The 72,089-nt window shown below is 43.4% G+C and overlaps 1 protein-coding gene across 1 annotated transcript; it reads right to left on the reverse strand.

Moving 5' to 3' along the window:
- Positions 1-42,320: 42,320 nt before the first annotated feature.
- On the reverse strand, positions 42,321-43,778 carry LOC117552907. The gene is made up of 4 exons (XM_034226589.1): positions 43,268-43,778; positions 42,780-42,880; positions 42,504-42,630; positions 42,321-42,389 (listed from the first exon to the last, which is right to left on the reverse strand). The coding sequence occupies exons 1-4, from the start codon at positions 43,577-43,579 to the stop codon at positions 42,321-42,323; spliced, it is 609 nt and encodes a 202-aa protein (XP_034082480.1). The 5' UTR covers positions 43,580-43,778.
- Between the last annotated feature and the right edge of the window lie 28,311 nt (positions 43,779-72,089).

The following is a 72,089-nucleotide window of genomic DNA, read 5'->3' on the forward strand; positions in this document are numbered from 1 at the left end:
CGGCCTACGCGACGAGCTCGCAGAGACACAGAGATATTACAGGTGCCATTACATTTCACATCGCTAAAGATATGTGCCCAGTTAGCACTGTTAGCAACCAGGGCTTTAAGCAACTTGTCAACACGTTGGACAAGCGTTACGCGATGCCGTCTCGGTATTATTTCAGCAGGTCTGCGCTGCCTGCACTATATGACAAATGCCGTGGGGAAGTTGAGAGAGATGTGGCTTCAGCTGACTACTTTGCTACCACAACAGACCTATGGTCTAGCCCAGGGGTTCGCGAGATGTGTCTAAAAATAGAACAACAATATTCTGTTTTATGTCCTGTAACATAATCTTCCTGTGCCAGAATAATGCACTTGAACGCATCAAAGCTTTGTGATTGGCCGGCGTCACCCCATGTGTCGGAGCGTGGCTGAGGGTCTTCAGTACAGGTGGCAATATTGTCACCTGCCTGCGCTCATCTCTGAAACCAGACCATGTAAACAGGCTGGTGTTTAAAATCTTTAAGAGATGACATGAGCAGCCCTACCAGCATTTGCCATGGTGGCCTAAATATTTTTATTTGGTCTTAAATTGTAGTTCAACATTTATTTCCTGTTACCTCTGGACCATGACGGTTGGCCAGCCTTCAACGTTTAACTGAGTGGAATAATGAATATGTTTTACCAAAATGTTGGCTATATGTTAAGGAGTTTTCAGTAGGTTGTGACAGTGCACTGCATCATATTTGATTTAATTTATTTTGGTCTAATTTAGTTTTATTTATCATATTAATAATATATGTTTAGTATGGTTTTGGAAGTGCGCTCCAACATATTTGTTGATCTTGTTTATTGGTAAAATATTATTTGTTTTAAAGTTCAATAAATAGTCAATGAATAATCGTCAAAATAATCGTGATATCAATTATTGACCCAAATAATCGTGATTATGATTTTTGCCATAATCGCACAGCCCTACTACATTCCATGCTGGCTAATGATACTGTCTATGCTTGCTAGCAACGAAGTAATCTAGCAACGAAATAAACTGGATATAAAATCCCCAAACAAGCGAAAACCTACCAGTTTCACCCACTGTCTCTGCCACCTCCCTCCATGCCTGGTTCCTCCGGTTTGTATCCCGGTAAGTAAATAGGGACTGGTCATAAAGAACCGGGTGATTTGCTACCGCAATAACTAAGTTCTCCTCCATTTTTGTGGAATATAGAAATGAACTGCGGGTCTGGTTCTCCCAGCTTGCACGCGGTTTGATTGGCTAGCGCTTGAACTGTCAGATTTGCATAAACGGATCTGATTGGCTGTCGCTTCCAGCTCAGCCTCAAAAGTTGAACATTGTTCAACTTTGGAATCCTGAACATCCTGGAAATCTTCGCCTCGCCCCCCCACAATGCAGTTCGGCGACAAGCGAGGGAAAGTGACGTCATCCCCATTCAAAGTCAATGGGCGGAGACGCGCTGGAAGCGGTGGACAAATCGCCAAAAGCTGCTGTGTGTACGGGCCGTTACAGTATGGAGTTCAGTAACGTATTACTTGCATTACTAATGCAGTTCGGGTAATTACTACCCATTACAATGCTCAGTAACTAACGCAGTTTCAAGCTTCAACACAGTGTTACCTGAAATAAATGGCGTTTCGTAGGGCTTCTTTTCCTCAATGACCAAGTCCATCCATCCATCCATCCATCTTCTTCCGCTTATCCGTGGTCGGGTCGCGGGGGTAGCAGTTCCAGCAGAGAGCCCCAAACTTTCTTTTCCCTGGCGACATCAACCAGCTCTGACTGGGGGATCCCAAGGCGCTCCCAGGCCAGCGAAGAGATATAATCCCTCCACCTGGTCCTAGGTCTACCCCTTGGTCTCTTCCCAGCTGGACGTGCCTGGAACACCTCCCTAGGGAGGCGCCCAGGTGGCATCCTAACTAGGTGCCCGAACCACCTCAACTGGCTCCTTTCGACGCGAAGGAGGAGCGGCTCAACTCCGAGTCCCTCCCTGATGACCGAACTTCTCACCTTATCCCTAAGGGAGACACCAGCCACCCTGCGGAGAAAACCCATCTCGGCCGCTTGTATCCGCGATCTCGTTCTTTCGGTCATGACCCATCCTTCATGACCATAGGTGAGGGTAGGAACGAAAATGGCCCGGTAGACAGAGAGCTTTGCCTTCTGGCTCAGCTCCCTTTTCGTCACAACGGTGCGGTAAAGCGACTGCAGTACCGCTCCCGCTGCTCCGATTCTCCGGCCCATCTCACGCTCCATTGTTCCCTCACTCGAGAACAAGACCCCGAGATACTTGAACTCCTTCACTTGGGGTAAGGACTCATTCCCTACTTGAAGTGGACAGTCCATCGGTTTCCTGCTGAGAACCATGGCCTCAGATTTGGAGGTGCTGATCCTCATCCCAGCCGCTTCACACTCGGTTGCGAACCGATCCAGTGAGTGCTGAAGGTCGCAGACCGATGAAGCCATTAGAACCACATCATCTGCAAAAAGCAGTGGTGCAATCCTTAGTCCACCGAACTGCAGACCCCCTCCCCCATGACTACGCCTCGAAATCCGATCCATGTATATTACAAACAGGATTGGTGACAAAGCGCAGCCCTGGCGGAGGCCAACCCTCACCGGAAATGGGTCCGACTTACTGCCGAGGACCCGGACACAGCTCTCGCTTTGGGAGTACAGAGATTGGATGGCCCTGAGTAGAGACCCCCTCACCCCATACTCCCGCAGCACCTCCCACAGTAACTCCCTGGGAACTCGGTCATACGCCTTCTCCAAGTCTACAAAACACATGTAGACCGGATAAGCGTATTCCCAGGCCCCCTCCAGGATCCTTGCGAGAGTAAAAAGCTGATCCGTCGTTCCACGACCAGGACGGAATCCGCATTGTTCCTCCTCAATCTGAGGTTCGACAATCGGCCTGACCCTCCTTTCGAGTACCTTAGAGTAAACTTTCCCGGGGAGGCTGAGTAGTGTGATGCCTCTGTAATTGGCACACACCCTCTGATCCCCCTTTTTAAAAAGGGGGACCACCACCCCGGTCTGCCACTCCTTCGGCACTGTTTCCGACTTCCACGCAACGTTGATGAGACGTGTCAACCATGACAGTCCCTCAACACCCAGAGCCTTCAGCATTTCCGGGCGGATCTCATCCACCCCCGGGGCTTTGCCACTGTGGAGTTGTTTGACGACCTCAGTGACCTCCCCCCGGGAGATTGGTGTTGATCCCCCGTCATACTCCAGCTCTGCCTCTAACATAGAGGGCGGAGTTGTCGGGTTCAGGAGTTCCTCAAAGTGTTCCTTCCAACGCCCTAACACTCCATCAGTTGAGGTCAACAACGTCCCATCCTTACTGTACACAGCTTGGATGGTTCCCTGCTTCCCCCTCCTGAGGTGTCGGACAGTTTTCCAGAACAACTTTGGTGCCGCCCGAAAGTCCTTCTCCATGTCTTCTCCGAACTTCTCCCACACCCGCTGCTTTGCCTCGGCCACGGATGAGGCTGCTGCCCTTCGGGCCTGTCGGTACCTTGCAACTGCCTCGGGAGTCCCCCGGGATAACAAATCCCTGAAGGCCTCCTTCTTCAGTCGGACGGCTTCCCTGACCACCGGTGTCCACCAGGAGGTTCGAGGGTTACCGCCCCTTGAGGCACCTAGGACCTTGAGACCACAGCTCCCCGCCGCGGCTTCGGCAATAGAGGCTTTGAACACCGACCACTCTGGTTCAATGTCCCCAACCTCCACAGGAATGCCCGAAAAGCTCCGCCGGAGGTGTGAGTTGAAGGCCTCCTGAACTTGGGCCTCCTCCAGACGTTCCCAGTTCACCCGAACTACACGTTTGGGCTTACCAGGTCTATCCAGAGGCTTCCCCCCGCCACTCGACCCAACTCACCACCAGATGGTGATCAGTTGACAACTCCGCCCCTCTCTTTACCCGAGTGTCCAAAACATACGGCCTCAGGTCCGATGATACGATAACGAAATCGATCATGGACCTTCTGCCTAGGGTGCTCTGGTACCACGTACACTTATGAGCATCCTTATGTTCGAACATGGTGTTTGTTATGGCCAATCCATGACTAGCACAGAAGTCCAGTAACAAACCACCACTCCGGTTCAGATCAGGGGGGCCGTTCCTCCCAATCACGCCCCTCCAAGTGTCTCCATCATTGCCCACATGTGCGTTGAAGTCTCCCAGCAAGATTAAAGAGTCCCCTTCAGGAGCCCCATACAGGACTCTTTCCAGGGTCTCCAAGAAGGCCGTATACTCTGAACTGCTGTTGGGTGCATAAGCACACACAACAGTCAGAGTTTTCCCCCCCATAACCCGCAGGCGTAGGGAGGCGACCCTCTCGTCCACTGGGGTAAACTCCAACAACGAAGCACCTAACCGGGGACTTGTGAGTATCCCCACACCCGCCCGGCGCCTCACACCTTGAGCAACTCCGGAGAAGAATAGAGTCCAACCCCTATCCAGAAGTAAGGTTCCAGAGCCGACGCTGTGCGTAGAGGTGAGCCCAACCAGATCCAACTGGTAACGCTCCACCTCCCGCACAAGCTCCGGCTCCTTCCCCCCCAGAGAGGTGACGTTCCACGTCCCCAAAGCCAGCTTCTGTCGCCCGGGTCTGGTCCGTCGAGACCCTCCGCTTTCACTGCCACCCTTCTGGCAGCGCACCCGACCCCATCGATGTTTCCCGTAGGTGGTGGGCCCGCGGGACGGAGAAGCGGAGGTGTTGCCCACGTTGCCTTTTCGGGCTGGGCCCGGCCGGGCTCCGTGGCAAGCCCGGCCACCAGACGCTCGCCGACGAGTCCTCCTTCTGGGCCTGGCTCCAGAAGGGGACCCCGGGCTTCCTCCGGGCCGGGTATCCTCACTTCTTAGTTTTTCTTTCATGAGGTCTTTTGAACCAATCTTAGTCTGGCCCCTTGCCTGAGACCAATTTGCCATGGGAGACCCTACCAGGAACACAAGGTTCCAGACAACACAGCCCCCAGGTTCATCAGGGCACACAAACCTCTCTACCACGGTAAGGTGCTGGTTCTTCAGAGAGGTCAATGACCAAGTCGCTGCACATTATCCTGTTTATGACACGACCAGATACTAAATAAATTAGGAATTCACTCCCAATATTAATTGAATGATTATTGACTGAATGATCGTATTTTTCTCTTTTTCTTCTCCACTAAGAAATATTCCGTTTCTCGTTGCACCAACGGCTGGATCTGCGATAACATCATCTACTCGGCAGTAGGGGTGCAACAACTAATCGATTACCAAATTAGTTGCCAACTAATTCAGTCGTCGATTCATTGGTGACGTCATCTCGTGTGTTTTACGCGCCGTTAAGTTCCAACGTATTGGTCTTTTATCGGTACCGGAGACATTTATAAAATATATGTCATGTATTATTGCTAAAACACATTATATCGCAGTCTTAGTGTCGCCAACTCGTTTCTAATATGCGAAAGACAACAAATGCGTCTATGATGTATTTTCGATCAGACGAGATCTCTCTCCCCCGTCTGTGTGCGAGGGGGCGGGGCAGTTTACACACACGCAGCTGCTACATGCAGCGGAGCACACTGCGGAGATGGCGGAGAGAACGCGCCCCGAGGTGTGGTTAAACTTTACCCGTCTCGATGTGGAGAATGCTCGTTGCCAAAAGTGCAATAAGAGTTTAGCATGTAAGGGCGGTAACACGAGCAATTTGTCTAAATATTTAGCAAAAATGCACCACATTCAGACGGAGGAATGCACCGGGTTCGACCGTCTTTCTAGCAGCTCTGTAGCCCCATCCACGAGTAACGTTTCCACGTCAGGTGTTATGTATGCTAGCAGCAACACACGGAGTTAACTACATTATACAAACATGGATTAATGATTAGAGGTAACTGAGTTATTTAGTTTGTTAAAATTCCAGCTATTCTGTTTACAGTCTGTCGACAGATTACTTAATACGATTTGTTAAAGGCTCAGGGCAATCTCGATGACAAAGGTCAATGTTCCCCCCTTTCTACGCACGGAGATAATGTAATCTTAATAGTGTGCAGGCCAAGGCTGGCTCTTCAAAGCAGATATTAACGACACGCTTTAAAGTTCCCATCATCGTTCAGCGGAACTCTTTCAGCCTTAAGCGGCAGTCAAGTAAGGAGAAACTACGTGTGCACCGGCTATTCGGGTAAATAATATTAATAGCTGTCTCTCCCCAGTTCAAATCACCCACTGCTCAGGGAGATCTCCTCATGCGTTGCCTTTACGCATCTAGTGTTCAAATACAACATTACTAACCTATAACTCCGCTCAACTGGGAAAAGAGAAGAAGAAAGAAGAAGAGAATCCTCCAGGAGCACAGCGTTCCTAATCATGAGGAACTATAGGCCCAGTCACACACCTGGAGTTCCTAGGCATCACATCAAGCTCATGGTATTAACGTTCCTCTAACCAAACTGCGTGCATCCACATAAACGTCTTCAACGACAGTTGCTCTTCCTCATCGGGCAACCGTACTTTGCATGCGGATATTCTTCGGCACGCCATCATCTCCCGTTTCCTGGACGTGGCATCCGCCGGCCTGACGACGACCGCGGCTCATGTTTATTCCTGCATATCTAACCCTGTATGTCCAGGTCGTAAAACCTTCGGGTCTGTATACATGTGTCCCTGCTAAGGCAGGTTGCCCCGCACGTTTGGGAAGCCCTGCACGTTCCGGGCGCCCCGCACGTCGGGTCGCCCGGTGCGTCCGGGACGCCCCGTACGTCCGGGACGCCCCGTACGTCCGGGACGCCCTGTACGTCCAGGATGCCCTGTATGTCCAGGATGCCCTGTATGTCCAGGATGCCCCGTATGTCCGGGACGCCCTGTAGGTCCGGGAAGCCCCGTATGTCCGGGTCGTTAACCTCCGGTCCGTATAATGTGTCCCTGCTAAAGTCAGGTTGCCCCGCACCGAGCGACCCGACGTGCGGGGCGCCCGGAACGTGCAGGGCTTCCCGAACGTGCGGGGCAACCTGACTTTCCCGACGTCCGGGACGCCCCGTACGTCCGGGATGCCCTGTACGTCCGGGAAGCCCTGTATGTCCAGGAAGGATGCCCGGGAGGCATCAGATGTTTAAATTCTCACATGTATTAACCTCTCATTTCCATCCATAGATTTCCACTGCATCCCACAAGGTAAGATTCTTCACGTTCAGTACTTCATACTTCATTCTTTTGGGGGTTCATCGGAAACGGTTCTTCCCTTCCCGATTGATATCCTACAAAACCTGGGCCTAATCGCCAAAACACCATTTCATTCACTTGTGATAAACTGTCATCATTATGTTTCATTTATATAATGTGACCGATAATAAATATGTATTCCATACATTACGTCTCTCCTGATTGAAATGAAGCTTAGCGCAAGTTCAGACAGGAAGACCTATCACTCCGTATTGCACGTCATGGCAATACTCGCTCCCTGCACTAAATGACAGGTAGCGCCACTCCTCAGCTAACCTATCACTCCCCTCCATTTACAAGCCTAATTATCGCACCTGTTAATCCCTCTACAGTATATATGCTCTCCCCTTTCCTATCAGCTGTCTTCCAGGTGTCAACGCGCAACCCTCCTCCACCCCTTCGCCTCCTGCTTCCAACTCAGGGCCAAGCTTAACCTTCTCCCTTACAACCGGACCTAACCACTTATCACCACCACCAGTGTCTAGACCCAGGGGGGTTCATCGGAAACGGTTCTTCCCTTCCCGATTGATATCCTACAAAACCTGAGCCTAATCGCCAAAACACCATTTCATTCACTTGTGATAAACTGTCATTATGTTTCATTTATATAATGTGACCGATAATAAATATGTATTCCATACATCACGTCTCTCCTGATTGAAGTATTATCAGCTAAATTGACTTACAGTTTAAAAAGTACTCAAAATGCACAATAACTCCTTTCAAAAATAATGTATTTTTTTAAATAACATTATATTATCCTGTTTACTTACATACACTGTACAGTCGGGGCATTTTAATATGTAGTTTGTCAATGCGAAGCCAATTCAAGATACTTGAGATACATACTGGGTTATTTGTTTATAATGGTAGTACCTTGCATACTTTCTCATTAGCAAATCACATTTTATATGAAAGAGTAACTATGTGGTAAATAACCGGAGTGGAGTAATGGTAAATGATTTGCTTCCGAAATCTAGAGGAATAGAAGTATAGAGTAAAATGGAAATACTCAAGTACGATAATGTCAAAACAGTACTTGAGTATGGTACTTGAAAATGTAGTTTGTGACTTTCCACCACTTCTATTACATTTTCCGTACTGAGATTAGCCAATAACACATTTCCACTGAGGTGGACAAAGTCAATTTATTATTTTCAATTCTAATCAGACTGTTTCCATTAAGCATCCCACAGAGTGGGGCAAGGAACCCTCAAAATATGGCCCCCTGCCCCACGAGCCTCATCATCATCGCACTGATAGTCGATGGTTTCCGAGGTTTTGGCAAATACAGTATAGACCCAGTTATTCAATGCTTGCAACCCAGCATGTTTATTGGAATAATATGATTTATAAAGGTTAAAGAGGGTATCTTGCAGCATCCAAGCCCCTGGCTATTTTTAATAAAAACAGCAGTACATGTTTTCTCTCCTGCAATACAGTAGAAGCAATAAAAAGCTGCTGCAAAATGTTCTTCTCACAAGTGAGAATCCTTTTGCTCTTGACATTTAAGGTGTGAATCAAACACGGCAGGATCTCCCCGCCATCCAGCAGACCTGTTAGAAGCACTTGTGCACAGTGAAAATCATCTGCACAGTAAGTCAACAGTCTACTCTGCCCTTCCACTTTTATAAATAATCACGATGATTGTAAAATCATTTTTATTGATTTTTTTTCGGCTTAGGTTCGTGTAACTTTCACAGTTTTGGAAGATGCAAGTGCCCCACGCATTTTACTTTATTTCATTATATAAGAAATACTACTACAGCTATGGTAAAATAATTGGATGTAATGGGACTTTTGTTAATATTCGGGCTGAACATGTCTAATAACATGGTTTTAAATGTTCCTCAATACACATGAGGTAGTATTAGTTTAAAGTAAAAATGATGGTTCAGTATGATACAATCATTAATCACTGCAGTCAGCATAGTTGTGTCCTTGGGCAAGAAACTTCACCGCAAATATTTCCTTTGGGGATTGCCTACAGTATTGAATGTATGTAAGTCGCTTTGGATAAAAGCTTTTACATGTAATGTAATGTACCAATGATACCATCACTATTACCATCAGTTATTACCATCAAATTAATATATATTATATTTACCATTTATTTCCGAATATTAAGACTAGTTACCTTATACACGTTGTAGACAAAAAGCCACTAAGTCAAAGAAAATTCCTGGATATAATTAGAGAAAATCTATGGTGGCCGAGATGTGCAAAACGCCCAAGACATTTGCATTAGGAGAAACATGCTGCAGCTTCAAAAACTACTAAAAAAAAAAAAAAACATGTGCAAATGGAGAAACATCTTCTTCAACTTAACAACATGTGTGCAGCATTTTAACCATATTGACGATACATGGAGGGGACCAAGGGACACTAAAAAGTGATGCACACAGCTGTAAAGTTTTTTAAACTAGCGTGTTTCACCTTGTGCAAATGTTTCTGGCTGTTTTAGCACGTTTGCACCAGTCTACCACCTTAGAACACTAGAAACAAGAGGAATCAGGGCTCACATGGCACATCAAAAATGTAGGACAGAGCAAAGGAACAGCTGTCAACACTGGAGGGAAAGGTCACACTTCAGTCCCTTTCTTCACCAGTCACTCTTTCCTCCTGGAATTGGCATGCACCTAGGAAAAAAGGCCACTATTTTTTAAATTAGGGTACATTCAATCTATCTACAGATAGAACAGCAACTCAGGAGGTGCTAAAGTCAGCACCTTGCTCATTGACATTTCAGCGGATATATTGGAGTACAGGGGGGCTTCAATCCAGGGCCTCGGGCTGCTGCTCCGTCTTTCTAATGACTGAACTCTTCCTCCACTGGTTTCCTGGTTGACGGTTGTGCTTGAGGCCTTTGTGTTAGGATGAACAATTGTAAATCACTTACACAAGCCCTGACTTCATGGCTTTAACTGTGCTCAGATAATGGCTATCAAAATGGGCCATGCATTTTGTTAGAGTTGGATAATGATATTAAATATAAACAACACTTAAATCATACTTTATTTACACCTGAGTAAAATTCAGGGAAGGTGATTATCAAATCCCACAAACAAGTTAGCAATACATTTGATAGTGTGTGCTTGAGAAGACTAAACATTTATCTGCAGATCCGTATAAAGCATATTCATTACTCGCTATATTCTCTAATGGTTCAATAAAGACTGTTGACTATTTTACATATGTATATATACCCCCAAAGCTTTTTGCCTATTTAAAAAGAAGACCATAACCATTCTTTAATGTTTAAATAAAGCCTAATGAGTTTGTCTGTTTTGCATATCCTCCTATTAATATCTTTGGACGTCCCGCACTAAACTGTTTTATTGTATATATATTTTACAGTATCTTCTTGATATTTTCTATTCTATATTTCTATCATTTACCTTCTACTTGCCCCCCTAGTGTGTATATATTCCTATGTTTATATAACATACATGCAGCAGACATTAGCAATACATCCTACCTGCCTAGCAATGACGCTAAAATAGTCATAACGCTCTTTCGACACTAGGTGGAGCGTATTCAAAAACTGTCCAGTTTACAGTCTTAACAATAACATTACATTTCATTTTAAAAAACATTGCATTTAATTTTCAATAATTATAAGTGACAATCTGTGAAGCTGACAATTGAGCAGCCCGACCAAGCAAGGAGGCAGAGTAAGAACGTCCAAAAATATAACCCGGTGTGGGCATTTATTAAATCAGACACAATGATTCACAGCCTCAATCCTGCCGAACATGTGCACACCGTCACCAACCACAGGGATCTCACACCACACTACCAGCCCCCTAACAGACAGGGAAACAGAGCCTAAATACACACTCACCCTAATCAGCAATTAGACACAGGTGGGGGGGAGGAGACAACCCAGGGCACCAGGTGCACACAATCAACAGCAACAGACATGGGGGAAGGGGAACACTTTTCAACATAAAACCAGCAAACAGAGACAGACAAACTAAAACACAGACAGATGCACACACTACATACATTTCACCACCAACAAAGCTACACAATTCGTAATCTATGGCCCCAAAGATCACCTCCGTTACACAATCCAATAATAATTTCCCCTAAACGTTTGCATGAATATTGGCTGACATGGATTCACAACGAGAACATATTTGATCTCATGAACTCTGTGCGGCTTTGTGACCTCTTGGCGAACCAATATTCTCAAAGTTCCTCAATGTTTCAGTTTTCTTAGCCCATCAGCATAGTAAGAAAAGGTCCTCTCGTCATGCTAAAACCTTCCTGACGGTGTGCATACACTCACAACCCTTACATATACTTCAAGCATAAATCAGGCATATGTGCTTACATCTTTCAACACCCAAGACTTGTCAGCACTGATCAAGGTTGGAGCATATTATAGGGTGTACGTTTTAGTTACATCCATTATTGAATTGTGAGTAACAGCTGTCAATTCACAACTTAATTTAGATATTGGGCTAACAAGGCCCCAGTAACCTAAATATTCATTATGTAACTGGGGTGTTTTTATTGAGGACAAACCCTCAGTGTGAGGGCCTCTGTAAGTCTAACTTGTAAATCTATTTGGATGTAATAACAAGAGGGTGCAATCCTGAGTTTTGACATATGTTGATGAGGTTAACCTTTTCTGTTGCTTGAGATAATGGAGATTAGGTTGAAGAAATACTAAAGTGAAATAACAAAACATCTTTTAAATGTGCTCTTTCTTTTGTCAAGGGCAACCCTATCTTGGTACAAATAATATGTTTATTGCCTAATGTGGCTCATTTTACTGGAATAACTTAACTGTCTTATGGGAGGAAATTGCATAGGGCATACTTTCTATTAATAATTCATCTTTTTTAAATCTTAGAATATAGTGCCCATGTTGGTACAGTATATACAGTGGGTCATTTAGAGTTCGAGTAGCAGCCTGAAATTGAAAAGCAATAGACTGCGATCACTTATGACACATACCACCTCTCATGAACAGCTTGTGGCAATTATTTTTGTCACTGCTCTTAACAATGACCTCATTTAAGAAGAAGTATAATAATTAGATACAGTTGTAACCTTCTCTCAGATGGTAGTATTAAGTGTTTTCTATTTTAGAAAAATTCAGAAAAATTAATCTTCGATAAAAGAATCTGCTCTGAGGAAAACAGTTAAATAAAAAGGCTGCTACCACTCATATCTGTGCATTTGATATAATATGCTTGTACAGTAAGCCTATCACAATAACTACTTGGAAGACCATTTTGTGCCACGGATGAATGATGATATCATGTTATTATAATGCCCTATCAAACAGCAATACACTTCTTAAGAAAATTCTTGAAAAAATGATTATAAAGAATTAAAATATCCTAAACAAGACCACACAACTAAATGATGACTGAAATGGACTCACCCTGCTGTTTATTCTTGCTTCATATTGGCTACAGTTGGTGACTTCTTGTTGTCTACAAATATATAAGTAAACATTACACAAAATCAATTCAGTAAAGATTATTGAGGTCATGACCTTATATCATATGATGCGTCAATAATGGCATTGATATGACAGGCCTGAATGGATGGATAACTTAACCCTGCATTTTACCCTTATTATTTTGTGACCAGTTGAAGGCTGGTCAAGACAACCGATAAATGGTTCCATTATGTGTCCATTTGAATGGCATGCCGCTATGGATGCCTGCAGACTGTTAATGTATTTCCTTCACCCAACCATAAGCATATTGTTCATTTTCATAATTTGTATAAATGGCTGTATAAATGAATCCTTTACAAATATCATGCTGGTTCTAAGACAGGTCTTTGTCAAAATGTAGTTGCATTGTGAGAAAGTAATGAACTACTGATCATTTTGTAAGCTCCTAAAGTGAACTGCTGTATGAGAAAATTCCACCTGCTTATCAAAACAAAATCTACATATAAAGTGTACAATAATTATTCTATTTGACTACATATGGGGTTATAGTGGGCTTAACTAACCATAGTCAAAAGTATACAGCCGATGCACCACATTTTAAAACCCATACACTTCCTCCATTTTAATTAAGCAAGAGGCAATGTGTACTAATGAAGGCTGCTGGAGAGGAGACATGCAATTTGTCTGCTGGTTCATTTAGTTTGCTTTTTTGGGCGGTGTGAAAAGGTAAGAAATATGGTTTTACAGCCTCCGATAGCATAATATGGGGGTTGACTTGTGTTAACAATATTTATTTACCTTCCATAAATGCAAAAAGAAATGTGTGAAGTCACAACAACAAAAATATGTTCTTTCTTCGAAAGGCAGCAACCAAGTCATCATCCGAAAATGGCCGAGTGACAAGTAGGTCCAGAAAGTTTGTCTTTAAATCTTGCGTTTAAAAGCTGAACTATAAACAAAGATATAGATCCAAAAACATCATTTTGATTCACGATTACAGACTGGATTCATAAATGCCTGATTGAAAGTTGTTAATGTTAGCAAGATATTCACAAATGCTTTTAGTTTATTTTCAAATAAATTATAGTATTTATTTTTTCAATCGCAGAATATAGTATCTTAGTATCCTAAGATACTGTTATGTTTGGCTGTGAAAAAAAAATATATATATATATTATTATGAAGGGCAGACCATCTATTTGAATTTATTTTGTTTTTTTTAGAAAGGGGCAAGTCACATAAGATTGTATTCTTCTCCCTGCTCCTTTTCGCTCAATGGTGTTTTGGTAGAGTCATGTTTTGTGGCAATTATTGTACATTTGGTTTTGCGTACCATGAGCGGAACAAATAAAAATGAAATGAAATGAAATATATTTTACTTTTACAGATTATACATTTACGGACAGATTATTGAGACCAATCCCTCCATAGAATACTAGCATTATATTGTACTGATTTCAACTCTGTCCTATTCTCTGCTACAACATTTACAGTGCAGCTAGGAATCAGCTCATCTCAGATCAGCCTTTGGAGAATAACAACGCTATAGGCAATTGATCTTAACCAAATTTCCTCCAAGATTTATGGGTAGGATGGCTGCGAGCCAAGCCTGTTTCTTTTAGTTTGTGCCATTTCTCTCCAGATAATGATGGAGGAACTGGCTCTTTGTGCTCAATGGTTTGTTGGGTCTGAATTTTGAAAGATAAGATGCATCTCTTTCGCCCCACAGGGAGGATTTGGTGCCAGTACCTATACAGTTTCTAACCGAGAGAGTTCAAATTACACATGGTTTCAAACAGAGATGAGGGCTCAAGCAAGAATAAAGGCTGGAGCATGGAACATTTGCTTATTACCAAGCCAGCGTAATGTTAGTCACATTTAACAACCAATCAGTACGACATTGCTGAATGTAAAATGGTGCAAGCACATTAGTTCAAAGCAATCATTAGGTTGTATCTGGTCACTTCTCTCTTGTTCCTTTTGGCAGCGGCTGCTTTTGACTTTAAAGGAGGTTTCCAGGACTTTTTGTCATATTCACTGAGTTAGGAGGTATAATTCAAGTAAAAGGGTTTCTGTTCACCAGGCCTGAGAAGAAAGAAATAATAAATATTTGTAATGAAGGTGCTGTTTCCGGACTCTTTCAATTTACCGGAATGGAGAAACAGGGTGGTGTTAATACTAAATTATAGTATCACACACAGTCTCTGGTAGATTATGGGTTTGCCAAATTGCAGTACTTGTGTGGAAACATTCAGAAAGATGGCAAATCTATAACCTTTTCTCAAAATGTCAACTTAAAGTATTGCAGGGCTTTTTTTAATACTCAATTTTGATTGGTCAATTTGGACATTTAGGGGTTCTTAATTCTCGCTAACAGACCGCTGCTAAGAAGAACAGATCATTGTTAAGGAGGATCAAGGGATATGTTCAGTCATATCCATCTGCAGAAAGTAGTCCGGTAAATGTAACGCAAGGTGTGAACCAGAAACAATATTGTTCTCCACCAGAAAAACACAGTGGAATGCTTTTTTTTAATATTCATTTTATATTTGTGTAGAAAACGTGATCATGATGGAAAACTGCCCCGAGTAAAGAATAGAAAAAGAGCACAAGAGAAGGAAAGAGGTCAAAAGACAAGAGCACCGGACCTCAGAGAAATCGTAGATAACAGATTTGGACAATTACAGAAAGTCTTGATCAGTGGTCATTTCAAGTTATGTTGCTGTTGCTGCAGTCCCTTCCGCTTTCCGTCAGGATCCTGATCACCATGTTGGTTTTCCTTTTTCATTACTGACCACCTAAAAAAAAAATGGTGTATCTGCCCCGTAATTTGGAATTGCTCCAAGATGTATTACATTTTTCCTTGGCCCATGCTTCCACCAAGTTTCATGAACATCTGACCTCTAGTTTTGTTCTTATCCTGTTGCCAAACAGAGCCAAACTTGCTCAAAACTGACAACTTTTTTCCAGCACCCTTACCACAAGTTGCACTTAAGTGGTCCCAACTTGCGTCAATGAGCTGCCAAATTCAAAGAAGAGAATCCTTTTTGCTACAGCCTTGTGGTCAGCTCTCTGAGCAGATGAACTGTGTGACATGCAGCCGGCAGTATTGTTTTGGTTCAGTAGGGGTCCAGGCTGCGGCCCAGGGGAGCCGTCTTCATCATCCCAAGTACTGAAGACTGCCAGCGGTGCTTCCAGCTCAAAGAATATGGAAGGGATGAGAAGTCTACCCAGCAGGTGTGTCCGTGGTGAGTGCAGTGTTTATTTCAGGCACGGACAACAAACGCTTCTCACATATAAGCAACAATACTTTTTTTATTGACAGGTCTTGCTACTTTTTATCTGTCATTGCATCTGTAGAGTTGAATGTTTTGATCATAACTCCTAGGAAAGTAAGTTAAAATGGGTGCGTTAACTGGTAAGAGAGACAAAAATATTAATTACTTACCATATGAGGGTCCTTGCTTAAACCCATGTTTTATTAAAGCCTACAATCACTCCTGTGAGTAAAGGATTGTGCGTTATATTTATTTGTTGATTCCACACATGGCAGTTATTTTAAAACAAAGCATGTACACTTTACAAAACATGTACACTTACTGTTTATCTTTATTTTTTTATAGCGCATGGTGGAAAGGAGCAGGGAGAAAAACATCTTATCTTACCTGCCCCTTCTTAAAAATAAAATAATAAATGAAATAACCATAAAAAAGTAAAATAAAAGCAATATTCTTTCAGTCACAGTTGCTTACAAATACTGAAACATAAAACCAGAACACAATCAAAAGTCAACTTCATACCGTCTAATTATGCTTTCTCTATACATTGAGTTATATAATGCATGGGCTCTGTGGAAGCAACTCTCTCCCTGCATGTCTTTGCCAGAGAGCAAACTCAGCAGACTCCACTTCGAGCGATAGAATTATTAACAAAGCACTTTTATACTAATAAAGGACTGGCTTACCTAAAGCCAGTTGAGTAGCACTTGAAATGTTTTTGCTCTATGAAACCTGATGTACTTATATGATTCTGTTTTCTTCAAGTTTGTATTTTGTTGGTCGAACGTACTTATTGTAAGTCGCTTTGGATAAAAGCGTCAGCTAAATGCAATGTAATGTAATGTAAAGAGCACTTACAAACACTTCAATGGATTATCCTCCAGTATGTTTCCTTATGAATTTCCTTCCTTACTGAAACCAGATGTGTGATATGAAATTAAATCAAATATTATTCCATTAATGCCATTCAAATATTAACTTTTTGGCATTTCATGTAATTTAAATTTCACGTGTTGTTAAATTAGTATTACATTTTTAATGGAATCCTCGCTCTTAGTCAATTAATACAAATGCAGTCCTATCAACAAGTGAGACTGCAGCAAATTAGCGGTCATTTTATCTCGCAGTTCAGGCACACTGCTTGACAAATTGGCCAGAGGCATAGGCCAAACATCCGACCTAATCTTGCCTTGCCACAGGCTACTTAAAGTTCAATTTAACATCTCAGTTCATTGGGCTTTAAATATGGATGGTTTAAAGGCGAGACTTTCTTTCAGTCCTTTGTAGGAGTTTATTGTGTTCTTGATTTATTTAGATTTTGCACCTTTTCCCAAGTTTTAGACTCTTTTAGTTCTAATTTCTTCAGTGTAGGGCTGTGTATCCTCTTGACCTGCCTTTGTTGAAAATACTGCAGAATAAATATAATCATAGCTAATAAAATTGCCTTTTTTTGACATTACAAGGAATTGATCTTTGGCATTGTTTTCATATGTCAGGCAATGTTCTCATCATGTGTATAACTCACATGTCAGTGTACATGATGGGTGAGGTAGGATTGTGTTATATTACTAACGTGACTTATTTTTGTTTCCTTCACTCTTTATAATGTACCTCTAATAGCAGTGTTTTCTCACTCCTCCTTCGCAGAGAAATGACTGGCTTTCTATATAACGACAGGTGTCCAAAGCCAATTTGTCGGCCGTCACATATTTTATTGAAAGGATGCCCATGGGAACCTCTTATCTGATGGATGCTTTCCAACAGCTTTGTGCAGACTAAAAGGCTTGGGAAAGTCAACCATTTACCTCAGCCCAGAGGTTTGGGAAGGTTCTTTGTTTGTGAAAGCTCAAAGGCTTCGAAAGGCCAAATGCTTATCATAGACCAAAAGACCTTTAAGGCTTTAAGGCCACCTGCTCACAAAATATAATCTGTTTTTGTGACTCTTCTGCTGGTGATTAATGCTGCAGCGAGCTGACAAGAAAGGCATCTACTCAATCTTTAACTTATTCTGCGGGCATCACATTACCTGCCCATTTTACATTTTTTGGAAGCAGTAATATGAAGCCTTTTTTTCAACAATGTTTGTATGATGCAGATTAAATATTGTATCAGGCATAAAGAAATGTATTATTTCTTCATTGAGATGCCTCGTATTCCTTCACACTTGGCATGCCTTTTGCGTGAATCTCTGGGAAGTCTCGAGGTTAAGATAACATCGAGACCTTGTAGAGGCCCAGACCAAGGGTTACACGTTGCTTTTTCACTGAGGAGTACCATGTTGGATGTTTGCCTACAAATGTTGGCCGATTTCAATTTGATATATGCACATATTTTTCTCTAGGAAATTGAAAAGAACACAGTATAAAGCCCACTGTGAGTTACCCGCCTTTTAAGTCCAGTGAATGAGACTAAAAGACTGCATAGGCCTACTGTATATCATATAAGTTGGACCCATTTTAAGGTAGATTTTTTCCCCCTCCTGAAACTCCTCCTTTGGACTCCTTTGTTTACTTCCATAACAAAGTGACATCACAATGTAAAACTCACGCTTCATTTGGCTAGTGCTCGACACATTGTACATGAACAGGGACATTTTCCAGCTAACCAATCAGAGCAGACTGGGCTCTGGTTTCAGACAGAGGGTGAAAAGAGGTGCTGCTGCAGTGGCAGTACAAGAACAATAAAGTACAAATGAAGCATGTTAACATGTGAACAACCTGAAAATAATATATACAGGGCTCTTTACAGACATTTTAGTCATTTTACAGGCCTTTTGTATGAGCCGAAGGAATTATTTGGGGCTTTTCTTTTTTAAACCTTTTATCAGCCTATTTATTTATTCTAAGTTGTGCCAGTAACATTGTATAACTCAATTGTTCTACTATGTGTTATTGTGATTATACATCATTCTGTATGACCGGGGATATACATCTTAATGCGTGATGAGTTTTTATAATGTATCATTCTTGGTATGAGTGAAAATGTACCTGAACATAATGTAACTTCACTAAAGGCTCAAATATGATTTTTTTATTTCAATTACTAAAATGTATGTTTTCTTAAAATATGGAATATGTATTTATGTTTCCAAAATGATACTATTCAAGCGCTAGAACAAAACAAAGTCATTTTTCAGACATGAGCTTATTACATTCAAATAAATAGCCATTGCATATATGCATCCCTCCCTTGATTTCAAGGTTGCTTGCTGGCATGTGGGGTATTTTTCCTTGATCAAAGTGATATCCAGACTGCCCTCCAAACTGGTTGTCATGGAAACAGGAATCACATGACCTGAAGTGAGACAAACTTTGGATGAGAGAGGATTGGCTCTCTGGAGGGCGCCAGTCCCCCTCTCAATTCATCTGACATGGTTGCCAAGGAAACAGGGCTGTGAGACAGGAAGCTGAGGAGAGATGTAAGCTCTTGTTTGTTTGGATAACAGCAAAGGAGCTGCCCGGACTCTAGACATCTAGGGAAAAAGCTTTTATCTTGAAGACTTTTAGTATATGGTGAAACATCTATCTGTCTATGTCTGGCTATTAGTAGAGATAGACCGCTCCACTTGTATGTCCTTCCGATAACTGCATCTGGATATCTGCAGATGGAGAGCTCTTTCTTGCATACAATTCACATTGTATGGGATTTTTTGTATTAAATTGCATTGTATGCATTTTATTTGAACTGTAAGTTAGGCAGTTTTAATAAAGTGCAAATTGTTAAGGCAACTATTTTTCTTTGGTAGAAATATCAATAAATCCTTTGCCCAGCATTTATTATCCACTGCTAGTATGATCAATTCTATACAGTACTTGAGTTCTGATATACCAAAAGAAGGTCAAAGAGTGCAATGGAAAATGTACTACTTATTTACAAACTTTACAAATGAATATATAACATAAAGTGCAAGAAATGTTTTATGTACTACGTTCATGGCTGCTTTGTTTTTCAAAATGGTATGATGCCAAGAGACAAAAAAGACAATCCTCAGTATTTGGGTGTCATATTTACTGTGTTTACTTTAGGCTATCTTTACCATGCAGAATCACCTGGAAGAGCGGTAGATCAAGCGAGAGCAAACCCTGTGATCGACTACTTACAGAACAGCATTGGTAAAAATACATCAATCTAAATCATTGCTACCTGCTAGAGTAGTTGTATAAAGAGCAAAAGGCGTCACTGGTACAGTCCGTGTCATCTCATTCACTCTAGTTAATTGTTTGAGGGATTTTTCATTATGAGCACCACACGAGTTGAACGAGCAGGAAGGCCGTTCCTAAAAGGAAGAACAAAAGTTGTCTATTGCAAGTCTGAATATCCTCATAAGGTTCACGGCATGTAGCAGCCTCTCGACATCCACACAAAAGGCACCAGTTTAGCTGTGTCATTTGTTTGCAGTTGCTTCAACACGGCCTGGGGGACATTTTTTACCCTTGTAACATTTGTATAAATGGCAGGCGGGTTGTTATGTCAGTCTTTTAAACTATGAGTGCATGAGGTCATTATTGGAACCATCTCGGATCAGATCTATGGGTCTGGATTGACGATTGAGAGAAAAAAAAATGCTAACGTCATGGCAGTGAACTGGAACTAGTTGGTGTGTCCCCTTGAGATCATCATTATTGAACATCAAACAACAAGGTTAATGGGCCAATAAGAGAGGATGTTTGATGCCCCCAGCAGCCCTACATGACTGATGCTTACATTTGATTTGGATGGCACAAAGAATGAGCCTGACAGTCTCTCAATAACGGTGACAGCCCATGTACTGATGGAGGCGGTAATCATGTTGCCTTGGGATGTTTTACAGGTCCCACTGGCTGTCAGTCATCTCCAACTCCAGTCATTGCTGTGGCCCATGTGTTATTTATGTCATGCTGGTGTGGCTTGTGGGTGAGATTATAGGAGTAATCACTCAGATTGGGTTTGCATGGTAGGAGTACACAAAGTAAGATTTTTTCTCCTGGGCTCTCTTTAGATGAGACTTTTTGATTAAATGGCTTTTCTGTCAGCTCTGCATGCCAATCAAAACCCTTCTTCAGCTTGACAAAATCGACGAGTATATACCTTTTTGATAATACAGTCTGCCTGCTGATACTGTTTATGGGTCAATAGGCCACACATACCTGTTCCTTTTTACAATTTGCATACAATTTGTTAGAGGATCAGGGAAACAATAAACAGAGAATCACTTGCTTTCCTCACCGTATTCCTTTCATCAAAAAGCGTGAAGCCTGCTCCACGGTGAGCCATCAAAGGAATTATCCAATATTGGATGATACCAATGTGCTGCTGTGTGAAAGCACAAGTTCAATAATCAGTGACCCAGTTTTTTTTAATTGCTTACCCACAGACACAAAGAAGAAGAAAAGATAAATAGCACAGTGTTGTTCCTGCACCAGCATCTTATGCCATACATAAGGAGGGTCTCCCCCATTAACTGTGATACACAACATCATGAAAGAGAATATATAAACAGTCTAATATCCAGAACTGTGTTCTATGTAAAGACAAAAGGGCAGAATCTGAGGAATAATTTACATACTTTCTGACCTAATAACGGAAGAAAGAAAGTATATTCAGGACATTCAGGTACTCTGGGAAACAGCATTATTCAAGACTCTTTTTAAGTTGTATTGAAATACATTCAGTGAAATAGTGCGGTTTTCCTATTGTCAGTATTTCAAAACTGTGTGCGCTCGCTTATGCTCTAACTACATTTGTTGTATCAATCTAGTTTGTCACACCTTTAGACAAGAAAACCAGGTGGTACCATAAACAGGTTGGCAGGAAAATGTGTGATGCAGCAAAACCTGGGAGCAGCAGTGCCTAGCAGCAGCTAATCATGTGCTAGCGTTGCTACTGCCCACAGCTAGCAATCAGCTCACTCAATTCAGCCTTTGGACAGACGCATTGCAATACAGCTTTAGTAGCTCTACCATACTTCTTCAATCAGCCATTCGACAATTCAAGATTTGACCCGGGGCCTCCTTCATAGTGCACCACTTTTTCTCTCAGTCACTCTTGCTGGGCACTAGGCTTGTAGATGACTGTCATATTATCTCAGAGAGTGATGCATAAGTAAGTATCGTTTGAATTTCCACGATTCTGATTCCGATTCTACTTTTCGATTCCGGTTCTTAACGGTTCTCAATTCCGATTCTCTGAGGGGCAGGGTAAAAAAATGATGCTAGCTTCTTCCAACAAAAAAATTACATTTATTCGAGAAACTTTTACACAGGTTAGTTTACAGTAATATTCACATTAATCAGTTTATATTCACTGCTATGTAACTGTAACCTGAGAACCACTAAAGCTACAACAGTGCAACAGTCCAACTTTTAAAGGAACCCCCCCCCCCCCCCCCATTTAAAAACAGTTCTTCTGCCTACCTGGAAGAAATGTTTGAACATTTTAAAGTAATATGCTTCAATCTGGTACACTTTAAGCAGAATTACTAGAGACTAGATCTAGGGGGTACAACTCTAAACACCCATATGAAAAAGATCGGTTTACATTTTAATAATTAAATAAGTATGTGAACATAACCAATAACCCATAGCCAATAACAAATACATGTAACGTATTTTATTTTTGTTGTAGATTCATATCTTATTTTACTATTTTATTTATGCATATTTTTGTATCTCTCCAGTTTAAAACGATATGTCTGGTTTACTGTCCTATAGTATACATTGGAATGATTTCAAACCTGTTTCATCCCAATAATTATAAAGGAGTGCCTTGGAAATATGTGTTTACATAAATTGTGATCAAAACATTTGAGACCCACTGAGATAACTTAGACTAAAGTGAACTATCTAAACCAGGGGCGGGGAACCTTTTTCCTCTCAAGGGCCATTTCAATTTTTACAACATCCTTCGAGGGCCGTACAAATTATTGAACTCAACGTCTGCTTAAAAAACTAAAATCACAGCCCATTGATTTTGCCTTTCTTTCATGCTGTGCAAAGAAAAAGCAACCTCTTAATCCAGATATTGGACCATGACCCACACATGCATGCACTGTGGCATGACCACCAAAACAGAAATATATGGACACAAGATGTGTGCAAATGTATTTAGTTTAATATCCATGTGGACATGATTTAAGTGGGGGGGGATCTAACCTCATCTAGGGGGGTTTGGGGGCATGCACCACCAGGAAAAAATGTTTTTAATGTTGAAGTTAAAAGCATCAATCTGGTGCACTTTGAGAGTAAAATTAATAGATCTATGGATACATCTCTCAACACCCAGATGAAACAGAACTGTAAGCAGATTTTTTTTTTTTAATGGATATTTTACAAATCACTCCCTTTTCAAACTGTATTCTTGTTTAATAATAACTTTTTTTTACTGTAATATAGTATTTTATACCTGTTTACTTTATTCTCTTATTGTTTTATAACTATAATGATCATATAAAGATGTGCCTTTACCTCACTGGTTGGAGAAAAAGCTTCTTATATTCGTTAGCATAGCTAGCTAACCAGATGCTAATAACAACAAAGTTATTGATTGTCTGATCAGTATGACAGATCGCCACTGGGCTTTCAGCTAAAGACACAGCCACGCAAAAACTGCGGCATGTGTACAGCTCCTTATGGGTACTGCAATTTGTGAAGTCCCGGTGTCAGTACCAGATATGTTCGGGCTACCAGATATGTTCGGGTGTATTTCCGTCGCATCCGTCATCCGTCATATTCGTCATATTTTACGGCAACTCAAGAGGGCCATCACGGTCAAATTCCGAACATTTAAACACAGCCGACACTTCATTCTTTACTTTGTCCGTCATTATATGTAGAAGATTATACTTTTTCTCCGTCATGTTGTTTCCTTAGCAACAACTTCAAACAGGCATAGCCTACACTTCATTCTTTACTTTGTCCGTTATTATATGTAGAAGATTATTAATTTTTTCTCCGTCATGTTGTTTCCATAGCAACAACTTCAAACAATAACAACTAACCGCTAGCCGCAAAGCTAGCATCACAGCCACTGCTCCGTTTTCGGAGACTTTGCACACGTTTTCACAAACATTTTCACACGCTAGGAGTACTTCCACTAGCTTCGTCTTGATCTGTAGATGTGATTTGATGTGTCGTGTGTCCCCCAACTCCTCTCCAAAGTTCAGATATTTAATAAAATACTCAGGGGAGTTTCCTGAATTTTCATGCCCAAAACTAAGCACTAGGCCCTGGGTAAATTAAGAGGCTGATCTCGGGCACTTTTGTCCACTTTCCCTGGTGGTCGAAACTCAAGCCAGACATCCCTGGAATCGTCTCAGAGAGTAGATGATCAGTGGGGCCTTGTTTTTACTGAATGCTGTGTTTTTTTTATATGGGGAATTAAAATATGAGCTTATTTTTAGGATTTTAGGAGACTTTGCACACGTTTTCACAAACATTTTCACGCTAGTATATAGAGTATGGGAGTACCTCCATTCGCTTCGCCTTGATCTGTAGATGTGATTTGATGTGTCGTGTGTCTCCCAACTCCTCTCCAAAGTTCAGATACTATATCAAAATACTAAAAGGTAAATAAAACATTAAACATCATGACAAAATAACAACCTGAAATATATGTATTCCATCTACACATTTCGTAATTATCTAATCTAGTGGCCTTATAAAAGTGTTGGCTAAAGTAACGCAGAATATATATTTTTTTTAATTGTAAATAATTAGAAACATTATTTATGTGCACAAGTACATGGGACCCCATCATAGCACGCCACACATAACAAGCTGTCCCGAGTTCCTCCGGCTGCAGTTCCAGAGACGGCCGGTGTGTGGCAGCAGAGCGCTGGGAGCAGAGGGAGGTGAGTATATGACGGATGACGGATGCGACGGAAATACACCGGAACATATCTGGTAGCCCGAACATATCTGGTACTGACACCGGCCCGGAGCCGCGTTCTGGTGCTCTCCGTTAGAACTACACCCCTGTCAGCAGGCCCGGACTGGCCATCGGGAGGACCGGGAGGTTTCCCAATGGCCTGGCCTGCTAAGTGGCCTGCTGGCCTGAGGATTTTTTTTTGTATGTATGTATTGTGAACGCAACGCTGCGCAAATGTGGGTCTGACTCTGCCTCACAGAGGGTGACTGGCTGTCTACATGATGTGGCCTGCCGACATGGCCACTTTCATACAGATCGTACACTAAAGCCCTCGATTGGTCTCTGTGTGTCATTCATGCTTCGGGAGGGTGTGTGTTAGTGTATGTGTGGCGCGAGCGAGTGAGATAAAACGCGCGCACCGGTTACGTGTATTGTTGTTGTTAGCATCTGGTGCTAGCTAGCTGCGCTAACGGATATAAGGAGCTTTTTCAACAACAAGGTGGAGGAGAGTCCTCTCCTGTCAGACTGAGAGACTGATAACTACAGCTCAGGTGAGGTAAAGGACTGTTTAGATAGTTAACTTATTCCAAGTTATCTCAGTGGGTCTCAAACGGTTTGGTCACCATTTATGTAAACACATATTGGGGGGGGGGGGGGAGTGATTAGTAAAATATGCATGAATAATATTAAAAAAAACGTTAACTAGGTGAAAAAAGGTAAGATAAACTATTAAAACTTGTTGAGAGCTAAAACTAGTCTTTGCTGCTGCCTCAAAGAGGAGCAGGGGGAGACAGGTGAGGCTGGTTCAGGAGCCCAGACACACTCACAACTATAAATGAACCAAAAACAAATAGATAAACAAGTTTCAATGTTTTTTCATATTGGATATGGTAGCTATGTTATTGGTTATGGCCATGTTTTTTTTAAATATATACAGTTATGTTTCATATGGGTGTAGTCTCTTTATTTCCCCCTCAAAATGCACCAGATTGATGCATTTAAGTCCAACATTAAAAAAAAAAAAACTTAACGGGGGAGCATGCCCCCGGACCCCCCTATAGGATTTGAGGTCCACCCCCACTTAAAAACGTAACCCCCTAAATAGATTTGTGGATTTTTTAAAATAGTAACCCATGTCCATATGTTTATTTTTGGGTAGTAGATTTAGAGGGCTATCACTATGGGCAGCAACGCTGTAAAAGTTGACAAATAAATCCAGCAAAATGGCACAAAAAACTGGTAGTGGCCTGGCTGGGTGTATAATTCCCGGCCTGATTTATTGTCCCAGTCCAGCCCTGCCTGTCAGACGAGACATATACCCAGGGCTGCACATAACTGGTGCGCAGGTGCGCATGCGCACCTCCGCCAAAAAAAGAGCACCGGGTCATTTGAAACAAAGTGCATTTGCGTACCAACATTGAGAGAGGGAGAGAGAGAAGGGAGAAGAGAAAAGAGAAAATAGAGGAGAGAGAGAAGAGAGAGAGAGAGAGAAATATATTTGCGAGTTGCATACATGTATGAACCATGATATGAACTCAGGGTCGGCCCGTAGCGCTGGCTAGATGTTCGCCTAGGGCGCCAGATCTGTGGAGGCGCTGCGCTGGCAGTTCTGGGAGGGAAACAAACATTTTGACCGTTGGGGCTCATCCTAATTTTCGGCCTTGATGTAACAATATTCATAATTAAGTAAATGTAACACCCTTTTCACCCCGGTTACACGTTTCATTTGCCCTGTACGATGGGCGCTGTAAGTGATGAAAATGGGGGATGTTGGCTTATCTGGCGCCCGCAGCTCACAGCCAAAATGCGAGGGAGAGAGGGAGGGTGCACCGGTACCAGCGCTGTTGTTATTAGAATCTGGTGCCGTGCTAGCTGCTCAAACGGATATAAGAAGAAGATGTTTCTACAATAATGTGGAGGGAGAGTCCTCTCCAGTCAGACTGATAACTACAGCTCAGTGAGGTAAAGTCTAAGTTCAAACGGTTTGGTCGCAATTTATGTAAACACATATTTCCAAGGTACTCCTTTATAATTATTGGGATAAACAGGTTTGAAATCATTCCAATGTATATACTATAGGACAGTAACCAAAAATATCCTTTAAAACTGGAGAGATTAAAAAAAATGCATAAATAAATGTTAAGGTAAAATAAGATATGAATGAACAACACAAATAAAATAAGTTACATTCATTTGTTATTGGCTATGGTAGGTTATTGGTTATGTTCACATACTTATTTGATTACATCCACTTGTCTAAGATGACAGAGACTTTCGACCCAAACCCAGCTGTTGACTTGTGGATGCAAGCAGCTAATCGCAGACTCAACCAGAGAGAAAGAAGTAGGCCTACATCATCAGCTACCATGTCTGACAGTGAGGAGAACAGTCAGGAGGGTAGTGATGACAGCTTGTAGGATTACTGGTCGTGCTCATGTTGTCTTGTGTTCACCTCTGCATGTGTGTTCTGTGTTCACCTCTGCATGTGTGTTCAGTGCCGTGTGTCTGGCAAATAAAGTCAAGACCCCCTCAAAAGTTACGGTTTATTTCATTTTAAGGATGAGCACCAAGCAACATCTCCAGGTGCTCCTTTGAGAACCAGGGCAAAAAAGTTATGTGCACCCCTGCATATACCACTGATGACACGTTAGGCTCGTGTTGTGTTCAAGGACCCTGACCTTGGCCAGGAAAAACAGGCACTCGCTTGTTTAATTATTCTGCGGTCTAGATTTATTTTATTTTTTGCGTGTGTTTATAAATTACCTCGAGGGCCGTACCAAATGGTCTCGCGGGCCGTATACGGCCCGGAGGCCGGAGGTTCCCCACCCCTGATCTAAACACTCAGAGTCCTTTACCTCACTGAGCTGTAGTTATCAGCCTCTCAGTCTGACTGGAGACGACTCTGCCTCCACATTATTGTAGAAACATATTCTAATATCCGTTAGAGCAGCTAGCAACAGATGCTAATAACAACAGCGGCGCTGGTACCGGTGCACCCTCCCTTTCTCCCTCGCTCGCTCCCACGCTCACTCGCACTTTGGCTGTGAGCTGCGGGTGCCAGATAAGCCAACATCCCCCATTTTCATTACTTACAGCGCCCATCGTACAGGGCAAATGAAAAGTGTAACCGGGATAAAAAGGGTGTTACATTTACTTAATTATGAATGTTGTTACATCAAGGCCGAAAATTAGGAAGAGCACCAACGGTCAAAACATTTTTTTTCCCCTCCCAGAGCTGTCAGCGCAGCGCCTCCACAGATCTGGCGCCCTAGGCGAACATCTATAACGCCAGTGCGACGGGCCGGCCCTGGTTGCGTTCCAATAGTCCATTTAGTTTAGGAACCTTCCTAACCAAGTGAAATGACCCGGAAGTACGTCAGTGGCAGCCATGTTAAGTGCCGTTCCAATTCTCTAAATGAAAGGAAAGGAGGTTTCACACTTCCTTTATAACCTCCTTTAGCTTAGGAACCACTGGACCTCCCTTGACGAAAGGAGAGGAGAAACAATGCCCCACAATGCATTGCAGCCGCAGCATTTGCCGTTACTCAACAGTCGGCCGTTCACAGAAACAACTGATTATGACCGAGAAATTATATCATGAACGTTACGGTGCTTATTATGCATTTTAAAACGTAGGTGGCAACTTGCCAGTGTGCTTTGATCTGAACGTTCATCAGTATTATAATCAAAAAGAGAAATATGAACGTTAGTTTTTACTGAAATGATCAAATAAAGTCAACATTTCACAGTCTTTACTGAGCTGTGTGGAGTTTGTTCAACTTTTAAAAGATGTTTGAATGGTGATATACACAGTGATAGATGTTAAGGACTAACGTTTATAATAAATACATTTGTATTTATTTTAAGATCTTTTCATACAATCATACGTATTGGGATCATTTGTATTAATGTGGACCGGAGGGAGAGGGTGACGAGCATAAGTTTCACTTTTATTTTTTATTTCAATTCCAACTTTGTTCATAAAGAATATGTTTCTCTGTTGTCCACGTTCATAAAGCATAAAACAACAGCATCAGAGCACGGTGCAGAGTCTCTAGATGAGTTTACAGTAGTCCCTCCTTCTTATTATACATCCATGTTGTAGTCCGCTGTATAGAGAACTGTAGTTTCCATAGTTTCCCCACAACAGCAGACGCACATTCATGACGTCCGCTGGCGCATCATAAACACGTCGGATAGTGAAAGTGCATTCGGATTTTCTAAAGTACCGCGGTCTCTTCTCCTAAGTCCTTTTGAATTCTCCTATCCACTATCCCTTAACCCCGTGACGTTTCACTCAGAGGTCAAGGAATAGGAGATAGGGTTAGAATTTAGGAGCTGATTTTTGGATTATCGGAACGCAACCCGGGTCCCAGGTTACGCTGTAGGAAGTGTAGGTACAACGCTACATTTCCCGCAGTCATACAGTAGGCTACGGAGAGCGGCGAGAAACATTTTCTCAGGCATCGAAAAGCGGAACCGAAATTCACATTTCTAAAGGATGCTGTTGGAATCGAAATGTTGGAACCGGTTCCGAATCGGAACCGGTTCTCGGTACCCAACCCTATGCATAAGACAATGATACCATTTACTGTATCATGATACCATTTACTATATCATGTTAAATGTTGGTATAATCCATTAAACAATAGAGCAGGAGAATGGATTAGAATTAGGATGTAGCACGGCATTGCTGATAATGAATTCTCATTTTGTAAGAAAGTTCAACTTCTGTTTTGTTATTTGGAAGTTTTTCTAGGCAGCGAAAGAAACAGTGTGCCAAATGTTTTCATTCAATATTTCATTAATTCATGTATTGTTTTTGGCAGAGTTGGGATTTGTGTTGTTTTCTCTGCACGGAATGTAGGGAAATAATGTTTTCACACATGATGTCAACAAACAGTTCATTGTTCCTTAACAAATGTGATTTCTAAACAGACAAATATGCGATGAAGTGTTAAAGGAAAAAAAGACAAAGTAAAAATAAATATACCTATTCTACACAGAAGCCTATACATGTGGTTACATACTGTAATTCATAGTTTCATATCATCATATGTTGTTTGTGTGCTGTTTAACTACTAGTTAAGCAAACCAAATGTATTAAATTAGGTCATCATTATAGATTTCAAACGTATTTACTTTTACTCATGCTACTAATTTTAGGTAATCATCAGAATATCTTACAACCAAACTGAGCACATTATAGTAAATATCATTTGAACAGAACCTTTTTTGGTGAAAGTCTTGATACTGTATTTAACTATGACAAATATCAGGAGCAAGTGAACAAACATTAATTTAAGACACCTTGGGTATCCATTGATGATTTGTGTCCTTTCTTAACACAAATCCCAATGGAATGCCCGAACGATGTAAAAAGTGTTATCCTTGCATCGAGCCATCAGTGCGTTGGGTGACTTTACCGTCCTTGTAGCTTCAGTAGCTCTGTTTATGGCCGTTTTTGTATTCTTAAAGATTTGTATTTTTAAAAGTTCTACATGTCATAGAAAGCACTCATAGTAAATCTTGTGTTTTGAAACGTATTATCATACTGTCGGTGATGTGTCAGTGTTTTTTGTTCTCGTTCCCTTCACAGATGTGACACCTGCCCGCTCTCATCCCGGGCTCTCTGAAACTGTGCCTTTGCCAGTCAACAGCGGCGGTGTCGGCAGCACGGAGGTCCCCAGGGACAGCCGGTAGACAATAACCCTATATTTTGAGGTTCATAAAGTGTACCCGCATAAATGTGAGTATGTCAATTGCATTGTAGTTCATGATGTACCAAAACCTTACCTCCTCCAAATGCAAAGTGAATGAAGTATTATGACAAAAATGTTTTTCCTTGTTCTTTTCTCACAACCGACTTTAATACTTTTTTGAGATTTACAATGTCCTTTGGTCTGGTAGTAACTTAGGACCTGTTTCTAGAGGATGAATCCTACTGACTTTGGTGATCTCTCTTAATCTCTTTTCATCTTGTGCCACCACCTGGTTCACTTTTGTGCCATTTATAGAAATGTTTTAAATGTTTTTTCATCAATATATTATAGGTCTAAACAGTACAAACAGCGACTCAAAGCGCAGCGGACAAGATAGCTGAACACATCAAAGTTTAGCACCAAATTACACATCCCAATTTAAGCATTCTACAAACAGAAGGGAGACGACAAGTGAGAAATAGAAATAAAGGAACGTGTTGATTGGCAGAGAATCGACTAAGACAAAATAAATTAAGTGTGAAGTAACAGCACAGCGTGTTCAGGTAGATTCAGCATGTCCACAGCCCACATGCTGAATCTACCTAAGCTGGAAGACAGTAGACTTTCAACTGCAGGCTAAATGTAATCATGTAAAAAAAAGTTTATAAATGTATTCTTTGATGTTGTTTAGCCTTTCTGAGGCTATAACATGGTTAAGTTTACGAATATTATTTAGGATTAATAATCCCTCTTTACAATGTTTACCAGCTTTTTTAGGATTTTTAATCACAATCATTCAACAGTAATATATATAATATTGATACAAATTGAGAACATGAAAATATGATTTAATGTTCATTGTTTGAGTTATTCTAAGGCTTTACTCGTTGGGCACTCGATATGAGAAAGATATGAGGTTAAATTGTTAACATAGGTTCAGGAGCATGGCCACGCCTAAAACTCCGCCTCGAACCACGGCCACCCCTATTTATATCCGGCAAAACTTCCGGCCACTGCTTGTCTCCATCCTTTCAACCCACCTTCCCTCTCCCTTCTACCCATACAGTTCCCCTTCCGACTCACACCGAGCGATACATCCATCCATCCCTTCTTCCCTCCCTCAACATCCCTACATCCCTACAGCCCCCCATCCCTACATCCCTCATCCCTTCATCCCTCATCCCTACATCCCTTCATCCCAACATCCCTTCATCCCTACATCCCTCATCCCAACATCCTCTGCCCGTGAACATTTATATTTAAACTGTGCATATTTATATACTGTATATACTAACATTTTAATTCCAGGTATTGTCTGGGGGCCCGTAATCAGCCCACGCAGATCATGCCGGAGACGGAACCCTCACTCTGAGTCTCCCACTGCACGGACCACAGCTCGTCCTCCCAGATCATCCCTTCACCCCCCTCATATGATTCACATGTTACTTCAATAAACTTACAAACATCACACTGTTGTGGCGTGGTTCCTGCTAGTGAACACACTGTTGAGATGTAATATCTGCCTGCTTTACACTCTTTGACCAACAGGGGGGTTTGTGTTCAAATGAAGCCTCATGAGATGAACCCTTTTGCTAAGCAATTGGCTGGAAAGCTTCAAAGTTTCATAAGGCTTCATCTCGCCATCACTACCAACCACATGTTTTTAGGATTTGTAATGTAGTCATAAAGAGTAAAGCAATTGGACCCACATGCGGGAGACTGAAGGCAACAGGAACTTTGAATTAAAGATTTGGTGCATGTGCAACATTGAACACGACAGAACACAACCAAGGAACAAACAGACACTGAACTGAAAACCAGGACTTAAATAGAAACTGATCTGATGAGAGGATTAATTGCAGGTGTTGAGATGGGTGGAGAATCTCAAATGAGGGGAATGAGGTGATTCAGGGCAGGTGATGAGATGTGCAAAGGTGGGACAAAGGAAAATAAGATGAGAAAATAAATGCAAAAAACTAGTGGTATATATACTCTAAGTATCTAAGTAAAGGTATTCAAGTACTGCTTCAATTGAGTATTTTCTTTTTACCAAACTTTTTTTTGAACAATGTATTGTAGGGCCGTACCTAAATAAAGTATATAAATATAGTTTTTTTTTCAAAATACCAAACAGATCCTGCATTTTAGCCATTCCTCATTTCGCTCCATTTGCTCTTTCCAGCGCTGTTTTTGCAGGGCTGATTATGTGATGTAGCTTTAATGCAAATGAGCTGCACCTGACCACGCCCCCCTTCAGGAGAGGGGAGCGTGCTTTGAGATCAGCTGCTGGGCTGTCAGAAGAGGGGGAGAAAAAGAGATCTCCGTCCTCCGTGTTTTATTCTTATGATTATATATGAGTCGTTATTCATTTGTTTTAAAGCTCAATAAATAACAAAGAAGACCTTTGACCGGCACTTTTCTAATTTTGTCTGGAAGATTTAAACTTTAACGGACATGTTGACCCGCGGAAAAAAATCTAACTGAAACTCTGCCGCACGGTCCCCTCGTTCCTTGGAAGAGGCGGAGAGGTGGGTGTTTTTCATCTGCTGGTGGACTACCGGAGAGAATTACAACGAGGGAGGGATTGCAATGAATAACAGCAGCAGGAGCAAACGCTTGCCTCTGGGAGGGAGAAAAAGAGCCACAGCGGAGAATAAACAGAAGGGCAACCATGGCAACCATGCGCGGGAAGTCTTCTTCGCTGCTTTTGTGGCAGACTACAGTGCCACTTACAGGCCTGGCATATGTACTACAGCGTCTCCAGCGCTTTCGAGCGGCAATGGCCGGCCGTGGCCCAACCCCCCATTCCCCTAATAGGTGGAGAGTTAGCCATATAGGCGGAGCTCCTCGTTCCTGATGTCAGAGAATTTTCAAATCTGTATCAGTCTGTATCAGATCTGTTGCAGCCCCGTTTTTAGAGATTTGGGTATGGAGGAAAAGAGAGACACTTTCTGACACTTGGTGAGTTCCCTGACACACCGGAGACACATAGTCATGTATAAAAGACGTACAAAAGTGCATTTTGCAAGATAGGTCCCCTTTAAGTTACTAGCTATTTTGAAGATTTGATATCAATATAAAATGTAACCATATCATTAAAGGTCAAGCTACCAAGCAGTACATAAATAACATCAAATTCACCTTTACCAATGCAACATTACTCACAAGTAATGCATCATCAATTATTATTGTTTGTTTGTAGCCTTTATTTAACCAGGTGAAAGCCCTTTGAGATCAAAAGATCTCTTTTTCAAGGGTGACCTGCAGGACATTAGTTACACATGTAACATAAAAACAACAGAACAACAATAAGGATGACATACAACATAATGTACAGGGTACAGTTTACAAACTCTATATACAGAGACAGGTACCATGAGTATCAAACAGCATGTCACCCAGCTGAGTTTTAAAATGATGCAGGGGAACCAAAGTGCTCAGTTTTAAACATGTTTGCAGACTGTTCCAATTTAGTGGAGCTGCACAACTAAAAGCTTTCTTCCCTAAGACAGTCCTAGCACTTGGCACATTTAATAAAACAACATCATGAGATCTCAGGCAATATGTACTTTCAATTTGTCGAGAGATCAGAGAGCAGATATAAAAAGGTAGTTTACCCAACATGGCTTTGTAAATGAACAAGTACCAGTGACTGAGCCTCCGTACAGTTAGTGAAGGCAGACCTGCCTTGGCATACAGGGTACAGTGATGAGTAAGTGCTTTACAGTTAGTAACAAATATCAGGGCACCGTGATAGGCGGCATCTAACTTTTCCAGGCAATTATAATACAATCATTTCATAATATGATTCTGAAATGGGTCAACGTACATAGCTTTGGCACTGGTGCCTTCCAATACGCATACTATTAAGGAATATCAGAAAAAAGATTAGCATGTTACAAAACATAGTATGTGCAATCCTGTATCATATGATATTTATGAAAAATACCAGGATGTCACATTTTGAAGTATGCAAGCCACCATGCTTTTCTGACTATTCCGACCCACAATCCTTTGCACAGATGGATATATTAGCAAGAGGGTCAATGTTCAAGCTGTATATAGCAGAGGTGGGACCAAGTCATTGTTTTGCAAGTCCGAGTCAAGTCTCAAGTCTTTGCGCTCAAGTCCGAGTCAAGTCTCAAGTCATTGTTTTGCAAGTCCAAGTCAAGTCTCAAGTCAGGATGGGCAAGTTCAAGTCAAGTCAAGTCCTAAACTTTGACAAAACGAGTCATAAACAAGTCATTATGTGTTTTTCACCAAATGTAATGACATCGATCAACAGAATAATACTTAATAATCAAATTGCTCTTTATTAGTCACATTAATAATTTAATAATCAATTTTCTCTCTGCTGGTAAAGTAACGTGTGTTTTTCTAATTTAAGAGGGATCAGTAAGGTAAGGCTACCGTGACGGTTTGATTCAGAAGGAGTTTAATGTATAAGATCCCTGATGTTGAGGTAACCAGAATGTTTATTTCCACTGTGTACAACATGTTATGAGGGACCCACAATCTATCTTTATGCAAGGGATAATGTGCAGCGAGGCGGTCTCTATGGGGAATACTTTTGTACTTTTACTTGTAACATTTTGAATGCAGGACTTTTTATTGTACAGGGTTCCTGCAGGTTTCGCCAACTCAAATTTAAGACTTTTTAACACCTTTTTAAGACCACTTTGAATATAATTTAAGACCTATTTAACGGCAATAAAGTATGAAGGAAAATGTATATAAAGAAGAAATACGTCCCATAATCACTTACAAAGTAAATGTATTCATGTTCAACATAAGAAACACAACAGCGTAACAGTACAGAACTGTGTTAGCGTGTTAGACAAACAGTGTGTATGTGTGTGCTTGAGTGTGTGTGTGTGTGTGTGTGTGTGTGTGTGTGTGTGTTAGGGCTGTGCAATTAATCATATTTTAATCGCAATTACGATTTTGGCCTGCCACAATTACGAAAACAACATAATCGGAAAAAAACGATTATTTTGCTTTGCTAGGTTGTGACAGTGCACCACAACATATTTGATCTAATTATTTTTTTAGTAATGTATCATTTATTTAATTAATTTTTGTATTGGTTTTTCAGTTGAATTATACGTTCAGGGTAATCAACAGTTAAAAAGATACTGTTCAAATTATTATTTGTTTTAAAGTTCAATAAATGGATGTTTTCAAAGTCAATGAATAATCATATTTAATAATCGTGATATTAATTATTGACCAACATAATCTTGATTATTGCCATAATCGAGCAGCCCCAGTGTGTGTGTGTGTGTGTGTGTGTGTGTGTGTGTGTGTGTGTGTGTGTGTGTGTGGGGGTGTGTGTGTGTGTGTGTGTGTGTGTCTCTGAGAGAGAGTGACAAGAGCTATATTCAGAGCTCTGCTGCCTTGGCTACACTATTTCATCGTTGCTGTTGAATAATTGGTGTTTAGCTGCGGTATTTAGCGTATACAGCACCTCCGCTTTTAGGGTTGACGTAGACCCAAACTTCGCCCGGAGGTCCCCTGGTGTTGTTGCGGGAGCTGCTCCACTAGCTAACGCTCCACCAGCTAACGCTGCATTAGCTGCTGCTGCACTAGCTAACGCTACATTAGCAAAACAAACACTAATTTATTTTGCAAAAGGTGCAGCGGGCTTCAAACACGTTCCCTCCACTGGTTTCAACCAAGCACTAAATTAGATGTTTTCCAACCAAATACGGTTGAACTTACACTTCCCCATATTTATTTGTAAGTAGATTCGAAGATAGGCTACATGAGCTGAAGCTTGGTTGCTAGGTTACTAGCTGGGTGTTCTCCAATAAGGGGCCGGGGGAAACAAAGTTAGTGATTACTGGTTCCATGTTGATTTAATTCAATACAAATTGTTGGGGGGAACTGAAAGGCTATTACCGCACTGGTTACTTTGCAGCCCGGACATTTCCCCCAAAACACATTTAGACGCTATCGCAACATAGAAGTACCTTTCAAATCCGATAATTTTTAAGACCTTCTGAATCATATTTAAGACCTTTTTAAGACTTGTTATGACCCCGCGGGAACCCTGATTGTAACTTTTTTTAATTGTCTGAACTTCTCCCACCTCTGACAATAAATCCTGAGTGGTTACCAAAAAAAAACCCTGCTCTGAAGGTTATTTTCATTTTTACAAATCCTGCACTCAGCTTTGCTTTCTCCAATATCATTGAAAAGCAGCCAGATGCTGCTTCTTTTTTCGGTTTTCGCTCATTTCTTGACTTTTTCCGACGCGCTTGCATTTAAATCCGGCTCCCCGTCGCTCTCTGCAGCTGGCCTGTACCACTACACATGTTGTGCCCCCCACCCTTCTTTCACATAATGGTATGATCCTAGTGTGTCCTCGCATATGATTGGCCGCATGGTGGCCCCTAAATAAAGACCCGCCCCTGCCTGCAAGGATTCTCAGCAAGAGTAGGAGCGGCTGAAGATTCTGCTCTCCCCGACGGGAGTCTGCTCTTCTAGCGGCAGCTCGCGATCGGCGTGTTGGAGACCCTTGAATTAAATTATCAAGTCACCTCAAGTCAGAAGGCTCAAGTCCAAGTCAAGTCCCGAGTCATTGGTGTTCAAGTCCAAGTCGAGTCGCAAGTCTTTTGTGATGTTGTCAAGTCGAGTCTCAAGTCATAAAATGTGTGACTCGAGTCTGACTCGAGTCCAAGTCATGTGACTCGAGTCCACACCTCTGGTATATAGCATGTTCCGCTTGTATAAATACTGCGTGGAAAAACGCACTTTGTAGGCCAGCTGCAGTACGTAAAGCAACAAAATTGAAAAGTTTACAACGCAGCCTGTGACACAGACAATCAGTGTTGTTTGGAGGTATGAAATGAGAAGACATAACATGTCATGTGTAAAAGGATAAGCTTTTCACTAACCCAATGGTTACATGATCCCTCCGTTGTGTGAATAATGTATATTGATTGAGTGTATTGATTTTTAGGACACCATGGGTGAAGTCAAAGCCAGCAGGGGATTCAAGGGTATCTCATTTCTACTCCTATTCCATAATTGTACATCTAATACTTTGAGTTAATATTATAGCCTGTTAAAGTGTTTGAAATATAGTCCTTAGTTCAAGGTTTTCTCTTTATGGATTTGTACACAGCACAATAGAGCAGTGGTTCTCGAACCTTTTCTGTCATTCCAGGTGGGCCCCATCTGTCCCTCATCACTCCAATAAAATAGTAGGCCAAGCTTAAAATTGTCAAATGTATCGTTCTATAACAATATAACAATGTATCTATAACAAATAACATCAGTTCAAAAACAGAGAAAATCAACAACAATTTCCAAACATATAGAAAAAGGGCCTACTATGCAATAGCTTGGTTTCACGTGACGTCACACCGTTGCGTTCCTTTGGCGCGAAATTCCATTGGCGGTCAGGAAGTAATTTTCTACAGAGGATCTAGCTGCTGTTACCATTGTGAAAATGCCGGTGTGTTGTGTAGTTTACGGTTGTTCCAATCGATCCGGCCGAGAGAAAAACAAGAGGTTTTACCGAGTGCCGAAGTTTGTCGTCCATAAAGCTGAGCAATTTAAGAAGCTAACCGAAGAACGCCGGGAAAAATGGCTTTCAAACCTACATCTGCGGTCGGGAGGAGCAGAGTCGTCTAATGCATGGGTCTGCAGCGACCACTTCAGAGGTATTAGCTAACTTGGTTTTTGTGGCTTTGTTTAGGTATTATTGGGTTGTGGTTAAATGCGTATTTACTTAGTAATACTGATCATGTTTAAGTTACCTGTAGTCTAATATGGACTTTGTTGGGACTTTTTAGGGTGCCCTAGCGCTTTGGGTGACGTTGAGTCGGTAGACTGGGCTCCCACTGTTAGCCTCGGTTACCACACAACAAGTAAGCCCAGATCAGAGGCATCTCTTCGACGAGAGCAGAGGATGGAGCTCAAGGAAGACCAACAAAGACAATCAGAATGTGCAGAGGCTTTGTTGGATCTCCTGCAGACAACCGAGAGCCCAGAACCGACGCAGCCCCCGTCTGACAGCCCACAACCAGAGGACACCAGTGGGATATTAAATGACCAACAAGGTAAATTAACCACCAGCATTATTATTAAATATTACAAATGTGATTGTCAGAAAATCAATGCAAACTTTGAATTAGGTTTAGAAAATAGAGCACTAATTTGAGAATCTGCAATAATTGGAACAGAGAACTTGCATGTCTGTAAAAAGGTTGTCAAAAAGATAACTTCACAAAAATTCACATTCATATTTGACTATTTTAAATAACTAATTATGCTTGCTACTGCTATATTGTATGCAGATGCAGGATGCCAGACTGATTTAACGATGGAGGACATCGAGAGGATGGAGGATGTTCTGAGACAGAACACAACAGAGCTGGGAGATCTTCGAACAATGGCACTGGACACAAAGTTCAACCAGGAGTCCTTTGAGAACAACGAAGAGAAAACAAAGTTTTACACCAGGCTCCCCAACTTCTTAGTTTTACTTCAGGTTTTTCAACTGTGCGAGCCCTATACTGTACATCACCTGTGGCCCTATGTCTGTGCTCTCCAAATTTGAACAGTTCATTTTAGTTTTGCTGAGGCTGAGACTAAATCTCCCTCTGAAAGATTTGGCTTTCAGGTTCAACATCTCTCTCTCCACTGCTTCTAGAATTTGGCATAAGTTAATTGACATACTTCACGAGAGTACAGAATTTATAATTGAGTGGCCAGAGCGACATGTACTTCAAGCTACAATGCCAATGGGATTCAGACAGGCATTTGGATGTAGAGTTGCTGTGATTGTTGACTGTTTTTGAAGTTTTTATTGAGAGGCCCTCTAATTTACTAGCTAGAGCACAAACATGGTCCAACTACAAGCATCACCATACTGTTACATTTCTGATTGGTGTTGCTCCCCAAGGCTATGTTACCTACATATCTTGTGCCTGGGGAGGAAGAGTTAGTGATAAACAGATCACAATACAGAGTGGGCTCCTAAAAAACCTGTTACCTGGAGATATTGTCCTAGCAGACCGTGGGTTCGATATTGCCGATAGTGTGGGATTTTACTGTGCTTCACTAAAGATGCCTGCATTAACCAGGGGGAAAAGTCAGCTGTCAGCATACTAGGTGGAAGAGACAAGAAAAATAGCTAATGTGCGTATTTATGTTGAAATTGTCATAGGATTAGTCAGAAGAAAATATCAGATTCTGCAATGCAGGGCTGTGCCCATAGAGCACATGCTAACAAAACCAGGTGAGGCACTAGCATTAATTGACAAGATTGGGGTTATTTGCTGTGCCTTGTCTAATCTGTCAGTGTCTGTCGTCCCATTGGAGTAAAGTCATGGAGCTGTAGTCTTGTAAATAAGAAACCATGTATTATTCAGTATCATTTAATCTTTTCAGTAAACATCTTTTTGTGTTCAAACATCTTGTGTTCAAGTTTTTTCAGTAAACATCTTTTTGTGTTGAAAATTGTGTAGCCCTACTCAATATACAACTTTCATCTACATTCAGGCTTAATTCATTCAACAATATTCTAGAGATGACAATTGGTCTGGTGACGCTCCCATGTATGGCCATTGAGGGTTATTGTAAATGTAAATAAGAAACCATGTATTATTCAGTCTTAGTATCATTTAATCTTTTCAGTAAACATCTTTTTTACAATAGCAATATATCACACAGCCCTACTTCCTCTAGTGAGTGTGGTCAGTGAATATGAAGGTGCTGTAATGCAGGTTAAAGAGCTGCCACTGTGCAAATGTTACGTTCCCTTGTAAATATAGGGGTACAAAGGGAAGTAGCGACACACAACATAACCGGCCGAGAGAAAAAGGAGAGGAAACTGATCTCTGACGCCATAAAGTGGTCTTTTAATTAACACAACGAAAAAGGGCTCACCAGCCAACTTGTCAAACAAAGCTTAAGATAAGGGGAGAGCGACTGCAACCTTCCTCATGTCCTATATGGAGGTGCTGATTGGAGATTGGGAGCACCTGGGGAGATCAGAGGGAGAGAAAAAGACACCCACACACACCCAAACACCAGCACCCACTACGGCACGTAATAATAATGCAACAAGGAGAGAACCACAACTTCCGGGACCAGGACAGACCACAGGTGCTGGTAATCACGCCTTCTCTCCCTCCTGATCATCTTGCAACTGAAACTGAAAAATGGAACAGCAGACAGGGAGAGGAGGCTTTTAGTCACCTGATAGTTATGCACTAACATGTTCTTGTGGAAAAAAATGAGCACACCAACTCTTTATGACTTTTACCTTTCCCCTTGTAAGTTGCTGTCCCAACACTTCAGAGAGAACACATAGTCTGAAGAAACGCTCGACTCTGGGAATTATGTTGTCCCACAGGTCCACATCACGCACAATTCTCTCTACAAAGAGGTCATTTTTAGTCCAGACAACAAAGTCGCAGTAGTCAACATCAACGAGGTGGAGCTGAGCCTGTATTTGATGGTAGTAGGCATGTCTCCTGTCCAGCTTCACAGTGCCCCCATCGTTGACGAGACAGAAGCCCTGTTCTCCAGCACACAGGCGAAGATTGGCCTCCTCTTGTTTGCTGTGTGGGCACTAAAAGTTCAATGAAAAGAAAAGTAATATATTGTACTGTAAATAAGTGTCTGCAGCTCAAAATGTATTGGGAGAGGATCCCCAGACTCAGGATCACAATCCTATACTTACCCGCTTTACTGTAGCACAATACTGAACAAATAACTTACCTTTATCTCACAGATACCAGTTCCATGGCAGGTGCACGTGACACACCCGTCTGGCGACGCTCCCATGTATGGCCATTGAGGGTTCAGCCAAAGCCTGCTGTCTTTACAGCTGAAACCCTGGTGGTGCAGACTTTGTACTCCTTCATACTGCTTTCGGGCGGACACACACACACACACACACACACACACACACACACACACACACACACACACACACACACACACACACACACACACACACACACACACACACACACACACACACACACACACACACACACACACACACACACACACACACACACACACACACACACACACACACACACACACACACACACACACACACACACACACACACACACACACACACACACACACACACACACACACACACACACACACACACACACACTCTGTATTTTTATGCATTGAATATTTTGTGAATCATGTTTTGTAATGATAATGAATTTAGTTATAAGTTACTTGTACTGTAACTTACTGATATACGTGATCTAATCAGCGTATACCACGGGTAGAATTGTAAGTTACTTTTCACAACAAGTCGGTATCCCTCCGCGTCTGAGAAAAACTGTATACAGTTTGCTTTTCTGATTGGCTCCCTAATCCCTAATAAATACCTTGTTGCAGCTGTAGAGAACTTGTGTGCCTCTGGGTAGCATATGGACTTGATCAAGGACTTTGATGGCTGTACAAGACTAGTCTGTAGAACCTGCTTCAGTCTTGAGGCTGTGATCCTTCCTGCTCTTTGGCTAAACCATATTGCTGATAAGCTCTGGTTTCTGGTCTCCTCCTCTACTGCCTGGACCTGTGGCTGTGTCAGCTCTTCCTGTCTGAAGTCCTGGCATGCATTCTGCAACTCTGTTGGGGATAGCTGTAGCATCTCTGGTGTCCTATACTGAGGTAGTGGTTTAGGTAGCTTGCTCACATATTTAGGGACAAATTCTCTGTAATATGGTTCCCTGGACATCAGTGCAGCACTTCTTGGGGAATTTCTGCTCAAAGTCTTGAAAAACTGCATATACCTCTCTGATCCTCGCTCCAATTTTGAACCCTGGACTGTGGGACGCTGAAATGTGTGCTTCTCACCTGTCCTTCCAGCAATGGCATCATCCAGTTTTTTGCTTTTTGGATTTTGCGGATGAAAAGTCTATCATCGCAACTGGAGCAGCAGGAATCTGCACATGTGAGAGACAGACCAACATGTATGTGAACATACATGTAGGTGCAGTGTAACAATGAGACAGGCAAGGACGGCATGAACAGCTGACTGACCACTGGGGTCTGAATACCTTTTTGACATGTGATGGCATTAGCCACTTGCACTTCTCAGTGGTGCAGGATGCAGTCTCTCTCATCTTCACACCTGCTTCGATTGCAAACAGAACTGCTCCAACATGTGAGCAGGATTCTGACAAACTGTATAGACAGAGACATACTAGAATAACTAGATTGATCGTAAAAGCTAGTAATGGTATAACATGAATATTATAGCAGGCATTATTTTGTCTGAGCTTAAGTGTTGTGTCAAATATGCTTTGGGTTGGGATATTTATTTTATGACTTACCCAGCCATACAGTTACAGTGTGCTGTAACAACCTCTCCATCTTCTTTAGCTACAATCCACGTTTTTAATGGTGTTTCTCCAGACCTCTGGGAATGGTTGACCTACACAATTGAAGCTCCAGTTCACAACTTGCGAGTTGGTAACATACATTTAACAACATCACAAGCAACACATAACCAGATGGTCTTGGTAAAGAGGTTGTTTTTAATATTAACCTCAACATAGAGTGATATAAACAACGTGCAGGCTGTTCAAAGGCTCTGAGCTGTCTATACACACAAAACACAATATATCCTAAGCTAAACACATACACATAACAAACATATACATATATACACACACAACACACTCACAGGCCAGTTAATGCTGAAGGCAAGGCGACAGCCGTAACACTGCCTTACATGAGTCCATGTAGCTAAAGTTAGCTAGCTAGATGTCTCCTAATAATGCTACTTAGAGGTAAGAAGGTATAGGTAGTTAACACTCACCCGGGCAAAAACAAGGCGACATTTGTTTAATGCCTCTTTGGTGGCGAGGTCATTCACCCATCCACACACGAAGTAGTTGAAAGCTTCCAGGCTTTTATACGCTTTCATCTGGCTAGCCGTGTAGTAGGCGGTATGAAGGACGAGGTAGCTGGTGATATCCATCGCCTCAACAGCGGGCAAATCGGATAAATCACGAGAAAAGTCGTTTTTTTTCAGCTGATACGGATCGTATCCGATGTGTGCTGTGATTTTTTCACGATATCTGCGGCGTGCAGGTTCATTTAATTGTTTGACATAGTTGGTGTCCTCCATGATTCCTGCGTTGATGAATGATTGCGTTTTCACTTCCTGACCTCCACTTGAATTTCGCGCATCATAGAAGTCACGTGACTGAAACCAAGCTATTGTGTTATCAATGGTAGGCCAAGCTATGTATTTAAATAACGTCAAGTTCTACATCTTATAACAAATAACATCAGTCAATAATAACAAATAAAATCAACAACAAATAACTTCACTCAATAATAACAAATAACTTCAATAACAAATAACATCAGTTCAAAATAGAGAAAATCAATAACAAATCAATACATTCATACATTCAGGAAATACATTCAGCAATGCAAATGACCAATTGAATGCATGAGTCTCATCACTGGATTATTAGTGACTGCAATGAGCCTGTTTTGCACTGCACATCTTTTCAAAACGTGGTTGCAGGCTTGATAATGCCACTCTGAAGTCGTGCTCAATATTGAGCCTAGATCTGTATTTGGTTTTCAGTGTTGCAACAGCTGAAAAACCCATTTCACAGAGGTAAGATGTGGCGAAGGGAAGAAGAATGTGCACAGCTCTCTGCCCAATTACTGGATACTCCCTCTCCACTCCAAGACAGAATTCACGTTCATTTGGTTTCAGTTATGTGTGTGAGCAGGCTCGGATTGGCCACCGGGAGATTCTGGACTTTTCCCGGTGGGCCGCTGACGTTGGTGGGCTGCTGCCTTCGGTGGGCCGCTGGCTCTGGCATATGGGCCGTGGACTTTCACAGCGCCGCTGCCCCGGGACCGCATCCGCCGCCGCAAACACCCGCCATTGCGAGTCTCCGGCTGTAACAGTCCACTACCACCCGTGAGGACCCAGGTTCGATTCCGGCCTGAGGTCCAAAAAATGTATTAAAAAAAAAAAAAATCTCCCGTTCATCGCGTCCATTCGCGACCCACTATCACATCTCTGCGCCCCACCAGTGGGGCGGGCCCCACACTTTGAGAAACGCTGCAATAGAGTTAAGATAGAGAGAAGGATAAAGAAAACATCAAATAAATGTTATTTTCAGTCTGGGAGTTTGTCGTAAATTAAAATGATCATGTATCACAGACTGCATTTGCTGCAATGAAAGGTACCATTACACAAACTAACCTAATTTTAAAGTTGATGAATAATGACTTTTTATATTTGGTCAGTCCAGTTTTTCCCCTGCATATGTGTCAATGGAAGAACTAAATGTGCAGAGATAACAGAACTCTTCCATTCCAAACTTTATCAGACATAATTGACATGTGTAACCTTTATGATGCTTCCCCCAGGCCTTGTGTGAATGACTCTGGAGCTGGATTGTGGCCTGTGACATTTAGACAACAGTTAGAGCAATTTTCTAGTAAGCCCTGGTAGCTGCCATAAATCCTTGTTTTTATTTGAACAGATTTTCAAGAATAATGTCAGCATGTGGAATTGATAGCGAGTATTTCGAAACGGTTTCTGATTGATTCAGACTCAAAAAACAATATTTGCCTTCCCAGATAAATCATTAAATGTAACCATTTAAACTTTCTTTTTTAAATCTATTTGCTTGTTTAAAATGCTTAACATACAGTATGAACAGGATTATTGATTATAAAGAGCTGGAAAGTTGTCAAACAGCTGCATGTGAAATGAATTGAGCACATGCCCCAACAGTGCATGCAGCCTGTTGCTTCTGCTAGATTTGTACTATTTTTCAACTTTCAGCTTTCGTATTTGATCTTACTGTTGTCATTCTCGTTCAGCGACTTCTATTAGTAATTTATTAAGCTGTGCCCTTTATAAAAATGTTCTTGTATAGAGAGTTCTGTTTGTTGCCATTTATTTGCTGCCGTTTCGCAGCAACCCCATGACTTGTTTACACGAGGGAGAAGCTTATTGTGCTAAAGCCGGCTAGCATGGTCGGAACATCTATCCCCACTGAAATCTGTAGAATGACAAAGTGGATGCAGGGTAAACCGAAGTGACAAATTAAGAAAGCTGGGTCCAGATTTTTGTAGAAAATGTGATATAAGCTGTGTCTCCCGCCTATCATCATGGGCATTGTAAGATCACTGGTTTATGGGTATGGACGAGCTAACAGCGTTAACCAGGGGCCTGTACTACGAAGCTGGTTCAACCTAACCTGGATATGTTTGAGTTAGCCGAAACATACGCGCTCTCGCTAAACTGTACTACGACGCTGGTTATCAAGTGGATCGCTCAAGCCAGCCGTTTCCTATCTAGTTAGGTGCGCGTTCACATGAAAGGGGTGGTATTTGGAGCATTCGACCAATCACAAACATGGAGAAGCGTACTGACAGCGCAGCGTCATATTTCCTGAATGAAAAGTGAACTTTAATACTAGTCAAAAATGAAGAAGTTAAACTTTAAACATCCATGATTTAAACACTTTATCCAGGATAAAAGCCACATAGCTGCACCTGCAAGGTGAATACAGCTGGCAAAATAAAAAGTGTTTGAATGCGTACATTAACAGGTTTATGATATCACTGCCCCGTCTAAGACACGATCTGACTTTAATTACATTTGTCTCGAATGTTTCGTCAACTTAATGTGTTGCTTAAAATAATACTTCTGCATACAGTATGTGACACTGTGAGTGTTGCACGGCCAGATACGGCTCAGCTGACTCAGATAAGAAAATATATGATAGAGAAGTGATATGCCGCGGACTGTGGCTACTTAATGTTACTCTGATCCGGTTACTTATGTTGTGGCAGATATTTAAGTAAGCTTTCTTAACGCTAATGTTATAATAGTCAGATTGCTCTGAAGATGGGAGGTGATATTCTATTAATGTTCACGTTAACACAGTCGGTGATTTTTGCCGGCCGTCTTTCCTGCGACGGCAGCTTTTCTGTATTTCCTTTCTCCTGTAATATGACTTGATCGCTTTAAACTCTGCACACTGAGCTCTGATTGGTCAGCAGGCAGTGCTTTCACTGAGTTGAGCTCTTAGCCTGCAACCTAACCTGGGGCCTGTACTACGAAGCTGGTTCAACCTAACCTGGATATGTTTGAGTTAGCCGGTTGGCCTAATCCAAAACATACGCGCTCTCGCTAAACGGTACTACGACGTGGGTTATCAAGTGGATCGCTCAAGCCAGCCGTGTCCTATCTAGTTAGGTGCGCGTTCACATGAAAGGGGTGGTATTTGGAGCATTCGACCAATCACAAACATAGAGAAGCATCCTGACAGCGCAGCGTCATACTTCCTGAATGAAAAGTCAACTAAAATATTAGACATATGAAGAAGTTAAACTTTAAACATCCATGACTTAAACACTTTATCCAGGATAAAAGCCACATAGCTGCACCTGCAAGGTGAATACAGCTGGTAAAAGAACAAGTGTTTGAATGCATACATTAACAGGTTTATGATATCACTGCCCCGTCTAAAACACGAGTGGATCTGACTTTAATTACATTTGTCTCGAGTGTTTCGTCAACTTAATGTGTTGCTTAAAATAATACTTATGCATACAGTAGGCTATGTGACACTGTGAGTGTTGCACGGCCAGATACGGCTCAGCTGACTCAGATCAGAAAATATATGATACAGAAGTGATATGTCACGGACTGTAGGCTACTTAATGTTACTCTGATCCGGTTACTTATGTTGTGGCAGATATTTAAGTAAGCTTTCTTAACGCTAATGTTATAATAGTCAGATTGCTCTGAAGATGGGAGATAATATTCTATTAATGTTCACGTTCACACAGTCGGTGATTTTTGCCGGCCGTCTTTCCTGCGACGGCAGCTTTTCTGTATTTCCTTTCTCCTGTAATATCACTTGATCGCTTTAAACTCTGCACACTGAGCTCTGATTGGTCAGCAGGCGGTGCTTTCACTGAGTTGAGCTCTTAGCCTGCAACCTAACCTGGTCCCGACCAGGAGGGTATACTACGAATCTAGTTCAACCTATCCTGGATATGTTTTGAGTTATCCGGTTGACTTAATCCAAAACAAAGCCGCTCTCGCTAAACTGTCCTACAACGCTGGCTATCAACTCGTTTGCTCAAGCCAGCCGTGTCCTATCTAGTTAGGTGCGCGTTCACATAAAAGGGGTGGTATCTGGAGCATTTGACCAATCACAGACATGGAGAAGCGTACTGACAGCGCAGCGTCATACTTCCTGAATGAATTGTGTCAACTATAATATTAGACATATGAAGAAGTTAAACTTTAAACATCCATGACTTAAACACTTTATCCAGGATAAAAGCCACATAGCTGCACCTGCAAGGTGAATACAGCTGGTAAAAGAAAAAGTGTTTGAATGCGTACATTAACAGGTTTATGATATCACTGCCCCGTCCAAGACACGAGTGGATCTGACTTTAATTACATTTGTCTCGAGTGTTTCGTCAACTTAATGTGTTGCTTAAAATAATACTTATGCATACAGTATGTGACACTGTGTTGCACGGCCAGATACGGCTCAGCTGACTCAGATAAGGAAATATATGATACATTATGATGTGATATGAATGATAATGGGATACATCGACGTCTGCACTCACAGTGCCGCTGACTGTAGGCAGGGGCGTAGCTGGAAATTCTGGGCCCCATGAAACAATCTATTTGTGGGCCCCCAATCCATGCGAGTGCGCGTTAGTGTGCACGCTAAAAAAAATGTGGCCATTTATTTATTGCATTGCATTAGCTTTTTTACTGTAGCGGCCGGGTTGCTGCCTTTCTCAGCAGAGTGCTAAAGCCCTACCTGTTACACGCGCAAGTAATTTGAGGAGGCGCGAGTGAAAAGTGTTGAGCTATTGGTGGGGACAATTCAGGATTCTTGGATACTGGTGGGGTCATGACCTTGCGTCCACCCCCTAAACGACACGATGAAACCCAACCTCGAAAACCCTGTTGAAGTTAATGAACTGTAATGGACTGCAAGAAATCAACATGCACTGACTATCAACTTTATCTTCTGTCTATTTAATTGAAAATTACACCCAATACAGGAATGAACACAAACAAATCTCAACATTCTTTGACTTATTAAATTAAGATTTGAACAACACAAGGACAAAAGTATAAATTAACTGAAGATTTGAACACAATTATAAAACAATAAACTCTCAGGACATGAACACACTTACAGCAAACAATGAAAAATGTAGTGCTAGAGGACTATGCATCAGATAGTAATTGTTCACAATGTGGGCTGTAGCCTGTCAGCTTACTATAGGGAAACATCCCACAATCCTGTCATAGACTGGATTTTTATCCCTAAATCCCGAACGCCAATCGCCGGACCTTCTTGGTGGCAAAATATTTTACGAGCTCTTTGAAATCAAGTGACAGAGCCAGCTTGCTTTCAATCGATAACATTGCAAGGCTGTTCAACCTCTCTTGCGACATGGTAGATCTTAAATAGCTCTTGATAAGTTTCAACTTACTAAATGATCTTTCACCAGCAGCTACGGTAACTGGGAGCGTCAAGAAAATTCTGAGGGGAATGCAAACGTCTCCAAAAATGCTCTGGAGTTCCATCTTGCATATTGCATTCAGTAGATCAAGAGAGCTACAATCAGGGGGTAAGTGGCAGAAAATATTTTATTGAGATGCCTTATCTCACTCTCAAACTGATCTGTGAGATCGTGTGAGTATTTCTCCCTCAGTGGCTGACACACAGAAGCCATGACACTGTCACTCAACATCCCAATTTTAAGTATGGCAGCAAATTCTTCAACAATATTTGTTGTTGTTTGGAACCGAGTGTCCAAGTCACTTATGATCTGGTCCATGGCAGTGAAAAACAAAGTGTTACGGAATGTTGTTTCTGGCCTATCCTCCTGACCTGTTCCTTCAGCAGTTATATCTCTCACAGGCTCCGCCCTCTACTGGACTCTATGGGTACTACCTTACCCTGCGAGCATTCTCCCACTGAGACTTCTATAGACGTAGCCGGCCTTGGGCGGGCCTACCTGAATGCGCGCGCATCACACCGTATAAAAGGAGGCCTCACCTCCTGACTATCATCCTTTTCTCTTCAGCGGCGGAAGTGTTTTCACGGAGCTTAAAAAGACGAGAGAATAGAGAGTTATGGAGTCAGTTCTTGACCACAGGACCTGGCCGAAATGTCCTAACCTGATCGCGGGAGCGGATCCACACCCCTTCTGCTTCCTATGTATGGGGCCTGACCACGCCGTGAGCTGTAGGGGCCTGACCACGCCGTGAGCTGTATGGGCCCGACACCGGCATGCTCAGCCTGCCAGATGCTTCCTCGGCTCACACGTGAGCATCGTGGGCAGCATTTCCTGTCGGTGGAGGCCCCGCAGGAGGAGGTGGAGGATTCGGAGCTCGACGTCGTCGAGATGGGCGAGTCAGGATAGGAGGAAGTGCCGTTCCGGTTCTCCCTTCCGTGGGGCCAGTCAACCCTGATTCCGGAGGAGGAGGACGAGGACGCCTCGGTGTCTGTAGGTCCGACTCTCAGGTCTGCGCGGAGGGATTTCCCAGCGGTGATGAACCTGGCGGCGGAGCGTGTAGGCCTACAGCTCCCCCCACCGCTGCCACCGAGGCCTATAAGCCGCCTGAGACAGGGGTATTACGGCCCGGTGCATCCAGCGCAGCCGACCTTCGTTTCGCCCCAGCTGCCTGATATATGGCGGTGTGTGGAGGCGACATGGCAGTAGCCATTTAAAATGAAGGCCCCAGTAGCCGCTATGGCAGGCATCATCAAGGTGGAGGGACGCGCGGACACAGCGTGTTCGGGTGTGCCCCCCCTTGATGAGAACCTGGCGGCCCATCTGCTTCTGGGGGCGGCTGGTTGGGCGGAGGGTAAGCGACCCCTGCCCCCGCTGCCCCGGGACCGAGACATACTGGAATATCTGGACAAGATGTTCAAGCTCGGTACGCAGATGGCGGCTGCAGCAAACAATCTCTGCGTGTTGGGCGTCTCCCTGATCACCCCTCAGGCAGTCGCCCCCGCCCTCCTCTCTCAAGAGGGGAGCGATTATTCGGACCGCGCTATAGGTCAGATGAACAATCTGATTCATGGCGTGGTCGCTGCAGCAGGGCGGGTGATTTCCTTGGCCACAGTGGCGTCTCGTCACGTGTGGTTGGGACTCACTGCCCTATCTAAGAAGGACCGAGAAGATCTCCTCGGAGCCCCCGTGTCTACGGAGGGGCTCTTTGGGTCAATCTCCTCGGTCACCCAGCGCTTCAGGGTCCAGCTTAGCCGGATGCTACCGCTGGCCCCTCCTCCGGCCCCGCTACGTGCTCCTCCATGCATTTCCATGCAGGCGAGGGAGCGCAGCGCGACAATGAAGCGGAGGGAGAGGCACCGGCACGGGGGTCCCGTTGCTGCGGCGCCCTCCACCTCTACGGCCCATCCCGTGGTGCCGACATATCGGCAGCCACGGGGACGGGCTGCCCGACCTCGGCAGGCTCCTCAGCAGCAGAGAGCGGCCGGGTGGGGTGCGCCGTCTGCCCGGAGCTGACTGGCGGGGGGAGGTAGCGTCTCGGCGGGGGGAGAACAACTCTTCGCCCAGGACGCAAGGGTGAATCCCATCTCCTCCCTATTTAATGCACAGATTCCGAGAAAAACTTTCAAAAATAAAGAAAGGGTTAATCTGTATCCAAGTCTAAGTGTCCTTTGTTTCCACAATGCTACACTTACACATGATGTCTGTACAAATTCCCCACTCGCCGCCCCAGTCATAACTCCTGTAAGAGAGGAGGCTAGTGGGAGTGCGCAGATGAGTGATAAAACGCAAGCAAAACTATTGTAGTGCTATACGTGTACAGGGGCATTATGGCCGGCGTATTGCTGTTAGGGAATACACTAAGCCTGGGGCTAAGACTCCAATTAATGCAATTTACCAGAGTGGTAAAAGTTGCATATGGCAGCGCCCGCACTCACAGAGGAGCGCGTGGCGGTGCGTTCAGGGGCCTTAGTAGAAAGCACCACTCCTATAGGGACTCCAATTAATGAGGTCCACTGTAAAAGTGAGAACAGCATTATAAGGGAGCGCGCGCTCACACATGAGCGTGCGGCGGTGCGTTCATGGTCCTCAGTAAATAATCGGCCCTTTCTGTGTCGACCCTCCATGGGCAAATCTTCCCTTCACGGGGAGTTTTGCGGCGGGACGGGTCGCCAGAGAGTACCACAGCTTTATAGCTGCGGCTCCACAGCTGAGAGCATGCCCTTTAACACAGTGTTATGGGGAATGGAAACTCAGCTGTGTACTATCAAAGTGGATGGACAGGACGCTGAGACTGGGTTATTCACTCCAGTTTTGCAGCGTCCCACCCCCTTTTATGGGCATGCGAGAAGTGAATCTAGTCTCTCAGGAGATGGGTTTCCTCGCAGCAGAGATTCAGGCTCTGGTGCAAAAACAGGCGGTATCTGTTGTGCACCCTCAGCGCATGGAAGAGGGTCTTTATTCCATGTACTTCCTGGTTCTCAAGAAGACCGGGGAATTCAGACCTATTCTAGATCTCCGCGGCCTGAATCGCCACATTTCCCGCAGGAAATTCTGCATGTTGACTATGAAACAGTTACTGGGGCTTGTGCAGCCGGGCGATTGGTTCACCACCATCGACCTGAAAGACGCGTACTTTCATGTAGAAATTGCTCCAGAGCACAGGAAGTATCTGCGTTTTGCCTTCCAGGGAATAGCCTACGAGTACAACAGGCTGCCGTTCGGCTATTCCCTATCCCACGCACATTCAGCAAATGTGTGGCCACAGCGCTTCAACCGCTGCGCGCACACGGCATGAGTTTTCTTTTACATAGACGACCTCATAGTCATGGCTGGGTCACGGGAACAGGCAATGTTTTGCACAGCACAATTGATCACACACCTGACCAAATTGGGCTTTGCGATCAATTGGAAAAAGAGCACCCCCATACCTCACCAATGGGCGCTGTATTTGGGTGTGGTGCTCGATGCAGGCGCGTCGCGCGCCACCCTGTCAGAGAGCAGACGTGCGTCCCTTCTTCAGGGGGTGCGCAGGCTGCGACAGGGGGCAATAGTGACAGCTTTTACTGTCATGCAGACATTGGGTCTCATGGCGGCTGCTCACATGGTGGTCCCGTTAGGGTTACTACATATGCGCCGCCTGCAGAGGTGGTTCTCTTCTAACCCTGCATCCAGAACAGGATGGGGAGGGACCTGCCTGAAGAGGGCTATAGGTGGGCGCTGGGCTCTAACAGAGTCTCGACACAGCAACCTCCTAGAGCTACGGGCGGTAGTGTTAGTCCTCCAGCATTGCAGGCCCCTAATTCAAGGGAGGCATGTAATGGTCAGGAGCGACAGCAGCACCACAGTGGCTTACATCAACAGGCAGGGCGGAGTTCGATCTGCCGCCTTGTTGACCACAGCAGAGGAACTGTGGTTATGGGCTTCAGAGGTGGTGTTATCTCTGAGAGCCCTCCATATCCCAGGACTGGAGAACAGAGGGGCCGACCTCATGTCGAGGAGCGGCCCCCTGCCAGGCGAGTGGGTGCTTTACCCGAGGGTGGTGAAGCAAATCTGGGCCCAGTTCGGGAGAGCGGAAGTGGATCTGTTCGCCAGCCGGCGAAACAGCCACTGTGCCCTGTGGTTCTCCGTGGCTCGGAGCGACAACCCACCCTTGGGGGTGGACGCGTTTGCACACGAGCCATGGCCAAGGAAGCTGCTATACGCCTTTCCACCGCTGCGTCTCATTCTCCCCCTCCTGAGGAGAGTGAGGCGAGAACGTCTGTCAGTCATCCTAGTGGCTCCGGATCGCGTTGGGGCGCCGTGGTACTCAGAGATGACACAGATGAAGGTGGGCCAGCCCTGGGCGGTTCCCCAGTTCTGGGGGGCGATGTCTCAAAGAGGCAGGTGCAATCGGGGCGTTACCCACTCTCGGCCGTCCTCTCCAGGTTTGGCTCCTGAGAGGGACAGGCTGAGACAGGGTGGATTGTCTGATAGTGTTATTCAGTCTATCCAGGCAGCTAGAGCTGGATCCACCACAGCCTGTTACAGGCCAAAGTGGCTAGGATTCCAGCGATGGTGTGAGGAGCGGAGAATAGAGCCCCTATCTTGTGAGTTAGGCTCTATTTTATCCTTCTTACAGTTACTGGTGGACAGAGGGCTTGCGCATTCAACAGTGAAAGTGTATGCAGCAGCCATCTCGTCCTGCCATGAGGGATTTGGCGGCAGGTCAGCCTTTAGTCAACCACTGGTGTTGCGGTTTTTACAGGGGGTCAGGAGGCTGCGCCCAGTAGTGCACGCCTCCACCCCACAGTGGGACCTGCCCCTAGTGCTCGAGGCTCTGGCCTCGGGGCCGTTTGAGCCTCTGGAGCTCTCCTCTCTGAAAGCTTTGTCGTGGAAAACAGCTTTGCTTCTTGCCTTAACGTCAGCCAAAAGAGTGTCCGAGTTAACTGCTCTGTCGGTGCACCCGAGCTGTTTACAGATTCGGGGTGACCAGAGCGGCGCGACACTCAGACCGAACCCCTCCTTTGTGCCCAAGAGCCTAAGGAGTGCGTTCAGGTCAAGGGCTATTCAGTTAGGGGGTTTTAGTCTTCCTCCCCATGGGGGACCAGGGAGGCTAAACTGCACCTCCTCTGCCCGGTTCGTGCGCTAGCATGTTATGTGGAGCGCACGGCTGCCCTTAGACGCACCGAACAGCTATTCGTGTGCTTCGGGGGCGGGGTGATCGGGAAAGCTCTGTCCAAGAAACGCCTGGCAGGCTGGCTCTGCGAGTGCATTGCACATGCCTACGGACAGGCAGGGAGATACTGCCCCACGGGGGTTCGTGCACACTCCACACGGGCTGTGGCTGCGTCAACAGCCTTATTCAACGGTGTGAGTGTGGAGGATATATGCACAGCGGCGTCTTGGTCGACGCCAGGCCCCTTCATAAGGTTTTATCTCTTGGACATGTCGGGCTCTTTCTCCTCGTCTGTGCTTGCGGGGGCAACACAGGACTGGTAGGGGGGAGGGGGGTTGTGGGTCAGTTGGCATCTGACCCCCTCCCCGGACGTAATGCGCCTTCGCTGTTCTCGGGCCTTCTGAGGGTCCCGGGAGGGGCGGGGGGGCGCACTGGGCCCTTACAGGGCTGGAGGACTACTCTCCTCCTGTCGAGAGGCAGCCCTCCACACTTTAGTCCACACACTCTGCACGGGGTCAGTGTTTGAGTGTGGGACGTGGGCTCTGACGCTCTCCCTGTTATCCTTAGGGATTCAGGCGTGTAGTAAGCCCATTCGGGGCCGAGGGGGCTCTCCCCATCCGTCTATGGGCGGGGGGGGGGGTCCCCCGGCACTGTTTTTTGAGCACACTTTCTGCGAGGTAAGCGCAGCAGGGTGTGCTCTGTCAGCCACAGCCCAGATTTCTCCTCGGTTACAACCGGGTTAAAGGAGAATGTGGGGCAGCAGCTGCTGACCATAAAAGCCGGTCAGTGGCAGTAGGGTGGAATATTGTTGTTGGACGACAGTGCGCGTATACATCGCGTCTCCACCCACTGTACCCATAGAGTCCAGTAGAGGGCGGAGCCTGTGAGAGATATAACGTCGGGTTACGTATTAACCCTTGTTATATTAGCACAGGCGGAGCCCTCTACCCAGGGCACTGTCTGTCCTATTCCGCTCGCTGAAGAGAGGTGTAGGATGATAGTCAGGAGGTGAGGCCTCCTTTTATACGGTGTGATGCGCACGCATTCAGGTAGGCCCACCCAAGGCCGGCTACGTCTATAGAAGTCTCAGTGGGAGAATGCTCGCAGGGTAAGGTAGTACCCATAGAGTCCAGTAGAGGGCTCCGCCTGTGCTAATATAACAAGGGTTACCATACGTAACCCGACGTTTCATCATGAAACCTCTTCCTCCTCCTCTCACGGCAAAGTTCTTTTTTGAAATGAGGTGGAACCTCCATTTCCTTAGCTACCATTGATGCCTCAGACAGAATAGCATCCCATCCATTTCTGAGAGTCTGCATCTCATCTCTTAGGGCAGCAACATTACCTGCCTCCATCCTCTATTGAGATTTTCCCTGACTGGAGTATCACATTTTCTGTCATCAATAGATTGCAATACTTTCAGCCAAATGGTGAGAAGGACAATGGCATCAAATGACATGCGGTAGTTCCTCAGACCAACAGCTTCAGATCTGGCCTCACCTGTGAGACTGCATGAGCTCAGTATGGTAGCAAGGGCTTCAATGACACCAGGTAGGTGCTTTGCTACAGGTTTCACAGCATCAATTCTCGCACTCCAGCGAGTGTCAGATAGCCTATGTACAGAGCAACCTGTTTTCTTTTTGTATATAGACCAACGAGATGGACTGGCACTTACAAATGTGTAGAGGCGTTTAATGTAACCAAAAAAGTTGGACACTTCAGGGCTCGATTCTGCAGCATGCACGCCTACCAGATTCAACGTGTGGGAGGCACAAGGTGAGAAAGTAGCAAGATTATTCTTTTTCAGTATTTGGGCTTGGACTCCCTTGATTTTCCCTGACATATTCGCCCCATTATCATACCCTTGCCCCCTGCAATCACTAATGTCTATCCCTAGATCCAGAAGCACACTCTCCATCATGCCTGCTATTTCACATCCTGTTTTTCCGTTGAAATCTTTGAATTCAATACATCTTTCAGTGATCTCCCATTCGCCTGTGTCTTCATTATAATGTACATATCTTATGAGCACAACATTTTGCTCGGTGTGGGAAATGTCAGGCGTTGCATCACAAATGATTCCATAGTATATGGCATCCTCCCTTTCCGTCAGAATGGTTTTTAAAACCTTTCCCCCACACAATTCAATAAACTCGTTCTGGATGTCTGGTCTCAGATAATGAGTTAGCTGGCTTCCTTTTTTGGATGTCCTGATTGTGTCTAAGTGGTCTTTCAAGAGTGGATCATATCGTGACAAAAGTTCTAGCGTACCTACAAAATGTCCATTGTGGACATCGCCCAAAGCATGCGTTTTACCTCGGAAAGCTAAATTCCTCGTTGCCAAGTGCAGAGTGACATCAAGGAGTCTCTGCAAGATAGCTTTGTTTTTCTCAATTTCAGACTGTAGCTCTCTCTGCAACTGATGATCAACGCCACATGCAGTCATAACCGAACACTGTATAGACCCTCCAGAAAAACGCGGGCAAATATCCTTGATTATGCGGGCTAAAATCCTTGATTATGCGGGCTAAAATCCTTGATTATGCGATCAAACATGCGGGGTTTTATGTGATTTTATGCAGTGAAATTGCGGGAAGTTGCGAAATATGCGGAAAGTTGCGAAATATGCGGAAAAAATAAATATTGGGCTGTCTTATTTATTTATTCTCTCTCACACACAACCTGCCACTAACGTTAAACCCCTTTACTATTCAATTAAACACATTCAATGTTTATTTATTGTAAAAGCAATTGGGCTATTTTAATAACACACACACACACACACACACACACACACACACACACACACACACACACACACACACACACACACACACACACACACACACACACACACACACACACACACACACACACACACACACACACACACACACCACACACACACACACACACCACACACACACACACACACACACACACCACACACACAACACACACACACCCGCCTCATTCTGTTTTAATTTACTTGTTCGTTATCTGACCAGCTTCAATCTTGTATGCTTCTCACCTCGTTTCTTGTAGTCCTCGAAAGGGTTTTGGAGGTTGATGCCTCGGTGATACAAGCGGCCGAGATGGGTTTTCTCCGCAGGGTGGCTGGTGTCTCCCTTAGGGATAAGGTGAGAAGTTCGGTCATCAGGGAGGGACTCGGAGTTGAGCCACTCCTCCTTCACGTCGAAAGGAGCCAGTTGAGGTGGTTCGGGCACCTAGTTAGGATGCCACCTGGGCGCCTCCGTAGGGAGGTGTTCCAGGCACGTCCAGCTGGGAAGAGACCAAAGGGTAGACCTAGGACCAGGTGGAGGGATTATATCTCTTCGCTGGCCTGGGAGCGCCTTGGGATCCCCCAGTCAGAGCTGGTTGATGTCGCCAGGGAAAATAAAGTTTGGGGCTCTCTGCTGGAACTGCTACCCCCGCGACCCGACCACGGATAAGCGGGAGAAGATGGAGATGGATGGATGCCTCGGTGAACGTGAGTTGTTTGGCTTTCTTGTCCGCAGCAGCAGAAAGCATTTTCGAATGTTTGAATGAATCAAAGTGGGTCGTCACCGTCGATGTTCTCTTATGCTCCAACACACAGTTGCACGGGGTGCAGAATAGTTTCCCCCCACTTTCGTGCAAGACATCGGGGTACTGCTTTGCCCGGTCTTTAGCAGAAATGTTCGTCGGTAAATGAGATGGATTAGATTTTTTCATCTTGGTGTTTTTTCTCTCGTGTGAGCTCCACACGTTCACTCTACGGTGTTGTTTACCTTCTGTGATGCGCGAGCTGATGACGTTGCGTCATCATCATCACTTCACGTCAAGACGAGTTAACTTTTTTCCCCCTCAACTTTGTGTGTAAAAATGCGGGGATTATGCGGCCTTTTGATAAATGTGCGGCCTTTTAAAAATCTGCACCATTTTGCTGATTATGCGGTAAATTCTGCGATCGCAGAATCGCGTTTTTCTGGAGAGTCTAACTGTAGGTTTTTCCATCGCAAATAACAGTCCCTGTGATTCCTACTTGTTTCATGGCTTGAAAATGTATCATACATGCGACGCCACTCGACGTCACACATCTTGTATCCCTGGTCACTACTCAAAGCACTAAGAGAGGGTATTTTTTGCTCCTTGGAGAAAAGAACACATGGTATGCAGAACAGTGCATTTGCACTTTCACTGTGAATCAACCAGTCCCTTTTCACTTTTCCCCTACCCTTATCTGCTTTGGTGTATTTCAAGTAATCTGGAAATCTCTTTCCCTTTGAATCATGTGGAAATTCTTGATCTGTTTCTCGCATTGCTAATTTCTTTACAATAGTTGCCCTGTCCTTGTCACTCATCCTAGCTGGGAACAACCCTGGGTCAAGTGATAGCAGATCTTCTACCTCAGACACCACTACAGGTAGCTCAGTATCTGTGGCATCCTGTGTCGGAGCCTCACTTTGTCCCTGACATTGACTGTCCATAGCTGCTTCCTCCTCATCTGTGCTGCTTTCATGGTCCTCGACCTCTTCTTGTACTGGTACTTCTGCCTCTTCACCTCTGCTCTCCTCGTTGGCTGCCTTGCTCGAGGGCCCTGGCTCTAGAGTATCCATAGTGTACATAATTTATAAAATGCCCTATAATAGTAATAACACAGTACAGCTCGAGCTATCTCTTAATTGTTATAATAATAATAATAATAATAATCATTTGTATAGATATTTTCCAATTGCTCAAATCTAGCTATAGCTACTGTAACAACCTCAATTTAATGTGCCAGTGGTCAATGGTATTGCAATTACTGGAAGAACTAGAGTAACTAAATGTGAATATTACCTAAAGTTGTATTCAATGCATGGTAAGCATATTTAAAATCTGTTTGTTAACCCCAAGCCCTGCTGCTTTATACCTCCCTCTCCTTCAACTGGGAGCTGGCCTGAGGGAAGGGGCACTGATCCTGAAGCCGCATCTGTGCATTAGAGCAGATGTGATTAGCATGTAACATTATACAGGTCAGGTTAGCTAGCCATAGCAAAAGGGCATAGCTGCTGGATACAAATTCACTGGGCTCATCTACACTCATCTAATTTTTGATAGCAACAGGTAGCTAACGTCAGCCACAAAATGTTGGCCAAGCTGTTATGGGCTTCAAAACAAGTTCTGTGAATAAATACCTTTCTTGTGAAAATACTTGGTGACTAGCTGTCGACCTCTTTTATTATTTTCCTCATGCTGACGTTTTTTCTTTCGTTTCTGAGCTCCTGATTCATGAGCTGTAGAGGACATTTTCCTGTCAGTCTGTTCAAGCTGCAAGCTGCTGGTGCGCTGCTGTGCCGCCTAGTTATAGTTGAAAGTGGGGGTGCAAGATTAGTAACTGGCAGGCAAGGGGTGGTTTGGAGTGGGTCAGGCACGACCACCTCCATGGCAGAATTTTTTTAATTTAATGAACACCTGTACGTGCAATTTCCTGCAATATAGAGCACAGAACTGTCTCAAAATCCTATGGGATCCTAAAGGATTCCTATAGGGTTCCAAAAACGTATAGAGATTCCTATAGCATTTTTTGACTAGGGATGTTATCCTACACTTTAAGCTGTCTGATATCCCATTACCTGTAACTCTTCGGTCTCTTTCTCACTTCCTCTGCCTCCTCCCTTAGTCTGCACAGTCACCACATTATTCTACACTAAGGAGAGAAATACACTTATGAGTACACTGAACAGGTTTGAATACACAATCTTTATGCTACTCTGTAAAGAAAGGGAGAGAGGGGGGAATATATTATCCAAGTATTTGTGTCTTAATTTGTTATGTTATCCTACACTTTAAGCTGACCTATATTTCCATTACCTGTAACTCTTGTGTCTCTTTCTCTCCTTCTCTGCCTCCTCCCTGAGTCTGCACTGTCACCACCACATCATTCTACACAGGAGAGCAATAATACACGTATGAATACACTGAACTGGGTTGAATACATGATTTTTTCTGCCATGTTCTACCTGGCTGGCTACACACACACACACACACACACACACACACACACACACACACACACACACACACACACACACACACACACACACACACACACACACACACACACACACACACACACACACACACACACACACACACACACACACACACACACACACACACACACACAGTGTGTGCAGGTTAGTTACAGTAGGAGATGGGCTTCTATCATATTATCTTCTATCATTCTATAATTCATTCTTCTTTTATTTTCATTTCAGGTAGTTGTACCTTAAGAGAATTGAAGGCTGGCATCTGTAAATGCAGATAGATATAAGTACTTTATTCTTATTTTATTATCATTATTTTCTTTCCAATTAAATGAAATCAGAAAATAAGTGGTATATGATGGAAAATATGAAAGTCAATGCTTGAAGGAAAATGGACTTCGGAAATCAGTTTTTTATTTTTTATTTACTGTTCTGTAAAAGTCTTGTCGAATGTAATATTTTATGTTTTGTGTGGACCCCAGGAAGACTAGTTGTTGTCATGCAAACAGCTAATGGGGATCCTAATAAACTCAAACGGGCTTCGATCTACCAGGTAGCTAGCTAGTCAAACACACACACTGGTTGATGTTACTAGCTAGCTAGCAAACGTCAGCCAACCGCTAGGTAACATAAAGAGTGACCTGTAATTCAATGCAGCGAAAATGAAGAGAAGGTCATGATTACAGGTCAAGTATACTTCGTGGGTTCTACCGCACACTAACTTATTTCCTAAACCAACCACAAGATATAGCACTGTCTACGTCACAACTCCCCGCCCTCCCCCGTCCGCTCCACCAACTACAGGCCCGCACCTCAGCCACCATCACGGTGCAGCTCTATGATTGGCAGAGAGACGGGGGATGCCTAAGTGACACCCTGAGTAGCCTATCAGGATCGCTACACTACCCCCCCACTACAAAGTTTCTCGCCCACGAGGAACATATAAAACACAGTACAAAACACTCCCCCCACCCTCTCCAGCTCACTGCAGGGACTACCCCACTGGCTGTCCCCAACCAAACCAGTAGCCTTTGAAAACACAGCAAAACCCACCACAATCCCAGCCCTCTATAGTTTCTACCCCCCCACTACAAAATTCCTCGCCTACGAGGAACAACTAAACACAGCCCCACACTACACCTACACACTGAACTTTGACTAGGAAGAGCTGGGTGGACTACCATCCCTTCCAGTGAGACCAGGGCACATTCTTGCCCTCTACAGGAACTGGGGGGTCTCACTATAACCTTACTACCACACAAAATCTCTGAAACGACCCGGGGGTCGTGTCTGCCTTCTCGGCAGGGGGGCTGGGGTTGCCGGATCTGGCCCAGGCGCCGAAAGATTGGGGGGACTCTCAGTCCTTGATGGGGGACTGCTGCTCTGTCCGCCGGGGGGTCTGCGGAGGGATGTCGATGGGACGTCTGTGTGTCCCGAGGTTCCTTTGGTCTGTAGGGAAGCGACGCCTCTGTACGGAGCCAGCCTGTCTCTGTGGAGCACCACTTTTCTCCCCTTTGGTGGCTGCTGCACCCTGTAGACCACTTCCCCCACCCTCTCCAGTATTCGGCAAGGACCCACCCACTGACTGTCCAACTTTGGGCACCGGCCTTTCGTTCGTTGTGGGCTGTAGACCCAAACCAGTTCCTCGGCCCGGAAATGCTGCCCTCTGGTCCTGATGTCGTAGTTCCGCTTCTGTCTCACCGCAGCACTTTTCTGCTGCTCGCGGGCAAAGGCATGAGCGGACTCAAGCCGGTCCTGCAGCCTCCTTGTGTACTCAGGACCAGGAGGCGTGTCCAGGGAATCTGGTGGCCGACCAAACGCCAACACCGCAGGGGTTCGAAGCTCTCTCCCCAGCATGAGGAGGGCCGGCGAACAGGCTGATGACTCCTGGACTGCAGACCGACATGCCATGAGCACCAGGGGCAGATGCTCGTCCCAGTCGCGCTGATGCCGCGACGTGAGGATGGCCAGCTGCTGTCCCATGGTGCGATGAAATCTCTCTACTAGTCCGTCGCTCTGTGGTCGCAGGGGGGAGGTGCGTGTTTTGTGAATGCCCAGTTGAGAGCACATGGAGGCGAACACCCGGGACTCGAAATTCCTCCCCTGGTCACTGTGCAGGGTCTCCGGTAAGGCAAGGCAAGGCAAGGCAAGTTTATTTATATAGCACTTTTCAACACAAGGCAATTCAAAGTGCTTTACAAAAAATGAAAGAGATTAAGAAAATGGCATTTAAAATCAGTCATTAAAAAGAAAAGCTAATAAAATAAACATTAAAAGAAAAAATACATGGATAAAAGTTACAGTGCAGTCAATTAAACATTAAAAGAAAAAAGTACATGGATAAAAGTTACAGTGCAGTCTAAGATATGAATAGTTCAATTAAAAGCAGCGACAAAAAGAAAAGTCTTCAGCCTGGATTTAAAAGTAGTCAGAGTTGCAGCGGACCTGCAGGTTTCTGGGAGTTTGTTCCAGATATTTGGAGCATAATAACTGAACGCTGCTTCTCCATGTTTAGTTCTGACTCTGGGGACAGAAAGCTGACCAGTCCCTGAAGACCTGAGAGACCTGGATGGTTCATCATTTAGCAGGAGGTCAGAAATGTATTTTGGGCCTAAACCATTCAGTGCTTTATAAACCAGCAGCAGTATTTTGAAATCTATTCTTTGACACACAGGAAGCCAGTGTAAAGACTTCAGAACTGGAGTGATGTGATCCACGTTCTTAGTGTCAGTGAGGACTCGAGCAGCAGCGTTCTGAATTAGCTGCAGCTTTCTAATATATTTTTTAGTGAGACCTGTGAAGACACCATTGCAGTAGTCGAGTCTACTGAAGATAAAAGCATGGACAAGTTTTTCCAAATCCTGCTGTGACATTAGTCTTTTAATCCTAGATATATTCTTTAGGTGATAGTAGGCTGATTTAGTAACAGTTTTAATGTGACTGTTGAAACTCAGGTCAGAGTCCATGACTACACCTAGATTTCTGGCTTTATCTGTTGTTTTGAACATTGCACACTGAAGCTCAGTGCTAACTTTTATACGTTCTGACTTGGCTCCAAAAACCATTACCTCAGTTTTATCTTTGTTTAATTGGAGAAAGTTCTGACACATCCAGTCATTGATTTGTTCAATGCACTTACTCAGTGTTTGAATTGGAGCATAGTCTCCTGGTGAAATTGTTACTTACATTTGTGTGTCATCTGCATAGCTATGGTAACTTATTTTGTTGTTCTTCATTATCTGAGCCAGTGGTAGCATGTAGATGTTAAAGAGAAGAGGCCCCAAGATGGAGCCTTGAGGAACCCCACATGTCATATTTGTCAACTCAGATGTGTATTTACCTATAGAAACAAAGTTGTTTCTGTCCTTTAAGTAGGATTCAAACCAATTCAGAACTGTTTCCGAAAGTCCCACCCAGTTTTCCAGTCGGTCTAGTAATATGCTGTGGTCAACAGTGTCAAACGCAGCACTGAGATCTAATAATACTAACATTGAAGTTCTGCCACTGTCTGTGTTTAAGTGGATGTCATTAAAGACCTTTACAAGAGCAGTCTCAGTGCTGTGGTTTGGACGAAAGCCTGATTGGAACACATCGAAACAGTTATTTAAATGCAAGAAATTACTCAACTGTTGAAAAACAACTTTTTCAATGATTTTACCTAGAAATGGGAGGTTTGATATGGGCCTGTAATTGTTCATTACTGAAGCATCTAGATTATTCTTTTTTAAGAACGGTTTAATGACTGCAGTTTTCAGGGCCTGTGGAAAAATACCTGAGTGAAGAGATTTACTCCAAACCGGTGCTCTGGCGGGAAACACTGTCCAAACCGCCTCTTCAAAGCCCCCCGCTAACGCTTCATAGTTGAGTCGGTCCACAGGGCTAAGTAGTAGCAGACATGAAAGAGCCTCTTCTGTGAGGCACAAAGCTAGCTGTAGTGCTTTAGTCTCTACTGACCACCCCCCGGCATGAGCAAGCAGTTCAAATTGGGCATGGAAAGCCTCCCAGTCTGCCTTACCCGAGAATTTGGGTGTTTTCACTGACCCGGCGGCGGCTGCTGCGGGTTGATGGGCGCCGCCATTGTTGTTTACCTCCAGCTTGGAAATGGCGCGAACTGCCGCAGAAGACGGAGACAGTCTCTAGCCATCCTCACCGCCGACTCTCTCAGGCGCTCTCTCACCTCCCGTGCACTCATGAACTCCTCTCTCATGTCCTTCGACCACCCGCATGCTCCATCTTCCTCTTCATCACTACTGTGTTCCTGCTTCACTCCCATCTTGCTGAACTTATCCATCCCCGCTAGCTTACCGGCTAGCTCCGTGACGCAGTTACGACTCTCGTCCGGATAGACGTCCCTTGTTCGAAAAGTTCACTTCTGATACCAATAAAACGTTCCCCAAGATGAGTCGGAGACAGGCTTGTAGTTATTAGGCTTTAATAACTAGTAGTTGAAGACAGATGATAACAGGTCAAGTATACTTCGTGGGTTCTACCGCACACTAACTTATTTCCTAAACCAACCACAAGATATAGCACTGTCTACGTCAGAACTCCCCGCCCTCCCCCGTCCGCTCCACCAACCACAGGCCCGCACCTCAGCCACCATCACGGTGCAGCTCTATGATTGGCAGAGAGACGGGGGATGCCTAAGTGACACCCTGAGTAGCCTATCAGGATCGCTACAATATTCTTTGTTTGAACAACTTACTGAAAAGGTCTGCCACCAATGACAGACTGGTCGCCGTGATTTACACTCAGCCTACCTGCATCAGGACTGCTGTGGGTGGGAGGCAGTTGATCAAACCATTGTGAGCGAAATGCGGGGGGGGGGGGGGGGGTCACAATCTTTGGAAACTTAAAAACTCGCTATTAAGTGTCTATAATCAGCACAAGTTCTTTCATTGCGTATTATTAATTTGATTGAAATTACATACTTATGTTTACAGTGATATATTGGGGGGGACATATCATATTTTTCATATGATCAAAAAGTGGGGGTGCAAAAGCACACGTTTGCTCCCCCAAGGTCAATTGTGGGGATGCACCTGCTCCATTGCTCAGGCGCCCATACCATGCAATGAATGAAGGGAGGGGTGCTCATTCTGTCAAACAGAGTAACAAGCACCTGTTTGTTTCTTTTGTGAAGTTTTTTTTAATACAGGCCATTATACTTTTGAGTCATCTACATGAACTTACTTTAGGATAATAATAAAACCATATTAATGAAAAGATAATAATAGTGTTCTCTGGGCCCCCCCCAGTGCTGGGCCCTTGGAATCATCCTAACCTCCCCCTCCCAGCTACGCCCCTGACTGTAGGCAACGTAATGTTACTTTGATCCGGTTACTTATGTTGTGGCAGATATTTAATTAAACGTTCTTAACATAGCCTAATAGTATAATAGTTATAATAGTCAGATTACTCTGAAGATGGGAGGTGATGTTCTATTCATTTTCACGTTCACACAGTCGGTGATTTTGGCCGGCCGTCTTTCCTGCAACGGCAGTTTAAACTGTATTTCCTCCGCACACTGAGCTCTGATTGGTCAGCAGGCGTGGTGCTTTCGCTGAGTTTATCTCTTATCTTGGAACCTATCCTGCTTCGGAGCACAGACTAGGTCCAGGATAAGTCACCATGGAGATCTAGCCCGCTAAAAAGTGAACCAACTTCGTAGTACCGGAAATCCCAGAAGTTATCTTGCTAAACGAAAATCCTGCTTCGTAGTATACCCCCCAGGTTAGCCGCTAAGCATAAGTTACCATGGAGATCTAGCCCGCTAAAAAGAGAACCAGCTTCGTAGGACCGGAAAGCCAGAGTTTTCCCTGAATTTAGCCGGCTAAGCGAAAATCCTGCTTCGTAGTATACCCCCCTGGTCCCGACCAGGTTAGCCGCTAAGCATAAGTTACTATGGAGATCTAGCCTGCTAAAAAGAGAACCAGCTTCGTAGGACCGGAAAGCCGGAGTTTTCCCTGAATTTAGCCGGCTAAGCGAAAATCCTGCTTCGTAGTATACCCCCCAGGAGTCAAGATATATCTGACAAAAACGTTTCCATTGATGGCTTCTGGACTGTTTAGCCAATGTTTCCAAAAACAATGTTTCCATCAACAAGGTTTCCCTTGTTTTCTTTGATGGCTACCGGGAAGGCTTGCACGAGACGAGAAACGTTATCATGTCTTCTCCGTGAATCTGAATCTTCACCATCTTTAGAGGGTCTCTGTGCCCTTGGAAGACGTCCCGCCTTGTTCTTTTGCCTCAGAAGCTGTGCATATACTTTGGTTCCACATTTTGACTTCAACGTATGCTTATATAAATATGTATATTTATTTATTTATGGGGCAATTGTCACAAAATGTTATATCCCCTTGCAATTATTCAAATATTTTTACTTGAATAAATTATTGATTGTAGGCCTAGGTGTAAAGAGTTGACTAGCACTTACACTGTTACACTGTTGTTACAAACAACAATTGTTTTTATTTTTATGATGTAATCAAACATTATGCTGCTTCATGAGTTCCAAAATGGTGGCAAAGGGATCTATTACTGCAAATGTAAGGATATTGCTAAGGAGGCTATATTTCAGGGTGTGCTGACACGCATTTGATGAGACTATATAATCAATTTCATCGGTGCATGGCATAGTTATAATAACATCATCAAGTTAATGGTAATTATAGCTGCAGGCTCTTCATTGATCTCCAGGCAAAGGGGTGATCCCCTTTCAGCTGCAGAATAATAGCTATACCTTTAAGCTGGACTTGAATCAATAAACCTGCAGAATTCCCTCTTCATTGTGAATAAGCATCTCCACCGCACACCCTAGGCGTAGCAGTCATGAAACTATATCATTGTTTTTCTCCTCATTAGATAAAAAAGCCACAGTGTTTGATTTTTGACGAGCTGATTGGTCTAAATATTAATTACGTTGAGAAAACCAAGACAAAATCTGGGTACGGATGAATAATTCATGTTTGTTTTTGAACCAGCCTTGTGAAATTGGCATTCACTAAATAATGTATGACTGTGTGTCTTTGATAATAGGGTTTGCATTAGAAGTAGCTTTCCTTCATTCCACGGCGTAGATTCTTGCCTGGGCTAGTTATTGTGCAAAAAATTGATTTCCTTAAAACCCTGATGCCAGAAGACATTAGTCAGCTGTGTCTAGAGGCCAGGGCTGTACATAAGAAAGGGCCCCCACATGTTGCTGTCGGAAGGTGAGGGATATTTGTAATCACATATATGCAGCCTCGGTAAATCGGATTATTCCTATAATGAAGAGAAATTGTTGAACAAGGAGATCAATAAGATTTAAAGTACACAAGCAGCTGCAATGATGAGAAATCTACATTCTGACTTTAAATTAGGACCTCTGTTGAACGGGGTTTATTGCATCCAAATGAGATTTCCTGGTACTAATTGGCAAATACATGAACTTTAACAATTAGTATTTAAGATATCCCCGGTTCACTGAAGCCTGAAGGCAAATTTTGAATCACTTATAATTCACTAAAGCGTGTGTCATTTCAGTGAGAGCACAAATAATTGTTTTAATGAGCATTCAAACAAAGAAGGGAATTAATATGATATGGGTGCATCAAATCTGGTAGTCTCAATGCAAAATTAAAGTGTCCTCTGGTAGAAGGAATCATTATGGAAGTACACAGAGGTTAATATACACACATTACTACTAATCAGCACTGGTTATATATTTAATAACAGGTACAATTACTTTCACTAAAACACGTTGTTATCTCATGTCTATCCCTCATGAGTGAATGATTTTTTTCTTATTCTGACATTCAGAAAAAAGGTATTTCAAATACTTTAAAGTGAACTGAGACTCAGGGGAATGGTTGGATTTTATTTTGACATTTGTAGGTTTCATGATATTTTTGGATACAAACAACAACATGGCAAAGCATTGATCATTGTATTTGTCACAGACATAGAAGAGTGGGAGACAGAAGAGACTGACAGAAACCGATTTCTGTCAAAACTCCGCTTCATAATATGTCACGCTCAAATTCACAATTGGCGTTGACATAAAACTGGTCAATTTTCCCCATTTATTATTTCAAAGCTGAGATTAATCACATGGAGCGAAATAATGACTAAACCTAATCACAGACTTCTGCTTCTTGCTCGGCAATAATTAGAGTCAGACTGGCTGCCCGGATATATGATTTATGACAGAACATGACGGATATTAATGGCTTTTGTAATTGGTGCATATGTTTATGAAAATGGCTGTCTGGTTCTGGAATTATGAAAAGGTGTCAGGTAAAGCAAGATTTGACCAAAGACTGACCAACTGAAGAAGGCAAAGATACTGTTGTTGTACTTCCTTAAAAAAGTTGAATTGTCACTAAATGAATGTGTTGGACTCCCGCAAGTTGGTCATACTGCAAACATTGAGCAGTCTGCTAAATGGCAAGTATTCCTTTTTAATTCCCAGTGTGATAGATTCAAGGATTTTGCACTTTCAAGGTATTTTTAAGCACAACGAGTAGACAAATCAGCATCCATTTGGGTTTGCTGCCGAGAGAAAGCTCTATATGAAAAAGGTCACTTATATTCCGTTTCCTAACTTGTTTTCACAGTATTATGCCATTGCTCCCCAGAGTTTTAGGCTTTATTCTGAGATTTCCTCTAAATAAATGACAGCAACATAACGGCAGTCTCCTCAACACATTATATGCTATGAATGACAAACACTTACCAACACATTGTGTATGATGCATGCAGCTCCAAAGTGAAACATGTGCCATGTCACACCTGGATTGCTGATTAGAAGACGGAAATTAAATGGCAGTAAAAGTGCCAGATGCTTGGATTATATAAAACTCAAACAAAAAAATTGTTTTTTAAGTGGTACCAGCCATGAATAGTCATGAATCTGATCTCGTGTTTAATGGTGCTTGATTGTATTTGTATGTCACGTTTTGTCTGTGTTTTCTTGTTTAGTTCTGAGTTATGTTTTTTTAATTATGTTTTGTACTGTCTCGAGTATGTTGTTGAGCTTTAAATATTATCCCAGCTAGAAAGAGACATTGCGTATTTGGTTTGGCTCTTAATCCTGTGTTATTTTATGCTACAGAACTAAATCAAAGTTAAAAATGTAATTGCGTTTTTTAGCTTGCAACTGTTTCGTTATTGATTTTTGAAGCCAAAATTGTCATTCCAGTTGACACTCAACAGGTGAAATAGCAACCCCTAAAGTAAACCCAAATGATGCAACACAATGTCACAAACTAATGCTGCCATGCTATAAACAAATAATACACTCATTTCTATGCTTGTGTCACTAATGAAGCATACAGTAGTTATAGAGGGAAAATAAATGCTATTCATTTAGAAATCCATCGTTTTTATGCAAAAAAGGCCTTTCCTCTGTTTTATGTTATATTAAAGTAAACTGCTTTGGGTTTATGACTGACAAAAAAGACACTTAAAGAAGACATATTATGCTGATTCTCAGGTTTATATTTGTATTCTGTGCCTCACTGTGACATGTCTCCATGCTTTAATGTTCAAAAAGCTCTTTATTTTTCTCATACTGCCTGTGCTGCAGCACCTCTTTTCACCCTCTGTCTGAAACCAGAGCCCAGTCTGCTCTCAATCAGCTTGGACTTTGAGGAAATGGAATGGAATGGAACCTCAATGTCCTGGCATTTATATACCCTACACTAAATCAATAAAATATAAAAAATGTAAACAAAAACAAAATGATCCCTTGTTTACGCCCTAATTAACACTAACATCAGTGTTATAGTGAGACAGTGTGACAGAAAGTGAATCAATGAAGGTGAGATGCTCTGAGTGAGTTGAGTTTTTTCTTTGTGAGGTGTGCAATTGTGTGACATTCATAGGAGACAGGGACAAAATGAGATTGAGATTGAAGTAGGGTTAAGAAAAGGCTACATAAGCAGCAATGGTTGAGAAGCAGTCAGGCTGTTCACGCTAGGAACAAATGGATTTCCGGAATAGTGAGAGACGTGCTATGTTCAAAACTCTCCTGTATCTTAAGGTGTCGGATTTGAAATAAAAAGAAAGGTTGGACAAGCGCAGGATAAAGAACATTTCAATATGATATCAAATGTACTCTTACAAGTGATGGCACAGTCGAAATATGTGTTGCAAAAGTCATCTTTAGAAGTTTGATTGCAGCCATTTTGTTGGCCGTTTTGTTAAAGACAATAAGTGAAATAGAAGCTCATTATCATTTCCTAGGATGAGAGCTGACATTCGCAAGTGGGTGAGTCGGTATCTTCAAAGTAATAAGGTGGAATACTTCACATTCAGTGATAGTTCACGAGCGTAGCCTTGGGAAATGTAATATGTACTTTTTCTGAAAATGTCAGTAGCCGCTCCAATTACGACACAATAAAGAGAATAGTTATCTGTTGCTGATTTTAGCTTCTTTGTTCTGATGATTGTTGCTACGCTCAAAAGCTTATACTTTGGGTTTGCATCAAAAGGTGATTGTTTTGTGTAAATATTTCCATCATAACCTGAATGTAGTTTTTGAATGAGATCTGATATGAAAGAAAAATAATACTATCCAATAGAGGTAAGAGAAACAGGGCATTTTATCATTCAACACATTGTATTTTGTGTAACAGACCAAATTGACAAAGGCTAAAACACTAACCCCCTAATCCCACCAGGATTAGGCGTTGCGCTGCGGCGTTTTTAGCGATCGCGGCCACTCTAGTCAATGGGTGCTATTCCACCAGACACGCGCGCTGCGCCGCGGCTCGAAGCGTCCCAGAAGCTCCTCGCCGCGAGGAATTTCTAAAATATAGGATGAATCCTATTTTTGACGCGGCGCAGCGCGGCGCAGGCAGGAAGTGGAATGTTCATCCAACAACTGCGAGGCTGCACACAAGACGCTCCGCTTCCGCAACGTTTTGAAACGCGCCTGGTGGGTTATGACCAAGCGGCAAACTGTGGGGTAGAGCCGGGAAGCCAATACGGAAGTGCCACACACTGCAGTTCATATATTGGCCGATAGGCGATGGCTGCAGAAAGGAGCAATTTCCATAGACCCCCATGTTAAAATGCCCGATTTTACAGCAGAAAAAAACATGTTTCTACCCCTGGCTCCATACATTTTATTATCGATATAGTTAGATTCCACCTTCATGATTATGGATCTGTGAGTGAATTGTTTTCTAACGCGACCCTTTATATTTATATTAGGTCTTAAAGTTTGTGCATACATTAGGGCGTGGTCACTTTGATTGACAGATACGTGCCTCACTGTCAGCTAACAGCAACTTGTCCAATCTGCTAGGCTACAACCATAGAGGCTACAACGTTAGTTAGTTGTAGTTACTGTACTTGATCCTTTAGCTGTGTTCGTGGTGATCGTGCTTGTTAGGGAATATTGTTACAAATACCAGATAATTAAAATGTCGTGCTGTGCGCTTGAATGTACTAACAGATCTTCCAAGAAGTCTACTTTCAGCTTTTTTCGGTGAGTAAAATGATAATATTATACATGTTAACCCTGTTAGCAGGTGTTTGTGTGCTTGTTAGCTTAGCCTGTTATGTAGCTTATTAGCCAGCTAAGGACGTAACCCTTTATACATATATACAGTTTAGTTTATGATTCAGCCTTGGGTAAGACTTTTATACTATATGGCTATGACGCCCATAATGCTAAACGGGAGCAAATGTTAAAAGGGGTGGGCCGCCGGAGTCCACACCGCCGAAGCTAACGGGGCTGCAGGGTGCTAGCTCGCTAGCGCGTCTCGGTGGCCGTAGCTAGCACCCTGGGGCTCCGTTAGCTTCGGCCAGCGGCGGAGTCCGGCGTTATAACTGGAGATCAAGGAATGCATCGTAACGCGGACTTGGTTCGCCTGCAGCCCGCTGTAGTATTAGCTAAATAAATGATGTTGAGCAAGGCTTATTAAGCT

The sequence above is a fragment of the Gymnodraco acuticeps genome, unplaced genomic scaffold (assembly GCF_902827175.1).
Source record: "Gymnodraco acuticeps unplaced genomic scaffold, fGymAcu1.1, whole genome shotgun sequence".
Lineage (NCBI taxonomy): Eukaryota > Metazoa > Chordata > Actinopteri > Perciformes > Bathydraconidae > Gymnodraco > Gymnodraco acuticeps.

Coding starts and splice junctions, on each gene's coding strand:
- LOC117552907 (XM_034226589.1), bottom strand. CDS start 43,579: ATGGAGGACACCAACTATGTCAAACAATTAAATGAACCTGCACGCCGC. Junction 42,631..42,779: donor CACTGTAACTGTATGGCTGG/GTAAGTCATAAA, acceptor CTGTCTATACAG/TTTGTCAGAATCCTGCTCAC. Junction 42,390..42,503: donor TGCCATCACATGTCAAAAAG/GTATTCAGACCC, acceptor TCACATGTGCAG/ATTCCTGCTGCTCCAGTTGC.